This window comes from Tauraco erythrolophus, chromosome 18 (assembly GCF_009769465.1).
Source record: "Tauraco erythrolophus isolate bTauEry1 chromosome 18, bTauEry1.pri, whole genome shotgun sequence".
In the NCBI taxonomy this organism is placed as follows: domain Eukaryota; kingdom Metazoa; phylum Chordata; class Aves; order Musophagiformes; family Musophagidae; genus Tauraco; species Tauraco erythrolophus.
Window position 1 is genome coordinate 1117444 of NC_141482.1, and position 69505 is coordinate 1186948.

General features: G+C 51.3%; 3 protein-coding genes across 3 annotated transcripts; 1 reads left to right on the forward strand and 2 right to left on the reverse strand.

The window, feature by feature from the left end:
• The first annotated feature begins 2711 nt into the window (after nt 1-2711).
• Nucleotides 2712-28326, forward strand: SAMHD1 (SAM and HD domain containing deoxynucleoside triphosphate triphosphohydrolase 1). The gene is given in 19 exon segments (XM_086622930.1): nt 2712-2904; nt 2987-3053; nt 7396-7468; nt 8662-8725; nt 8728-8821; nt 10442-10557; nt 11034-11098; nt 11965-11973; nt 12473-12628; nt 14631-14685; nt 14688-14730; nt 14838-14946; nt 16595-16686; nt 18108-18223; nt 20936-21075; nt 23813-23902; nt 24882-24986; nt 25326-25463; nt 27543-28326. Coding segments are annotated over 19 exon segments (1848 nt in total). The 3' UTR covers nt 27666-28326.
• A 4631-nt stretch (nt 28327-32957) lies between these two features.
• TLDC2 (TBC/LysM-associated domain containing 2) lies at nt 32958-35264 on the reverse strand. Its single transcript, XM_086623127.1, has 5 exons — nt 35070-35264; nt 34401-34553; nt 34191-34286; nt 33513-33586; nt 32958-33093 (listed from the first exon to the last, which is right to left on the reverse strand). Exons 1-5 carry the CDS (start codon nt 35262-35264, stop codon nt 32958-32960), a joined length of 654 nt encoding a protein of 217 aa, XP_086479253.1.
• Nucleotides 35265-39760: 4496 nt separating this feature from the next.
• PIGU (phosphatidylinositol glycan anchor biosynthesis class U) lies at nt 39761-59060 on the reverse strand. The gene is made up of 12 exons (XM_086622832.1): nt 58931-59060; nt 56882-56946; nt 55510-55569; nt 54046-54108; nt 52358-52467; nt 50592-50692; nt 48560-48657; nt 46274-46428; nt 45620-45763; nt 44689-44813; nt 42686-42828; nt 39761-39927 (listed from the first exon to the last, which is right to left on the reverse strand). Exons 1-12 carry the CDS (start codon nt 59058-59060, stop codon nt 39814-39816), a joined length of 1308 nt encoding a protein of 435 aa, XP_086478958.1. The 3' UTR covers nt 39761-39813.
• Between the last annotated feature and the right edge of the window lie 10445 nt (nt 59061-69505).

The following is a 69505-nucleotide window of genomic DNA, read 5'->3' on the forward strand; positions in this document are numbered from 1 at the left end:
CTAAGGTTCCTTCCAGGAAAAGGAGCGTTTCCTCTAACTGGCTAGTACAGACAGTTTCGTTTCGGATGGTGAGTGTGCAGTGCTGATGGAAATCTTGGAAAGACCCAGAGGGGACAGAAAGGGGCTCTCAGCCAAATGACAAACGGGCAATGTGCATTAAGCACACTTGCCTAACAAGGGCTGAGAATTAAGAAAGCAGAATATTCGCTTACAAAAGCAAATTACTGTAGTGGGACAGTAGAACACGTAAGCTCTGGTAAATAGGGAGGCATCAAGAAACGCCCAGAAAGGGTTTTGTCATTAAGATAATTTTTTTTCCCTCTTTTTTTTTTTTTTTCCTACATATCTGAAACATGGGGGGAAGTTGTGATGAGAACACAGCAGTTCCAGAAATGTGTTGCGGTGGGTTTGATTCTTGGCTGGCTGCCAGGTGCCAACCCGCCACGCTCTCACGCCCCCTCCTCAGCAGGACAGCGGCAGAACATACAATGAAAAAGCTCATGGGGTGAGATAAGGAACAGGGAGATCGCTCACCAATACCATCACGAGCAAAAGACTGGAATTGGGGAAGATTAATTTACTGCAAATTAAAATAGAGTAGGATAATGAGACATAGAACTAAAACCTCTTCCCCCCACTCTCCTCTTCTTCCCAGGCTCAACTTCACGCTTGACTCTTCTCCCTCCTTCCTCCACAAGCAGTGCAGGGGGACAGGGAATGGGGATCGGGGTCAGTTTGTAACACTTCATCTCTGCCTCTCCCTCCTCCTGCTTACGCTCTGCCCCTGCTCTGGCGTGGGGTCCCCTCCGTGGGCTGCAGCTGCTCCTGCGTGGGCTATGAGCCACAGCTTCCTTAAGGGCATCTCCACCCGGTCTGATGAGGGGTCTTCCATGGGCTGCAGGGTAGGTATCTGCTCCACCGTTAACGTCCATGGGTTGCAAGGGGACAGCCTGCTTCACCACTGGCTGCAGGGGAACCTCTGCTCTGGTGCCTGGAGCACCTCCTCCCCCTCCTTCTTCACTGACCATGGTGCCTGTGGAGTTGTTTCACACATTTGCTCTCTCCCAACTGCAGCTGTGCTGCAGCGGGTTCATCCTGGAGCTGGCTCTGCCTGACACAGGGGTAGCTTCTGGTGTCTTCTCACAGAGGCCACCCCTGCTACCAAACCTTGCCACATAAACCCAACGTGTGTGTGCATACTGCTGAGGGATGACGCGTAACCTTCACCCAGGGAGCCCAAGCAGCTCCACAGTAAGCCCAGCTTGTGCCAGGCATGGCAGAACTGCTGAAACACGCAGTGGGCTCAGAGGTGCACGGCGGTTTGGATCTCCTGGGACGCCCCTGTTGGTGCTGGTGACAGCAGCGGAGTGGCAGGCTGTCTGCAAGCAGGAGGTGCCCAGCACAACTGCAGTCCATGGAGCTGCTGGGGGCCACAAGCGGGTGAGTGGGCTCCCCCCAAAAGCTGTGCTGGTGCAAATATTCAGTCTATCGGGGCACGAGCTTCACATGTGGTGGGCACGTCTCCGAGAAGACTGTCAGTGATTGACTGAGGCAGTGAGGACTCTGCCAGCCCCGCTCTGTGGGGTCTGTATTTGGGAGCCAAAGTCTTAGGCCCCTTCTCGTGCCTTTGTGGCACACGGAGGTCTTTCACAGCAGAGCTGATTTCATGAGCGTCAGGACGTTACTTGTGGACACAATATCTGGAATCCAGCATGTGTGCATCTATCTGTGATGGCTGTGGTGTCTGGTCGTCATGGCTGTGAGCAACTGAGAGTCTGGCAGCTGGGGTGCATCTGGTTTCGTTGTCTGTGATGTCTCGGGAAAGAGATTTTGAAAAAGTTGAGGTTGGGTCTCTTCAGCAGCATTGTTTGAGGGCAATGGCGTTGTGGCATCATGTCTTTTGGGAGCATCTTGGTGGAGGCTGATGTTTGTGACCAAGCTAGGGTTTGGGATGATGAACGGGCTTTGCCGGTGCTGGTTTCCAGGAATTCGCATCTGAATCCGTCACAGTAACCTGTCATTGTGAGGAGCATCACTCATCTGGGCCCAGTAGCTCTGTGTGTCACGGCTCCATGACTGCGCGTGACAACGGCGTGTTGCAGCAAGCAGCCTCCTGCGGGACGCAGGGACGGGCTCTGCACCAGCAGCCTGCGAGCTGCTTCCCCTTCGCAGCACCGACAACGTGCGGGTGTCCCAGTGCCCCGGGGTGCCAGGGAAAGGGTGCGGGGCAGGGCCGGGGCAGCACGATGAGAACGCTGCCGGGATCACCGGTGCGACCCCTGCGGTGCCCGGGGGAATTCCTGCCTATAGTTTGCTTTCCCCGTTCCGCCGAGTCAGCAGCACCGCTGCCGCCCGCGGTCACAACCCCGCGCCGACGGCGGACACGCCGAGCGGCGGGGCCGTGCTGCGCGCGGGGGCCCCGCCGTGCGAGGGGTGAGCGGGCGCGGACCGGCGGGCGCGGACCGGGCTCTCCGGGCGGCGAGGGCACCGGGAGGCGGCTGCCGGCGGCGGAGACACGGGCAGGGCACCGGCGGGCGCTGCCCGGCGACTCTCCGGGCGCGGCGAGGGCACCGGCGGGCGCTGCCGCCGGGGGGGCGCGGGAAGGGGCCGCTTCCCGCCGGGGGCAGCGCCGGGCGCTGACGTCAGCGCGGCGCCGGTGCCCCCGCGGCGAGCAGCGGGCGCTGCGCCTGCGCGGCGGCGGCGGCGGCGGGATGGGGAGCCCGGCGGCGGGCTGGGGCGCGGCTCCCGCCAAGCGGGCGCGGCGAGCGGGGTCCCCCGAGGGGCCCCGCGGGCTGATGGCGGAGAGCGACCGCTGCGACCCTCGGCTGTGGGACACGGAGCGGCTCTGCCAGTACCTGTCGCGCTGCGGCGTGGGCGAGCCCAGCCTGCTGCGCCGCTTCCGAGGTAGCGGCGGGCCGGGGCCGGGGGCCGGGCAGCCCCTCGGGGCCGCCGGGCCCCGCCGCTGACGCTGTGCTTGCCCCCGCAGAGAGCAGAGTCACCGGGAGCATGCTGCTGGACCTGCCGGCCTGCGCCCTCGAGGTCGCCCGCGTCTGGTGAGAGCCGCCGCCGCGGGCCCGCGCCGTGCAGGGGCGGCGGAGGCAGCCCCGGCCCGCCGCCGCCCGAGCCCCCCGCGCCCTCCGGTGCCGGGGGCTCTGACCGGCCCCTGGGGGCACCTCCGCCGCCCTCGGGAGCGGTTTCGCCCATGGAACACGAGGAGGACGTTTCGCGCGGCGCTTCTCCGCGGGGAGGTCCCTGCAGGGCGGGTCCCCGCCTCGCAAAGCCCCGTCCGCCGCAGCGAGCTCCGGGAGGAGGACGGTTCCTGACCGGACGGGCTGGCTTTGTCCCCTTTCCACCCCGGACACCCAAGCGCTTGGACGTGAGGGCGGTCGGAGTGGGGTCCGTGGTGGAACGGGCTCTGTGTGGCTGATCCATCCTCCAGAACAGTTTACCAGTTCCCCTGCTGATCCCAGCACAGCCAGCACCATCCAGAGCGTTCTGTGGCCGGTAGCCACAAGAAGCAGAGAATCCATTTTAAAAGCTTTAATGAAAAAACGCCGGTCGTACAATAGCCTTTTAAGCGTTACTGAGAACACTGGTGTAAACACCGGGGGTTTTGGTGGGACCTTTCTTAGCCTGAAGCTGATGCTGCTCTGGTTCTATTAACAACAGGAGTAACGGTTTCTAAAATAGCAAGTAGGTGCTGCTTGGTGGAGGCCGGGTTTCACCCGTCTCCCTGGGACAAATCCCACGCATTGACCTTTTTTTATCTTGCAACAGTTACTGGGGCTTTTGCTCTTTGTTGCGCCTGCTGCAATAGGGTGGACTGGTGTGGAAAAAGAGGTTTGATTGCGTGGTGGAGTTCAGTGGCCACCGTGAGCTGCCACGAGTAGCCACTGCTGTGCGAGTACGGGAAAACTGAATGCTGTCTTAAAGCGTGTAAAGGGTTGTTCCCAGCAGCGAGGGAAATGACTGGTCCTCAAAAACTTGCAGTTTTTCTGGTGGTGAATATACCTTCTTGCTCTTCTGAAACAGAAGAGAGTATAAACGCGTTCTGTCGTGCTGCGTGTCTGAAGGGCCCCCCTGCTGCCCCTTCTCTGCCCCATTGGAGTCGGGTTTGCTCACCTCTCCTGGGATGCCAGCCTGCTTGCTCACCACATACTTCCTGGTGCTTTTTAATCTTTGAAAGCTTTTTCTTTACTCCTTTGCTAGCCTTGTTGACGCTGTTTCCTCCAAGTTTCTCTGAAAACCCATCTGTTCCGTCAAGCTCTTTGCTGGTGTTGTGGTTGGTGGACCTCAGGCAGTTTGGAGTGTGGTTGTGGCAGGCGTACGAGTGCAGAGCTGCGCTTGCCTGCGGGGAGTTCTGAGTGCTTTGGGGCACCACTTTGGTGCCTCCTTGGCTGGAAACTGGTCAGAGTGAATATAACACCGTGCTGAGGAGGAAGGACCCCAGGGTTTAGCTGCAGCTGTTTGAAGCGTGCGGACAGGGATGCCGTGAGGGAGGCAGCGAAAGGCTTTATTTGTTTCTGAAGTGCAAGGCGACTGTCTGGTTGAAGCAACAGGCGATGTGTAGTTCCTGTTTGGAGCCTGCCAGGAGGCTGGTTGCTTTTAGTACCTCGCTGGCTGGCTGAGCATCAGGTGCCCATACGGGCACTCGGACACACCGGACGTCTGCTCTGCTCTGCATCGTCGGGCTCTGGCAGCAACGCCTCGACTTTGCCGTAAAGAGCGATCCCTTTTTTATCTCTTTCCACTACCCATGTGTCCTGGAGTAATTTTTGTCATTTCTCTGTGACAGGCCAGTAATGAAAGCATGTATTTAGTTCCCTGCAGTTCGTGCCCACTCAGCGGGGAGAGCTCGGGTGGCAGGGCCTGGAGACGCTGCCGCGGGTTTCCTACGCCTTCTCGTTTCCTGGAAGTGGGCGCCGTGTGTGGCGTGCTGCATGTTAAACACGGGTGATGGGTAGGGCTGTCTGGCTGACCCCGCTGGAATCGTTAAGCTCCTGCTGGGTGCGGGAAGGTGGTTTTCTCATCCTTGTGGCCTGTGGCATGAGGGAGGGGTGGGCAAAGCAGGGAGTGGTGGAGGGGAGTGGAAGGAGCAGTGTCAGTTCTCACCCTTGCGAAGACAGCCAGCGGTGTTGCTGCTTTGGCTCTTGGAGGAGCTATTCCTGCAGAGCCCTGGAAGCTGCAGTACTAACACATGGTTTCGGTGTAATCTCTCGGGTGAGGCGGTCTCACCGTGTAGACACCTGGGGAAGAATCCCCTGCTGTTGTTTTCTGTCTGAAGAAGGATGCAGAGTGCTCTGTGGTGGGACGTCCAGGTGATCAGTCACCCCGGGACTGTGTTGACAGCACGCTTTGTCATCTGGAGGCCAAACCCAAAAACGGGGATTGGCGTTCCTGGAGGCAGGGCGAAACGACAAGACACACAGGCCACTGACGTGGTGTGTCAGGCGGGACCTCCCTAGTCGAGCCTATTTCTTCTGCCACTCTCTCACCTGCAGCACCGACTCCGTCCCGGGGACTCCAGCAGCCGTGTCGCACAGTGCAGAGCCGCGTTGCACTGTTTAACTGGGAACGTGGGGATCGCCTCTGTACGTCACGTTTGGGTGTTAATTTTTCAAGTCTGATGGAGCAAGGATACTCTAGTCCAGGTGTGGTTCTGCACGTTAGGTAAGTGTCTTGAGAGAGAACTTCTCCACAGAATTAAAACGAATGTAGATGGCTGGAAGCAGATTGCTTCTGACTTTACTGTTCCTCAGCTGTTTTTGAGGGTGGGTGATGGAGAATGCTTGGGTTGCCAGCCGAGTACTAGTCCTGCCCGAGTCAGCCATACCTGTGGTTGGAAAGGTTACGTGTTTCTTATAAGCAGCAGCTGAATATTCTTGGTGCGGTTTTCAGGACAGACCTTGAAGAGCAGTTGCAAGTTGCATTTCCTGGGGAGCGTAAGGGTAGGTGTGTACAAGCTTCTGGTTTTGCTGGCCACAGAAGGGTTCCTTGGCTCTTCCATCGTGCCGAAAGTTCATCTCTTTTCTTAGAAAGCAAGAAGAACAGGCAGATGCAGGTGACCCTCCTCTCGTCCTCAGTGTCAGCTGCTTTCCCTTGCCCTGTAAATAGCGAGCTCTTTCAGGAACTCCCTTGTAAGCATCTGGGGGTTTGTGGCTGTTCCTACAGACGAGCCGCGTGGGGTGTGAAAGCAGCACACGGGTCTGAGCGTCACCTCCGGTGCTTTCGTTGTGCTGGCGAGTGGCGACAGCCGACGGCGCTGTGGCAGGTCTGAGCAGCAGAGGCTGCAGCCGGGAGCGCCCTGGCAGCGATGGGGGTACCAAGTGCTTAGGACAAAACCGCTCACCCGCAGTTCGGACATCATATGCGTTTAATGTTTTATGGATTGTGGCTTACTAAGTGATTTGGCTGAAAACATGTAGTGCATCGAGCAGGATTTTTTGCTAGTGGTTGACATTTTATGGTGTTCCTTTCTGTTAAAGCTTAAATGGAAAGACTGGGTTGTAAAACTGGTCTCAGGGTGGTTAACAGCTGAGAAGCGTGAAAGGCAGCGAGTCGCACTTTCTCGTGACAAAGTGTTGCTGTCGTGTTGAGGCTCAAACTGTTTTGCTCAAGGACAAGGCTTGCAGAGAGAGTTAATAAAAGGGGGTGTAATGGAGTGTATTATCTCTCCCTCCAGACTTGTCCCTGCCTGTGCTCCTAGACTGCTGTGGCTGCAACCAAGGACGTGGATGAAAGCTTGTGTGTGTGCTGTGAACGAAACCTTTCATGGTTTATGGGAAATGACAGCAAAGTATCTCTATGAAATGGAAGAGTGGTTCTCAACAAAATTAAGGCATCTTTTAAACTCTGGTGGTTCTGCTGTTGGAGTTGAAATTAATTTATGTAGAATTCAAGTAATTTGGCAAAACTAAACTCCTTTTAATGCAGAGTCAACTAACTGAAAGACATTTTGATAAAAATCGTTATTGGGACTTTGGTATTTTAGCTTAAGGAATTTTTCAGCCTTAAAAAATGTCAGTTATTCAGGCACTGCATGTTGTCTTCCCCATAAATTTAAGGGACTTATCCCCAAAGTGACTTTCCTAAAGAAATGGGTGAAAAAAATGTGTATTCCTGGGTTTCCATTTCTTAGTTCTGTATAAGTGGGAGAAGCACTTCTGCTTTACAGACAACTTCTATAGCTATTTGTTCTCTTCCTTCTCTACTTGACTTTAGAAGGATACAGCTTTCGATATTTTTCTGAAAAAGCTGCAGAATATGTATTTCTGTAAAAGAGTCAACGAATACCAGAGTAATGTGAACTTGCACAAGTAATTCCATATATACTTCAATTTGTAACGGGAAATGCATTGCAAACTTTGCTCTTGATGTCTTTTTTTCCCTTTCCAGCCTCCCAGCTGAGAGACTGAAAGTGCTGGCGTGCCTGAACAGGCTGCAGCAGCAGCACATGGACGTGATGAAGGTAGAATCATGGAATCCCAGAACGGTTTGGGTTGGAGGGGACCTCAAACCATCTAGTTCCAACCCCCTGCCATGGGCAGGGACACCCTCCATTGCACCAGGCTGCGCAGTCGGCCTCTCTGCCCTCCCTGTGCCGCGGCGGTGCCAGCTGGTGCCGGGCGGTGCCCTGCCTTTGCAGAGCAGCACGCTCCGAGCCCTTCTCCGTGGTAGCAGGTGGTCTTGGAAAAACCACGTTAACCAGAAGGGTTGTTAAAATTGTCAGCTGAGGGCTTTATGTGGGCACCTGGCGGTTGTGAGAGATGGCACGAGCAGATGCTGTTTGAAGCGCGTTCAGAAGCTCCCCTGTCACATCCCTCTGGGTGCAGCCTCCCCTTGGGTTTTTTGTTATCTGAGCCCCAGCCCTGGGTGAACAGACTCCTCCTCACTGCCACTGTTTGCCGTGCCCAGCAGTTTCTCCCAGCGGTGAACGTTTTTAACTTGGCCAGGGCTGCACGTCTGCTGAGCCCTGTCAGCTCCATGACCGAGAGGAGGAAGAACACAGGAGAACCTTGTTGGCCTCAGTGTTTTACAGAGCTGTGCGTGACGACATGGTTTGATCTGCTGCTGTGAGGCAAGGATTAAATGTGTGTGTTCATCCTCTCTAGTCAGTCCCTGTAGTTCCTCAGACCTCTCTTAAGATGAGTGCTTAGGTGTGATCGGGGAGTGCTTCTTTCATGTTTCAGTTATCCTGGGTTTGGCATTTTGTTCTTTGAAAAAGGTGAGAACCATAATTTCCACTCTGCAAAATTTCACTTGATTTTAAAATACGCGAACGATGTCAAACCACACGCTCCTTATTGGATGTCTCAGGCATGTATTGCAGTATCCTGCTTTAACTGGGATAGCAGATCGATGACGACAGTGGTTTTCTCAAGTGTTGAGTTTTGGGATTACACAGATGCAGATAACATTTTTGGAGATTTTGACTTTAATTCCCTCGCCCTCTGAAATATGCAGCTTTTGATGTCATGCTTAAGTAGTTCTCCAAGATACATCTTGATATGGGGTAGGCAGGATGTGGCTGTTTTACAGGAGAAAACCAATCGCCCTCTCCCACCAAACCCTGACCATTCTAGATATCCTTTACCTTGGTGCCTGTTTCTTTTCAGAAAGTCAAATTTTAATGTTAATTACGCCATTGTTTGGCTTTTGCAGGTTTTTAATGATCCGATTCATGGGCACATTGAAATACATCCGCTGCTGGTCCGGATCATCGACACACGCAGTTTCAGCGCCTCCGATACATTAAGCAGCTGGGTGGCACTTACTTTGTTTTTCCAGGAGCCTCCCACAACCGCTTCGAACACTCCATAGGGTAAGGTGATGTCTTGCTTGCACATCTCTTGCGTTTGGTTTTCCCCAAGTTTGGTTCCACTCCAAGGGGCGTTGCTGTCTTTGAGCACGGGTGAAAGCTGCTATGCTGGCATTTTTGGTCTACAAATGTTCCTGGATGTCCTGTGTGATTATGGGCTGTTCCCTTGAACTTCATTTAAGAAAGAAACCTACAAGATGGATCAATGTTCCGTTTCCTCCCCTGCCTCTTCTTCAAGAATAATGTCAATTAAAAACTGTGAGTGCTTTGCGTTCTACCTCGTCAAAATCTGAGTTTTTAAAGCATAAATCGGGAAGGTTACAGGGGCTGCTATAACTGACTTGCAGGCAGTTGTAATCCCCTTATATTGCCCAGCACAGCTAAAACCTGTTTTATCTGTTATGTTTGCATTTGTAGTTGTGTGCTTTATGCGATCGATGGCAGATTATCAGGCTGTTAGCTGTAATAAAAGTTAAAGAGAAACAGATGATGGACACGAGGATTTCCCAGAGTGTTGCAAAGTCATTCATACTCCACAGAGAAGCTGAATAATTACACATTTAAGCTTGTTTTAAAGGTATATCCCCAGATACAGAGAAAATTAAACTAGTGAATTGTTTTTCAGGTGATCTGGCCAGCCTAAAGTTGCTTTTGTTAGTGCTGAAATATTGTGGAGTAAGTCTGGCTTCTGCCCCTGCTCTGTGTCAGTAACACGATGCAAACAGCTACTGCAAAAGGGTCAGATCAGGGAGGCAAGCTGGAATCGATTGCATCTGGCAAACCTGGAAGGACAAAAATATGTATACAACAAAGCTTTCACAACAGCAGTCTGGAAACTCCAGTGATATCAACAACCTTTTCTTTTAAACAGTTCCATTAATTTATGTAGTTAAACTTAGGACAGTTGTTCTCAACTTGTATATCATTTGAAGATTTCTACACTGTTAAAATAGAAGAAGTGATTTGTGTGCTTATGGTCTAGTAAAATCCACCAAACTGTAAATCTGGTCTAATGAAAGATAATACCTCGTCATACAAAACCTTGTCTGGCTTTAAGATGTTCTGCAAGGGGAACTGTTGAGGCAAGTGGCAAAGAAGGTTGGTGTCGAGCTTGTAAACAGTTTATAGGAGTGTGTGCTGTAGGATACAAACCCAGCAGGAACGAGCATGAGAACAGAGAGTCCCCTTCAGTGAAATTAAACATCAGATCTAAAACGAATGAAAGGAAGAGAAGTAATTGTCATAAGCTGTGTTAAAATAGCAATTTGGAAGAACAACAAAATGCTCTCGTGAGCTGTGAACCTTTGCAGTTGCACGGACTGGAAGGCAAAGGGTGCCGTGCACGCCGTGGCGCTCCGAGGTGCACGCCGGTGACGCGCTGCTCTCCCCTGGGCACCGAGAAGTGCTGCGGGGTGCTGCTGTCCCCGTGGGCATGGTGTCTCCTGCTTTTTTGCTTTCTGATGACTAAAACTCTACCACAGGAAATAGTTTGTCTGTGATTCTCTTGCAGGTCAGGGTTTGAGTGTTCGTGTGTGCTGTGATTAATGGAGCGAAACAGAACAGGTGAACTGCTTTTTCTCTGTTCAGCCTAAAACACTTTTTTTTTTTTTTTTCCTGCGACAGGGTGGGCTACCTTGCAGGATGTCTGGTTCGTGCACTGATGGAGAGACAACCAGAACTGGACATAACCCAGCGAGATATCCTCTGTGTAGAAATTGCTGGGCTTTGTCATGATTTAGGTAAGCAACACTCGAGATGGCTTGTTGCTCTTTGAAAGTCACCGCGGATGAAAAGCTGGCTGCGAGATCAGAACGTGAGAGCTGTTTGGGTCTGCTTCAGTGTGTGGCCATATTCCGAGACAGGAATGTGATGTCCTCATGTGTCTCAGAACATTTCAGAGTGAAAATTAGTGGCTCTTCCAAAAATCGTTATCGTCATTTTATAACTACTTATTTTCTTCAGAGCTGGCACAGAGTAGTTTAATGTTCTTAGTGTTGCTGCAGTACTTGCCAGTGGTGTAGCTAATGGAACAGGCTATGCTGAGTGCAGTAGTACTTAGGTGTCTTAGGAAAGTGTACTCACTATAGCTGAATCTTCCTCATAGATGATGTCAAGATCAAGCCAAATACAAGAGAATCCAGATCCTTAACTTGCTCAAAATAGTTTTACTGACAACCACATCTCAGATTAAACCTGTGTGATCTTTATTTTTAAGGTCATGGGCCATTTTCGCACATGTTTGATGGAAGATTTATTCCCACAGATTCGTCCAGACTCGAAGTGGAAGGTAGGCTTTTCATTGTTGAAGTAAACCAGAAAACCGAAATTTTTAAAGGGAGAATAATTCATCTTTAAAGACTCCAGTGCTTGCGAGAATGTAGTGATCATCTAATTTTTCCTTATTGCATTGTTTTGATGACATAATTGAAAACCAGAATGCTGTCTTCTGATCGTGTGATGATTTCCTTGTTGTTCTCTGTAACTGTTGTTTGGGGAACGTCAGCTCCATCAGCGTGACCATGGGCAGCTGCTGCCTTACTCGCCAGGCAGAGGGAGGTGTGGGGAGGAGTAAGCAAGGGCAGATGTTTGTCACCAGCATCTCTTCCCTGAAAGTGCAAACGCTCTTGAACTCCTGTTCCTGAGATCTGTTTGTGTGCGCGTGTCCTCTTCCTACGGGTGTCACGCTGGGTGACACAGGAGAAATGAAAGGTCTCGGCCTTTTCAGTGCCTGTAGGGTGACTCTGAGAAGCAGAACTCGCTAGAAGTGCAGTGGTCGTTTTAAGCCAGCGTTGTGCCTTAAAAATGCATGTTGTGAAACTTTCTTCAGAATCATGGAATGGTTTGGGTTGGAAGAGACCTTAAAGACCATCCAGTTCCAGCCCCCCTGCCATGGGCAGAGGACACCCTCCACTACACCAGGTTGCCCAAAGCCTCATCCAACCTGGCCTGGAACACTGCCAGGGATGGGGCAGCACAGCTTCTCTGGCAGCCTGTCCCAGTGCCTCACCACCCTCAGAGTGAAAAATTTCTTCCTTAGATCCAATCTAAATCTCCCCTCTTTCAGTTTAAAGCCATTTCCCCTTGTCCTATCACCACACGCCCTTGTAAAAAGTCCCTCTCCAGCTTTCCTGTGGGCCCCCTTTAAGAACTGGAAGGCTGCAGTGTAATTTCCAGATGCACAATACCAACGGGGAGCTGCTTTTCCAGTTTAAGACTTTAGTTCAAGGCCGGGATACTTAATGCAGTGTTTAGAATTCAAACTTTCAGAAACTTTGAACAGAGTTTCAGGGGTGCTTTGCTGTGAATGGAATGTGACACAGTCCTTTCAGGGCTCTCTCTGCTTGTCGTCGCTGAGCAAACTTGGCCGAGTGAGTTTGTCCATCTGCACGGCACGATCGGTTATTTCGTCTCTTAGCACAGTGACTCTCTGACTGCTGTTTGTTAAAATACAAAATGAACAGCTCGCTGCTGAAGAGTGTGTTTCTGGCCTCCATAGATGGGGTGATCTGCTGTTTGTTTAGAGACAACATGAACAGAAAATCACCCCAGTGCTTTTCCACACCGCCGTGCCCTGCCGGGTTGGGAGGGAGCTGCGACGCAGCAGGAAAAATGCTTGAACTTTGTCACGCGACATTTAGGTGTTTTTCTTCACAGCATGAAACTGCTTCTGTTAAAATGTTTGAGCACTTGATCGCTTCCAATAACCTAGAAGAAGTCATGAAGTCGTATGGTCTTGTCCTGGAAGAAGATATGATCTTCATCAAGGAGCAAATAGCAGGGCCCATAGATGAAGCCGCTTGTGGGAGATCGGTGAGTCGGGGTACTGCTCCAGTGCTTATCCCAATAAATGTCTTTAATTTTACTGAGAGAGTAGACGATTTTTGCTTCTAGTGTATTTTATTATTTATTTTTAGCCCCATGAAATCTGAGGATCCTGGCACGAGAGATGCTGGATGTTTGCTCCTGACCGTGCTGGCGGGGGCCGTAGCTTCGCTCTGTTACGGGCTTCCATCTTCCCGAGAAGTTTCTGACCGCGAAGGCTGCAGATTAGAGGAACGCTTAAGAACGTTATTTGTATTTAGTGGACCTAATTCACTGTAACTGGATTGGTAGAACTGAATTTTTCATGGAAACCTGAAGTGACCGGGTTAGGTAACAGCCTGGGTACTGGGTGCCTGAAGGCGGTGGTAGGAGGTCGTGTTGTCAGCTGGCCGTGTGAAGAAAACATGGAGATAGTTTGGGGGTAACAAGCTGAAAATGGAGAACAAAACTGAGAAGTGGCAGAGATGAGGCAAGGAGCAATGCAGAGCATGGCCAAAGTGCCAGAGCTGCATCAGCTTTGGTGACAGGAGCAAGCGCTTGGGTTTCTTGCAGCAGCAAACACAGAGCCTGGGTGAGGACTTGAAGGAATGTGTTGCCCCAAGAGGCGAGGAAGAAGAGACTGTGATTATTAATCCTTGCAGCTCTGTTTTCACAGAATTAAGTCCTCTCTCCTCACTTTATAGCTCTTGTCATCTCTTCAAGGACACCCGTTCAGTTGCAGCCAGAATTACGAACCTGTCAGTGGGAGATCTGTCATGACGATCTGGTCCTAATCAGAATTTGTATATTGTCCCAGACAAACCACCCACAAATGTTAACACTTACCCATTATTTTCTGGTGTTGTAGTGTGTGGTTCTACCATGTGTACTCCAGCACTCTGATGGCAAACATAGGCAACTTAGCGTAAAAAATTCAGTCTGAGATCTTGTAGGAAGGGGATATTCATTTACAACATCTGCAAGTTGATTTTTACCCCACTCACCCTCATTGGCACGCAGGTCTTGCTGCCTGCCACGTCCATTGATCTTGAGCCAGGTTCTTCCCTGATGTCTGGTTTAGCTCCCTTGGATTCGGTGTCTGTTTTCCAGCAGGATAACAGAGAAAGGAGTGTCACACATGACAGGTGGCAACCTTCTTGCCCCCCTCCTGGTGTTGGGCTGCAGCATCTTCTGCTGGCAGTCATTTGTGCTGCGGTGGTCGTACTCTGTGAAAATTCATCTGTGGTGTGCCCTCTTCCCACTGCTGCCACACGTTTCCATTCTCATCTGTACCAGTTTGCATATTTCTGTAATGCAGATACCAAGAGGGCCAGTTATCTGTGTTCGGTGTTTTCTGCCTTCACTTCAACTTCAAGGCTACTTTGTGGTGTTTTTGTTTAGCTGGATTTATTTTAAGGAAATAATGTTTATGTGCAACTTGTATCTTATTTTAGTCTTGATTTCCTGTTTGCCTCATGAGTGAATTATCCCTTGTGGCTTAGGAGTTTAAGTAGCTCGCTGTTTAAACAATTTTTGTTTAAAGCATTTAAGTAATTGTTTTAAAACTCTGTTCTATAAAGTTGTACGTAGTTGATTGCAGAAGACTGCAAGACAGTGACATGTTTGTGGGTTTAACCAATTCCCTGAGGATTAAATGATTCCAACCTTTTCCCGTCTTTGTTGCTATGAATTTTTTTTTTGACATTTCAAAACTGCAGACTTTGCTTTAGTAGAATGGGAAATGAAATACTTCTGTACATGGTTTTTATTCTTCCTGATATTCTGGGAAGTCAGCTGCTTCAGCCTTAGTTCTGGATCTCTACAGCCCGGCAGCTTCTGAGAGCTCTTTATTGTCTTTGTGTTCCGTGCTCCTGCAGTGGTGGGTGTTCGTCACAGGCAAAATCCGAGCGTATTCCCACCGTCTTTAAAAAACTGTTCTAATGTTGTTTGCACACTTTAATTTCTTATTGTTTCTGATTTTTTTTTTTCTTCTCGGCTCCCCTGTCATTAGTGGCCCTACCGTGGTCGACAAAAGGAGAAAAGTTTCCTGTATGAGATAGTAGCTAACAAAAAAACGGCATTGACGTTGACAAATGGGATTATTTTGCAAGGTACAAATCTATGGGTTTTGTTTTTATTATGAATTCCTGCTGAAACAGTGCTACTGCGTGTACAGGTATGAGCTCATCCTTAAACACTCTCTGTGGAATATTTTTAGGGATTGCCATCACCTGGGAATCCAGAATAATTTTGATTATAAGCGATTACTTAAATTCATTCGGGTCTGTGAAGTGAATAACCAGAAGCATATCTGCACCCGTGACAAGGTAAGCGGCGGGCGCGAGCCGAGGGAGCGCTCAGCAGCGGAGCGCGCGGGGGCAGCGGCACGCTGCCAAACACGGGCACGGCACAGCCTGCCCGGGCACCGCAGCACTGTGGCATGCTGCGAAACGGGCACGGCACAGCCTGCCCGGGTGGAATGGCATGGCACCGCAGCGCACTGCGAAACACGGGCATGGCAGAGCCTGCTCGGGTGGCATGGCACTGCGGCGCGCTGTGAAACACAGGCACGGCACAGCCTGCTCGGGTGGCATGGCACCGCGGCGCGCTGTGAAACACGGGCATGGCAGAGCCTGCCTGGGCACCGCAGCACTGTGGCGCGCTGCTAAATGGGCACAGCAGAGCCTGCCCAGGCACTGCGGCACCGCGGCGCGCTGCGAAACACGGGCACGGCAGAGCCTGCCTGGGCACCGCAGCACCGTGGTGCGCTGCAAAACGGGCACGGCAGAGCCTGCCCGGGTGGCGTGGCACAGTGACGCGCTGTGAAACACGGGCACGGCAGAGCCTGCCTGGGCACCACAGCACTGCAGTGTGCTGTGAAACATGGGCATGGCAGAGCCTGCCCGGGCACCGCAGCACTGCGGCGCGCTGCAAAACGGGCACAGCAGAGCCTGCCCGGGCACTGCGGCACCGCGGTGTGCTGTGAAACACGGGCACGGCAGAGCCTGCCCGGGTGGCATGGCACAGTGACGCGCTGCGAAACACGGGCACGGCAGAGCCTGCCTGGGCACCACAGCACTGCAGTGTGCTGTGAAACATGGGCATGGCAGAGCCTGCCCGGGCACCGCAGCACTGCGGCGCGCTGCAAAACGGGCACAGCAGAGCCTGCCCGGGCACTGCGGCACCGCGGTGTGCTGTGAAACACGGGCACGGCAGAGCCTGCCCGGGTGGCGTGGCACAGTGACGCGCTGCGAAACATGGGCATGGCAGAGCCTGCCTGGGCACCGCAGCACTGCGGCGCGCTGCAAAACGGGCACAGCAGAGCCTGCCCGGGCACTGCGGCACTGCGGCGCGCTGCGAAACACGGGCACGGCAGAGCCTGCCCGGGCACCGCAGCACTGTGGTGCACTGTGAAACACAAGGCACTGCAGAGCCTGCCCATGCACCGCGGCACGCTGCAAGACACGGGGCATGGCAGAGCCTGCCCAGGCGGTGTGGCACCGCGGCGCGCGGATCGCGGTGGGTGCCGGGGCTGCCTGCCCGACGCTTTTCAGCCCAGAGAGGAAGATGAAGCTGCTGCCCTGGGAGCTGCTCTCGGAAGCAGCTGGTTTAAGGGGCGGAGGGGCAGAGCAAGCCGCTGCTGGCAAGGGCTTGTGGCGGGTCCGTTCGGGGGGCTGCAAAACCGTCTGCTGCGCGTGATCCTGCGCGGCGTGTCCGAGCAGGAGGTGAGCGGGGCTTTGCAGAGGGGCTGCGAAAGCAGCCACGGGTCCTCTGCTCTGCCCGGGCTGCCTGGGCCGCTGGCAGGGCTCAGCCCTCCCGCACGTGGTCTGCTTCAAAATTTGTAAATTGTGAAAAACAACCGTTCTGCTCTGTGCTGCAAACGGAAGGAGACAAGTTGTTTGATTCCTTGACTGTTTTAGTTTTCCAATGGAAACAATGTGAAAAGTAAAAGATGACTGGGTTTTTTTGATTCAGGAAGTTGGAAATTTGTATGATATGTTCCACACGCGGATTTGCCTGCACCGGCGAGCGTACCAGCATAAGGTTGGCAACATCATTGAAATAATGCAAGTATTATACTTTTCTTTTCTTGCATTCCATTTATTTTTAAATTCTTGAAACTGTATATCCACTTGGAATATTCAGATAATCAATAAGATGTGACATAGAATAAAAGCCACTGGGCTGGATAACCCGATTCTTGTGGCAAGGCTCAGTGCTCAGAGTATGATAGAGGCTGTGATAGTGACAAAAACCGAAAGGAGGACGACAGCATCCTTCCCCATGAGGAAATTGGAGAAATCCTTCCAAACAGGAAAATTACTAAGCCCTGAAGAAGTGTAGGACCAGGGTGTGCTTGTGCTGTTTTAACTGCTGGCAGCTGAAGTCAAATCTCTATCTACAAGTTAGAGACCACTTAGCTCAAACTGGCTGGCCAGTAGAGCAGGGTTACTAACAGAGTAAAGCAATGAGCAGGGTTACTAACAGAGTAAAGCAATGAGCAGGGTTACTAACAGAGTAAAGCAATGAGCAGGGTTACTGCAGCTCAACTAAGACCTGGCTTTGTGTTTGTGTAGTGCCACAGCAGGAATTGTTCAGGACCACCCTGCATTTGTACCTCTCTTGTTGATGTCTATAGAAGTTTTCCTATAGCATTATTCTTTTTACCTCTCTTGAAAAGCAGAAATACTAGTATCCCTAAATATTTTTTCATTAGGATCTTGGCTGCCAAATAAGCATCTGGTGAGTTTGGAAAAAAGGAGCATGGATGTTTACACAGTACAAGTGTAATTTGTGGCTGCTTTCATTTTGTAAACTTCAGCTCCTAGTTTAATGATCCTCTAAAACTCAGACTAAAAATGCTAAGGCTTGACAGAACCGATGTGTGAGGAGCAAAACAGCCAAGAAATTTAGTTTTTGGCTTACCATAATGAGAGCAGTGTATTGAAATGAGCGTACAGCTGGAAATGACAACAAGGTACAGGAGACTCTGGAAGAACGTGATCTTTAGAACATCAGTTTTTCCACCTGAAAATACCACGTGTTCATGAGACTTTGCCTTAACAGTGCTTTGTGTTCTCTCGATTGACTCCTGGAGCAACAAGTCTGTAAAAGGATGTGGTCACCTGGGAGGCAGCCTCCTGCAGCTGGGCGGCCACGTCGCTGTCTTGCAGGGTTCTGCAGTCACCTAAGCCGTGTTAAACTCACAGTCTGAGCAGAACAGAGTGGACTTGCTTGTTCCTTGGAAGAAGGTTAAGATCTGATCTGCACCTGCTTTCAGTAAATGGAAAGACTCTGTTGAAACGTGCAGTGGCAGCGTGGGGATGGGATGTATCGCAGGGCGACCAGGGCCTGCCGTGTGCTTGGGGTGCAGTTTCATCTGCTGGCTTCCATTTATAACATGCTAAAGCATTTCTTTTTTGACTCTTGAGCAATAAGGTGTTTCAAAATGATGCCATCCTTAAGTCTTAACTTTGTCTCAAACTAGGATTACAGAAGCCTTTGAAAAAGCAGACAAATATTTTGAGATACAAGGCTCTGGAGGAAAATCGTACCAGATATCGACAGCAATGGATGACATGGAAGCCTACACTAAGCTAACTGGTATGAGCTCTCAGAAGTTTTTTTTAAAGTAAAAGAACATGAGTACCTGTTAAAATGCTGTTTTTACAGCTGTTGGCACAGTGGGCCCTTGCCCATGACAAGGACTCTCAAGTTGCTGCTTTTGTGTGCAGATGGTGGGGCAAATGTGGACCATCCAGTATCTCATATCTTGCTGGGAGAGCAAGACCTTCTAGTTTAAATTACTTTTATAGAATCATAGAATGATTATGTTCAATCATTATGTTGAGAGAGACAGAGAAGCACCAACTTATGTTCTGCACACATTCAAATTCAGATTATTGCAAGCAGTGCTGTCAGGAGGTCCTGCCTGTGCCCTGAGTTTGTTGCACTTGTCACAAGTGGGATGTAAGTCAGCTCTGAGCGATACTACATCTAGCTACATCAGGTGGAGAGGTACTGTATGTGTGTCGTGGTGGGAAACTAACCCCAGGGCAGCTTTCAGAGGGCTCTCATGGGGTCTGATTTGATTTGCTTGAGACGTTGCTACCCTGCTTGCAAATATAGCACAAGAAAAACAGAATATATGAACAACTTAGTTTATTGCTGAAAGTTTCTGGTTGCTCAGGTAAGAGCTGGTGAGAATGGTTCTCACAGGGTAAATATAGAGTAGCAACATGCTTGAAGACGTGCGGGGGAGCTCCAGCATGATGAAGGAGTGAAGCAAACAAGAGCTGAGACTGGCAATGTTTTCCTGTTTCTCAAGGTCTGGCTCAGTGCTGGGAGGAGGAAACAGAAATTACTGAATTCGTGGGAACTGCCTTGAGTTGTGTCGTGTCCTCTGTTACGTAGTTCCCCGGCTTCTCACCACTGTGGCATCTCGATTTTGTCTGCCCCTCCTGGTCTTTGCTGCGAGGCGCACCGGCGGCGTTCCTCTGGCTGGTGCTCGGTGCCACGGCGTGCCCTCCCAGCTTTGTGCGGTGCGGGGGGAGGCCAGGGGGCAGGGCAGACCCTGCTGCACGGGGGGTTGTGGTTGGGTGACTGCGGGGCAGAGGATGCTGCAGACCCTGCTGAAGGCTGCTGCCAAGTGCTGGCAGCTCCTGCAGCACCTGTGAGCTACAGCCCATGAGGACTCCCAAGGCACCTTTTCCAGAGTGGCAAGGCAATTTTCCGTAGTTTCCATCGCCAACCGTTGGCTGGCCAACAGAAAGACTCAAGAACTTCTGTCCTTGGTCCATGCACAAGCTGACAGAGGCTGAGGGCATTGTTGCAGAGGATCCAGTGTGCCTGGACGTGTGTTGTGCTAAAGGCCTTCTGCTGGCAATCCTTCATCTGCCACAGGCACCTTCAGCCCGACCACAGACCTGCTGCATCGAGCGGGTGAAGGGGCTGCAGGGTGCTGAGATGAGCTGCCTGGTCCCTCGGACACTGTGTGCCTCCGCCCCAGGGGAGCAGAAGGGACTGGCTTTGAGGGGCAGTAGCTGTTGGAGAGCATGAATTGCAGTGTCGAGCTGTGGCAGGCTGGGCAGAAAGGCAAGAACCGAGATTAAGCTCTTAATGGGCTGGGATCTGTTCCTGGGGGGCTCTCTGGTCTGTAAGATCAGCCGTGCTAGCGAGTTAGCACCGGGGTCCTGTTGTAACTGCCCTTGACCTGTGGTACCCGGTGAGGAGCACAGCTCAGGGCGAGGAGACCGCGACTGTCCCCTGCTTCTTACAGCCTGCCGCAGCAAGGAGGGTGGCGCGAGGAATACGCCAACGTCAGATGGAACGGTGCACCATGGAAGGCGAATATGTTCTCCTCCTCTTAGACCAAGGCACTTCCTTCCCTCCCTCCAGTGGTTGCAACCTGGGTGCTTCTGAGAGGACAACAGGCTTGTTTCCAATAGTCAATGGACTCATTGACTCAACTCAATGATGAGTGATGCTTCTGTGAAACTGTCCAGTTGCCTCTTGGATCTTTGCAAACGATAAACCTCTGTGAGGTTCTGCAGCAGAAGTTCCCCAACTTTCTTCCATGATGGGTGAAGAACTGCTGTTAGTTTTTAATTTGTTGCCTCCTGATTTGACAGCAAATCCTAACTTCAGTAAAGGATGAGGCAGCGAACCATTCCTGCTTCTGCACAATGGGTGTGTTCATGAGCTTCTTGTTTCCCCTGCATTATCTCTTCTCTCAGTCTGAAGAGACCTAGTCTGTTGTTCCTTGTGGAGAAGTTCAACCTTCATAACCTTGTCCATGAAAAAACCCACCTCAGTTAGAGGTGTTGAGGTACATGGCTCCTAGCTTGCTTCTGGAGTGTGCTGGGAGCTCCTTAAGCCAGGCAGGGTGTTGCAGAGCTGTGCTTGCAGCATGTGGCAAAGCTGCCTAGGTATTTCTGGGTGGAAGCTCTCTATTCTTTGACAAGATAGAGCACCCTTGTCCCTGAGCCAGGTGGTGCTGGGGTTTAGGATGTTCTGCTGGACAAGATTGGCTAAATAAGAAAAGGAAGCAACTTCCAGTGAAATAATGAAACTTGTGGCAAGGGTGAGAATTGAGCTAGCTTTTCCATCAACAGCTGTTACACGTCTGGTGATAATCAAGCTGATACTGTGACTTCTCAGTTTGTCAGACTTAGGATGTTCAGTCTTCCTCTGAAAGCGAACGTCTCTCCTGAGTCAGCGGTTTTTCTTGCTGCTTTAATCCTTGTCCCTACATGTACATTTTGCTGTGACACCGGGTTGTGACGTACTTAACAAAAACCACTGTAACTTTGGCAGATAATATCTACCTGGAAATTCTGCACTCAAGTCGTCCAGAACTAAAGGAGGCACGAGAAATTTTGCACAAAATAGAACGGCGGGAATTATACAAGTTTTTAGGAGAGACTCAACCTGAAACAATGATGGAAATTGTAAAGGTAATGTCCATTGCTGGAAGATTCTGAATTCTGTCCCTGTAAAACTGTTCTCTAAGTTGCTGAACATCTTTTTTTTTTTCTATCTGCATGTGTGTTTTGCTTGTTTGGGATTGGGGTTTTTTTTTTGCTTAACTGTTATTCCAAAAATAGTCAAATGTTCTTCTTTCTTTATGTAGCTGAGCCATGAAACATGTTATAGGATCCCCTAAAAAATAAGGAGATGGGTAGGAGGGTGAATTGCATGAGTTCCACCTTGAAACAGTTCTTTTTAGCAGCTGGGTTAATGAAAAGAAATACTCTTACTTTGCAAATCCAGCCAGAGGTGTCAAGTCTTGGTATATCCAGTGTGTTGTTTTGAAGGGAGACTGGATCGCTGTTGGTGCTGTAATTGTATCCAGCCAATGCTTTGCAGCTTCTGATGCTCAGCCGAGGGATTCGGGGAGAATTTTTCCTCCTGTGGTGCAAGAGTTGCCTGTTGCAGGAGTGTTGGAGGCTCAGCTTCCTCTGAAGTGCTGGAGGTGAGCAGTGGTTAGCCAGGACATAACTGAGTCTGCTCTGCTCCCTCAGAGACCGCAGTGCCGTCATGTTTAGGATCATCAAATCATAGAATGGTTTGGTTGGAAGAGATGTTTAAAGGTCATCTGATGCAGCCTCCCTGCAATGAGCAGGGACATCTTCAACTAGGTCAAGTTGCTCAAGGCCTTGTCCGGTTTTGTGATGCTCGAGCTGACGAGAGCCAGGGGAGCATCCTAAATAGCTACAGAGTTCTTAAATTCAAAGCTGAGTTTCCAGTTAAGGCAAACTGGAAGAGGTAACTTAAAAAAAAAAAAAAAAAAGGCAAGCAAACAAGAACAAAGAAAGGAGAAAGTTAGCATACATACATTCTGACACAGAATAGAGATAGAACAGCTTGTAACAGGCTGCCCTCCTGCCAGCTGTGTCCTGCCAGTGCTTTCCTCTAGGTTTGCTCTCAGTCTAAACCTTTCCTCGGCTTCTGGAGTCACAGCAAACCATACACGTGCCTCAGCTTGGCAATGCCTGTGGTTCCCTGCTCTCCTTAGTCTCCTCAGCTTCACGATGGACAAAGCAGCAGCAAAAAAACCCACTGCCAGTTGAATTCTTTCCCTTCTGGATGTGTCTCCTGGATGCTCTGTGCTGCACTCGAAGTTTTTCTGTCATGAGTCTTGGTTGCTCCCAGGAAATCTTTCTGCATCAAATCTTGCATCTTCCCCAGCGCGTAGCAGCCCTGGCCAACGGTCAGCAGACGACCTTCTCCCTCCTGCCCAGCCACAGCCTGGCAGTGAGAACCTACACACTGCCATGAGCAGCTGCTTTCCATCACACCGCGCTCCTCCACTTGGCTTTAGCCCAGCTGTCACCAGGGAATGTTCTCAGGTCCAAAACCAGACAAACCCCCCTTGTGGATTTCAGCTTTTGAAGCAGGTCACCATCTCCTCCAGAATGTCCCTCGGGGCTTGCTGCTGCTGTTGCTTGTAGTTTTTTTGTAGTTACCAGTGACTTTACTGAGCTGCTCTGTCTCGTGGGGTGTTTTTACATGTTTTAATGTGTAGGTATAAAGGCTTAGTTAGAGTGAGATCCTGCAGCCCTTCATTTTAAAAAAAAGTTTAATGGAAACGTTCAGTATTCAGCTTTGGGGAACTTCATTGCAAACCGTTTGTATGAGTAAAACAATTGCTTGCAGGTGTTTATTCTCTCCTTTTGTGGAGATTTCGACATCCTGGATGGAAACACCGTCCCTCCCTCCTGTCCCCCTCTGCTGTTGTCAGGTGTAAAACTCTTCCTCCACAGGCTAGCAGTATTTGGGTCTTCTCAATTACATAAGCTTGTTTTCTGTCTAAAAATTGGTAGAAAACTCACGGCTAAGGAATACAAGAACTCAAGCAACCAGATTGCTGCAGGAAGAGCCTGTCCAGATGTGGAGAAACGAAAAAGCTTTGCTTTAGTGACACATTCTGTCATGCATTTTGTTGCCTTGGTCTAGACCTGATAGTGCATAAATATTACCGAAAATCCGGAATAAGAAACTTACCAACACCAATGGGATGTAGATGAGCAGACACTTCTTTATTACGGCGCCAGGTGCACGGGGGATATCTCCTCCTAGCGTGCGCCCCTTGCACCGAAATCAAACTTCTTATATAGAGCTGACATATGCAAATCCATTAGGAAATCATACATAAACATATAAATTCCCGAAAATCATTAGCATGTTCTCCTCCCATTTCCGATTCCGCGCAATAAAAGTTAGAATCATTGAGAAATGAGTCTGGGGTGTAATATGGGTAGGTGGTCTGTGAGTCGGTGGTCGCGATCTCCCCCTGCCGGAATTACCTTTTGCTTAAGTTCACGGTTTCTGGCAGGTACCCATAGACCATTACGAAACTATTTCGGTTGGTTTTCTTCATCTCCATTAATCTAAACCTTGATAGCTACATGCATTCTTCTAATTCTATGTAGGTATCATAAATCAGTTTACAAATCAACTTGTGCTTTGTACTACACGTTTCTACTAAATGATTCTGACCTATCTCTTTAGTCCTGGTACAGGGCTATACAGGAATTCCGTAGCAACACTTTTCATTAAAATATTTCTTAAAACTCTATATTATTAAAATCAACTACTAACTACTAATTACAAACTATTGATTAAATTTTAATTACCAAAATTCTAAGTATCAGTAACATAAATGTGATCTGAGTTACTCTCTTTTTTCAGAACAACAGCCTGGCAGAAAGCGTTGCTAATTCCAAACCAGAAAAGAATCCTCCAGATGTGGAGCTAAAGGCTGAAGATTTCATAATTGATGTAAATATCTCTCAGAACGGAATCAGAGTAAAAACTCCTTAATCACAGAGGGCCTCGTGTTCCCTAGTGAAAACTGAGCCACGTTGTGATACATTTGCGAAGTGAAAAACCAAAACCACAGCGTTGCCTCATAGGTCCTCAGCCCAGGAACCACCGCTGCGGGGTGTGAAGGCAGATCAAGCGCGGGCCCCAGTGGGAGGGTAACGGGCACAGTGACTCCCAGGCTCCTAGTGTTGCCCGCCTGGTGCCCAGCATCACTGCTGGGTTTTGTCTTCTGCATAAAGCACCTTGCTGCTGCGGCTCAGCCTCCAGCCAGCGCTGGTGGGAAGGGGAGAGCCTGAGCAGCCTGCAAGTATTGAATAGCTTAATCCCTGTTCCTGGTTAGTTCTGGGCAGAGCTGGCGCGTGGCTTTCCATGGAGCGCGTCACAAATCACTCCTGAAGCTCCCTGGCGTTGAAGGTTGGCCATGGGCTGGGTAAAACCGTAGCAGTTTACTTGGCTTTGGAGCAGTTGACTGTGCTTCCCTCGTCCCACACAGGGAAGTCACGGGGAAGCGGGCTCCTCCCTGCTGACCACAAAACTGTCGGTGTACCAAGCAGATGTAAAGAACCTTTAAAGCTCACGTTTAAAACTGCAAGCTCTGCTGGTGTCTCCGTGGGCTGCGTGTTTCGGGGAGGCACGGGCTGGCAGGGGACCCCAGCGTGCTTCCACTGCTTGAAACTGGAGCGTTTCAGAGCGCAGCTGGGAGCTGGGTGGTGTGAGTGTGAATATTCACCTGGCAGCTTCAGAGCGAAAGGTGGTGGAAAAAAAAGACCTAAAATGCAAATACCAAATTGTTTTATTAAGTAATCATTTGTTAATTACTGTTCTATTTGATTAGCATGATTTCCAGAAGTATAGTGTGGATCCTTCTGTATTTATTGGGAGAAAACTAAAGGCAAACGTTAACAAATGCCATTTTCTGTGTTTTGCACGCAAGGTTTTCAATATGGATTATGGAATGAAAGAACAGAATCCCATTGATAACGTTCTCTTCTATTGCAAGGCTGATCCTTCCCAGGCGGTCAGGATCGCTAAAGAGCAGGTAGGGTTTTATTTTCCTCAACTGGCTTCTGAAGGGCATCTTTGTCACAGCCTGGGAGGGGAGTGATTACAGCCCTGCCTGGTGGATCTTGCAGGAGTTGAGGAGAGGTGGTGGAATCCATGTCCTTGCAGGTCTTCGGTGGGTGTTGTGCTGCGGCAATCTGGAGTCCTGACAGCCCTTGCATATGGGCCGTATTTAACTTGAATACTGGATAAAGTTCAAGGCTTGTAGTGGGATGGTTTTTACTGCTTTCTGTTTGTATTCAGATTAAAAAAAATGAAGTTCAGTGGACTCTGAATTCCAAGAAATACTAAAGCTCATTTCTTTTTTATTGCAAAGGTTTCAAAGCTTTTACCCATGACGTTTGCGGAGCAGGTTATCCGGGCTTACTGCAAAAGTCAAGATCCAGATACTGTTTCAGCTGCAAAGCAGTATTTTATTCAGTGGTGTATAAATAACAATTGCACCAAACCACAGGTAACAAATTCCCATATTGTCTTTCTTGTTCTTGGAGCTCTTTGCCTTTGTCCATAAGCTTGCTCTTTCCCTTAAAAACTTGGCATTTCGGCCTTGTCTTTGTCAGAGCCACTCCTCACCAACCGAGCCTCTGGGTTTGTTGTGGCTCACACCTGAGCGTGCTCTGGTTTGACTGAAGTGGTGATGGATTTGCACTGATTTAACTTGCATCATTTGGAAAGTCGTGCTTTTGTGACCAAGTTAGTGTCCGCAGACACCCGCTAGCTCTCGGCGCAGGTTTCCTCATACAAAGGCTTAAAACAGCACTGAGAGATTAAAAGGTGTAGGGAAGCGGTCAGATCAGTTCTTCTGTTATGTTCACCAGCTGTTAAACTCGTTCCGCTGCCAGGAGCTCCGTGGCGGGTCCGTTTGCTAGAGTGGAAAGTACCTGCAGGAGCAGGGTTGCAGACCTCGGCTCCCCGGGCGACTGGTCTGTGTCTGAGCGCTCGGCAGGCTTTGCCTGCTCCCCGCCTTTCCCTGTCCTGCCAGCTCTCGGAACACACCAGTTCCCCGCGGTGAGGAAGGAGGAGGGTGTGCTACAGCCCGTCTGACGCTGTGCTTTGTGTTGGGAGCAGCGTCAGAGCTGCCTGGCAGGGGGAGCGGAGCCGCCAGGGCGGGCCCTGAGCCCGTACGTCTGGCTTTGCGTTCCTCCTGGCAGACGTGGTGGAGAAGCCCGTGGCAGTCGTGGCTGTAAACTGGTGATGTGTGATAAGACATCCCCATCACAGCCCCCTTGCAGGAAGGTGGACACCTTCATCTCAGTAAGTGTGCTGATGCTCCCAGTGTGCCCGTTGCTGGAGGGAGGCGGTTGTGGCCGTACCAAGTAAGTGTCCGCAGCAGGAGACGCTGATGGAGCCACTCCGTGCGCACGTGGGCTGTCGAGTTTGTAGGCTGGAGGTGTCGGTAGGAGTAGTGGGTGTGCTGGCAAGTCTGCTGGTACCTTTCTCCTCTGACGGTTGGCTTTCGCTTTGCCTTGTCTGACAGTCACACAGGGAAGGAAACAGCTTTCTTCAGTTCCGTGTAGTTTTTCAGATGTTTTTCGCTATCTGGAGTCAAACCTCCATGTAAAATAAACACCTGTGGTACTCCGAGTTGCTTTAGAAATGCAATGTGAACAGTTTCTGTGAACCATGTATTTTTTTCCTTTTCATTTAGTATGAACTATCCCTGACTTTGCATCTGATTTGCTAGAGACACCTGCGAGTCTCATTCAGGGAGAGAGCAGCGTCCTCCGCACGGGCAGCCCGCCCAGCAGAGCAGCGTTCTTGTGTGCTGCCGCTCCAGCTACGGGCACAGCTGCTTGTGTTACGGCTCCTTGTGCCATCCTTCTGGCCTCTGTCTTTTGAGAGATGTTCATTTCAGAAGAGCTTTTTGCAGACGGATCAAGCAACAACCTTTCTCCGCTTGTTGCACCCTATCAGCACGTTCTTCCAGGCCAGGCGTGTCCATCTCGCAGGCCCTGGTGTGCTGCAGAACACGGGACAGGACAACGTGCCCCTCGCCAGCTTGTTTCTGAGCTTATTGCTGCCTGGCCTGCCCCTGCGGTGCCTGAGCCCAGGTTAACGTGCCCTGACAGGGGTGAGCAGCGCTGGCTCTGACAGCACCTGGCGACTGGGGAGGGAACATCCGAGCACCCGCACCTGGTGGGTCACAACAGTTCTATGATGATGCTTCTGGTCTGTGTACCGATGCCCAAAATACCAGCCTGCTATCTCCCTCCGTTTGCTGGTACTGCTTTGGGAAGAGGTGAACTGCCGATGGTGAAGGCTCCTCAGAAATGTGGGGGATTTTTTTTTTTCCCCCCACCAGATGGAGAGACTGACTGCAGCAGTTTCCATCTCTGGGATGTGCAGTCTTCAATATTGGTTGGTTTACAATGTGTAAATTGTAAATTTACATTGGATTTGCTTTTTCTAGGACCTTGCTTTTTTTTTTTTTTTTTTCTGTTAAGTCCGATACTGAGCTTCTTTTCTCTTGCTTTAGGGTAGAAAGCAAAAGTGAATGTACTATCATTAATGTTGTTTTGACTTTTAATAATAGGATGGTGACGTGGTTGCCCCTCATCTAACTCCAATGAAGGAAAGCTGGAATAACATGAGAGGTGATGAACGCAGGATAGCTTCAGAACCCAGCTGCAAGCAAAGGCTTCCTTTTGATAAGTAACACTTTTCCTTTTGCACTACTCAGTCTGCCTCTTCAGAAGATGAGTAAACCTGAACAGCAACTCTTTTAAAAGCCAGTTGAACGGACTGTAAAATAATTTACAGAACAATGCAGAAATGCATTTTACAATACAGTATGTTTTAATGTAGGTACTTAAACGAAGTGCATTTTCCAAAAAGACTTTTAAAATATTAACAGCCTAATAGAGCAGAGCAAACTCAATCCTCGTTTATTTTTGAATGTATTGGCACTGTGTAGCAAGAGTAACTTTAAAATTGCAATTCATCGTTATGACAAGAAGCGCTGAAGCCACGTTACTGTTCCTTCTAGCCCTGATCCCTTCGTAAGATGCTTGTGATGTTGCACGAGCCGAGCTAGCAGGAAACTTCCAGCTCAGGTTTTTTTTTGTTGATGTTTTGGGTTTTTTTTCAGCAGTACCTGAGGAAGAGAGGAGTGGGTATGCTTCTGAAAATAGAGTGAGGTAACAGAACTTTGAAATAACCGTAAATGGGATCTTCAAGAACAGCAAAATGAATTTCATATTAAAAAATAAGAAGGAGGGGAGAGTGGAATCTTGTTAATAACCAAAGATTACTTCTCTGGTATTCAAAAAGCTGATGAAGATGCCGGCCTCTTGCTATAACCGTGACCACAATTTTTATCGAAGTACCAGTGCATTGCAGTGAAATGCAGCCTTTTATTATTTTATAGTGTATTTTTGATACCGTTGTTCTATTTTTACCGTTACACTGAACTGCAAAAACTGCTCGAAACGTCCATTGTGGGAGTGCTGCAGGGCAGCGGGGCCGCCCGCGCCGCCGTCGCGGCCGGTGGAGCTGCGCGCGGTTCCCGGCACGGGCGGTGAGTCCCGGCAGGATGCGGCCCTGGCTCTGCTCTTCCTCGCTCCAAGTGCACCTTGTTTCTGCGTTACACTGTACTGGGTAGACAGACTCTTCGGGAATTCCTGTGTTCTTGTATCCCTCCCCTGTTCCTCCTGGATCTCTGATGCTGTTCCTGTATAATTTTTCTCTGCCTTGTAGAGCTAGGAGGGTTCTCACGTTTTCCCCTCACCGGCAGTACTAATGTGAGTATTGCTAAATGTCTGTCCAGTTGAAAAAGTGAACGAGGAAGACCTTTTTCCTCTCATCTTTTGCTCAGGTCTAAGAGGAAGGCTGCTTTTGTTACAAAAAACCTGAAATCTTGAAAAAGTCCGCCCTCAAAACTGAAAATGCAAAGCAAGAGATTCAGTAATGCTAGGAAATTGGAACAAGCTTTGGGTTTTTGTATCTGAAATGGGGAAAGAGAAGTTCAGCATTCAATTTGGGCAGCCACGCGTGGGCAAGCAGGTTGGTTTCTGGGAACTAACACAGTGGGAAGTCACTGGGAGAGAACTGGAGCGCTCGTCCTGCCTGATGGCGTTTCCTTTGCCCTTTTTCTCACGGGAACTGGTGGCTGTCATGCCGAGGGAAGGAGGAGGAGTATTCATGTCCTCACTCAGATTTTATTTCAGTGAAGTAACTAGAAGTCATTTTGCTCTCTGCTGCTTTCTTACGTCCCTGTGCTCGTGTGTCTAAAGGTGCTGTGATGCCACCTCCGCCGTTCGTGTCTTTAAGAGTATTTCAGACCTGCAGGCGTACCAGGTGGCTGTTGGGAGGGATTGTGACTTCTGTAAAAGCTTTTAAAGAACTTCTCACCATGCTTCAAGAAACGACGTCACAGAGTGAAGGCATTTATCTCCCTTATCTGCATAAAATCAAGTATTGTTCAGAATAATGTGATTTTGTTATTGTTGCTTGTTTTGAATCTGTTATAAATGGTGCACTTTATACTTGGGAAATATCTTTTGCTTATGTTGAAGCAAAAATTTGTACCTAATGTTAAGTTCTGAGACAGAGCGTTTCTTTTTCTCAAACATGTTAATCTGAGCCTCTCTGGACTAAGAATAAATTTATATACAAGGATTTTACTATTCTTTTAATTACTGTGTGTGACCTTTATTAAAAACAGTCTTACTGCACAAACAGCCAGTTGTGTTTCTGAAGGACAGGTGCTGCTCTGCGGAGGTGCAGATCTTCAGCTTGAGGAGATGGTTTCTTAATTTCCGTTTGCTCAAGTGCAGAGGGAGCGGGAGCTGCGGCGGAGCCGACACGGCTGTAAGGGACCGTGGGGAGGGCAGCTCGTAGCGGTTGTGCCAAGATGGGGGATCCGACCTCTCCTCGTGCCATGGGGTGAAACTGCAGCCAGCCGGCTGATGCCATCCTTACGGTGGCCAGCTTGGCTCCAGGCGTTGCTCCAGCTGTTGTGTAGGGGGGGAAAAGGGAGAAGCGAAGTTGTGCTGGACCAACCCGATCACCTTCTACAATGAAACGACTGGCCTGGTAGCTGAGGGGAGAGCAGTGGATGTTGTCTGCCTCAAGAAGTTGTTGAAGTGTGGTCTGGAGGAGGAGACAGTGGGGTGGACTGAAAACTGGCTGATGGGCTGGGCCAGGAGGGTGGGTGATCTGTGGCACAAGGTCTAGTTGGAGGCCAGGAACTAGTGGTGTACCCCGGGTGTCAATACTGCGTCCTGTCCCAGTAGTCTTCATCACTGATCTGGATGATCAGAGGGACCTGGATAGGCTGGAGAGATGGGCCTGTGAGAACCTCATGAAGTTCAACAAGGCCAGGTGCAAGGTCCTGCGCATGGATCGGGGCAATCCCAAGCACAAGTACAGGCTGGGCAGAGAATGGATGGAGAGCAGCATGGAGGAAAGAACTTGGGGGTGCTGATTGATGGGAAGCTCAACATGAGCCAGCAATGTGTGCTGGCAGCCCAGAAAGCCAACCGTGTCCTGGGCTGCATCCAGGGAGGGGATTCTGCCCCTCTGCTCTGCTCTCCTGAGAACCCCCTGCAGTGCTGCGTTCAGCTCTGGGGTCCCCAACACCAGAAGGACATGGAGCTGTTGGAGCAGGTCCAGAGGAGGCCACAAAGATGATGTGAGGGCTGGAGCACCTCTGCTATGGAGACAGGCTGAGAGAGTTGGGGCTGTTCAGCCTGGAGAAGAGAAGGCTCCGGGGAGACCTTCCAGCACCTCCCATTGCCTAAAGGGGCTACAGGAAAGCTGGAGAGGGGATTTGGACAAGGGTGTGGAGTGACAGGCCAAGGGGCAATGGCTCTGAACTGGAAGATGGGAGATTTAGATTAGATCTAAGGGAGAAATTCTTCCTTCTGAGGGTGGTGAGGCACTGGCACAGGTTGTCCAGGGAAGTTGTGGCTGCCCCATCCCTGGCAGTGTTCCAGGCCAGGTTGGATGGGGCTTTGAGCAACCTGGTGTAGTGGAGGGTGTCCCTGCCCATGGCAGGGGGGTTGGAACTGGATGATCTTGAAGGTCCCTTCCAATCCAAACCATTCTATGCTTCTATATTCATGACCTTCCCCCAACTCGTGCATGTTCAGCGTTACCCTCTCAAACAATGGGTCAGTTTTCTCTCACCTGGCATGTAAATGACTTGGCATCCTCAGTCCTTTGCCTCTGCCCTTTTCTTTTGAGTCTGGGGTATGTTTAGGGCAGGTGATCCATGAGTCACTGGTTGCCATCTCCCCCTGCCGGAATTCCCTTTCCTGCAGTTCCTGCTGCACATGCTGCACATCCAAAACATGGTAACAAAGTTTATACATTTTCTGGCATATTCCCCCTTCCAGGATGGCAAATTCTTGATGGGGAGTTTGTCAAGGACAAGGGTGTGTGTGTCATTCACAAGCAAGCTTTAAGCCAGACCATTTGGCACGGAGGGGGCTGTGGTGGGGGTAGGAGGGCTGGGGCACGGGCAGGGGGCCAGGCGGATTGAGGCCACCATGTCTCTTGGGGAGACGCCGGGCTCCTGGGCTGGAGCAGCTGGAGGGGGTGCAGCCCCTGACACCCTTCAGTGCCCATCTCGCGCTCCCTGGGGCCGCTGCCCAGCAGTGCCGCTGGTGGGTGCCATGTCCGGGGCAATTTCTGCCTTGGAGAGGGGGCAGGCGGCGAGGGCTGGGCAGGGGGAGCAGCTTCTGCACAGAGAGGGTGAGGGAGTGGGAAGCAGGAGGATGAGATCTGCTCTTGCAATGGGGGTGGACACTGCTGGGGCTGCTCAGCAGCTCAGGGATTGACTTTGGAGGGGAATGAGTAGTTGTAGAGCGTAAGGAGAGCAAGTGGCCATGGAGCGGCTCCAAAGGGTCCCTTGGGAGGTGGAATCAGTGGGGAAATGGCTGGTGAGGTTCAACACAGCTACGTGGAGGGATGTAAAGTGGGGGCTCGGTGGGATCCAGTCGCACAAAATTGTGGGTTTAGGGGAGGAGGTGACAACGGGTGAGGTCACGGGGTGATGCTTCAGCTCAGCACCCAGAATAAATGAATCAATTGTGGCCAAACCAGGCAGATCCTTGTCCTGCTGTGGAAACCCCAGGGCCACCCCTGCCTTCAGTCCCACCCGTGGGGCTGGTCCTGCTGCTCCGACAGGGCTGGTGGGTGGTGGAGGAGGAGGAGAAGGAGGAGGAGAGCTGGCCTGGCAGCGGGGAACGAGAGACCAGGCAAGAGACAGCAGGTCATGGAGCTGTGCGTGGGAAAGGGCCCGGGAGGGCTCCTGTCATCCCTCCCGTTGGGAGCAGGTTGGGGCGAGATGCCCAGCACAGCCTGGGCATCCCTGAGGAGGAGGCGCTGGTCCTCGGGCGGTGACGGGGTGGACAGAGAGCGCTGAACCTGGCAGAGGAGGGGACTGGCAGAGCAGCACCCCAGGCTGACCCCCCGCACCTGCTGCTGGCACACAGCCCCAGCCAGGACAGGGCACGGCCAGTGCCCTCCCAGCCACCGGCCTGCTCACCGCCGCTGGCCTCGCACAACGTCCCGGCGCCGTTTGGTGCTGTCAGAGCAAGGACGAGGCGGGGAGCGCAGCTCTGCCTCTTTATTGATGAGTGGGCACCATGTTGCCCGCCAGCCCTGGCGGCACCATCCCCAGTGGGGCAGAGGCTCCCTGGGCTTGCCGGGTCCTGCCGTCATTGCGCCGCTCTCGAATCTCACTCCTTCAGCTGGGGACCAGGCGGTGCTCAGCCCCGCAGCGTGCCCTCCTCCCGCCAGGCTGCACGGTCTGGGGGGACCCCAGTGTGGTGGCAGCAGCACTATGGGGGGCTGAGATCCCACTGCAGCCTGTCCCCGTCATGCTGCCCGCACCGTCCCGGCGGGGTCGGTGGGTGCTGGCAGGGAACAGCCGTGCGTGAGACATGGGTCCCAAAGCATCCCCCGCCCAGTGCCACCTTTGTCCCAGGTGTGGGCCGTGGGGTCAGGCCAGGCCCCACACTTCCAGCTCCTGGATGCGGAACTCCTCCCGGGGTGAGAGGGTCTCGTTGTCGAAGGTCTCGCAGGGGTGGCTGCCACCATGGAGCAGGTCTCTGTCCAGCCACAGCCCGAACCTACCGCTGGGAAGGTGCCAACAGCCCAGTCGGCTGAGTGTCCCTTCTCCTGCCTCCTCCGTGCCCGGAGACCCCCCCAGCCACCTCCCGGGGGACCAGCCACCTCCCCAGCCCCACTCCCAGACACCCACCTGCTGAGGATGCCGGGGACGAGGGATGGGCAAAGGGGCGAGGGATGGGCAAAACGGGCATGAGACATGACAGCAGACCCTGCCCCAGGGCTGCCACCCTGCCTGCAGACAGACCTGCTAGTAGCAGGGTCAGGGGCATGAAGTGGCCAGTGCTGCTGGGCAACCTCACCGCCGGTGTTGGCTTCAAACCGCTGCACCCGGCTCCACAAGGCAGCCTGGCCTCGGATCATGGCCTTGGTGGCCATCGGGGCTGGGGACCCCCTGGGCTGGCAAAGCTGCCGGCGCGGCTCCTACCTGCCCCCACCGACCATCAGCAGATCCATGTCCCCTTTCACGAAGAAATTGTTCCTGCCCGTCCACCTGAACACCTGCGTGGGAACGGCGATCGGCTGGGAGCGCGGGCTGGGGCGTCCCCATCCCATGTCCCTGTCCCATGGCTCTGCCTATCCCTGCTGAGTCCTGCTGCTCCAGAAGAGAGCTTGCGGGCACCATTCTGGTGCTGGCCTGTCCCTGCCAGCAGCCCTGGGGTCCCCTGAGGACAGCTGCCACCCACTGAGGCCACCAGCCCTGTCACACACACAGACTCCCCCGCTGACGCAGGTGGATGTGGCTGAGCTGCCTTCACGTCCCGCTGGCACCGGGCTGTGACTGCCCTGGCATGCGACGGGGCCCTGGTGACACCCTGCTGGGCAGGGTCCCCTTCCCTGACCCCCTGTCCCTGCACGGCCAGCTGGGACTTGCCTTCTCCCTGCAGCCCTGGCCAAACCGGGCAACTCCAGCTGGCAGGGACCCCAGGCAGGGTCCTCCCAGCCACTTCACCCACATCCAGCCAAGTGTGGCCATATCACCCCACACCATCACCCCAAACCCCTTCCCAGCATCTCGGGGACCCCCTGGCATCGCCGGGTCCCCAGGGCATCGCCAGCCCCCCACCCCCAGGGCACCCCGCGGCTGGCAGCCTGCAGCCCCCACCTTCAGCTCCGGGGAGAAGGAGAAGAGGAAGTTCTCCCCCGTCCCGTAGAAGCCGTTGCTGCAGTGAATGGCGGTGGTAGAGAAGGCACCGAAGGCCTGGAGGGAACAGAGAAGGGGGTGGCCCACGGTGCCTGGCAGGGCTCCCCAGTGCCCAAACGCATCCCACCATCCTGCCGAGGGGCAGCTGGCACGGGGAGGGCCCGGCCATACCTGTGCATCCGTGTCCCTGATGAGCAGCAGGGCCGGGGAGCCGGACCGGCCCCCGCAGCGGTACAGGGTGCGCAGGCTGAAGCCGTCGCGGGCAGTGCCGTACAGCAGGTGCCAGGGCTGCTGCCGCAGCCGCGGGGGCAGGTGGGGGCCCAGCTGGGGCAGAGTCACTCAGCCAGGGCCAGGAGGCCGCGTCTGAGCATCCCCCCCCCTCCAGTGTCTCTCCTGGAGGTCTCCCCACGCATCCTTCCTGCCCTCCAGCATCCTCCCAAGATGTCTCCCCAAACATCCTCCCTCCGAGCGTCCCCCCCAAGAAGGCTCCCCAGGCACCCTCCCCCTCCAAGCAGCTTCTTAAGAGCCTTCCTCCCACCTGAGCATCCTCCCCAAAGGTGTCCCCGAGCATCCTCCCCCTAAGCGTGTTCCTCAGGGGTCTCCTCAAGCTCCCAGCCCCCCTCCAGGGGACTCCCCCCAAACATCCTCACCCTGAGAACCCTTCTGGGATGTCTCCCCAAGCTTCCTGCCCCTGGCACCCCTCAAAGGCACCGCTGAGCTGGTTGTCCCCAGAGATGGGGACGTCACCCCTGGACCAGCTCCCGGCAGGACAGCGGCCGTGGCGGCGTGGCGGGACGGTGGGTGAGGGTGGGTGCCCGTGCTGGCCGGAGGGTCCCTCACCTCCTGGATCTCGCTGTCCCGCAGGACGCTGCTGGGCGCGCTCAGCACCAGCCTGCACGGCTCCTCCGGCGCGGGGGCCGCTGCGGGGGCTCCGTCCCAGCCCGGCCCCCCCCTCCGCCGCCGGCTCCCCGCACCCCACGGGCAGCTCCTCGTCCTGGTCGGGCTGGGGGCAGGCGGAGGTGAGGGTCCCAGCATCCCCGAACCCCACCCTGCTCGGGGTGTCTCCCACCCTGCGGCCGGGGGCTGGGCGAAGGGGCCCAAAGGCCACGGGGATGGGCGCTAGGCTGCGCCTCCAGCCCGGCTGCGCGATGCTCCCAACAGCCCTGCCGCGCCGTGCCGTGCCCTGGCACCCTGCCAGGCCGTGCCACCGCTGCACACGCGGAAGTTCAAGGGCTTGGGGCTGCCCGAGGAGGCGGAAGACGAAAAAGGCGACCGGGGAGGGGGGCGCTGCCACAACCCCCCGCCCCGCTCAGTGCCCAGCAAAAGGGGCGAAGCCCCGGCCGGGAGCGCCCCTCCGTGCCCACCGCCGGGCGGCCCCGCAGCACCAAGGATGTGCCTTGGTCCCAGTGGCAGCTGGTGAGGAGGCTCTGAGCGGCTGTGGGTGCAGCCCCTGCCCGAGGACAGGCGGGCAGTCGTTCTCTGCCGCCGGGGGGGACACGGGCATGAAACACCCCCGAGGGGAGGAGAGGGACGAGCGAGGGCAGCTGGGGGGCAGCGGGGCTGAAGGGGCAGATCCCGCCCGTGCCCGTCACCCTCCGCAACGCCCCAGCCCCTCGCTGCCCCCGGGGCAGCCCCATCTCTCTGCCCAGCCATGAAGCCAGGCTGGCCGGTGCCTCCGGGCACTGCCCCGCGGGTTGTTCCCAGCGCTCACGCTGCCAGGCGGGACCCCGCCGCGCCGGACCTACCAGGAGCTGGTACCGGGCACTGCGCCCCCTCATCGCGAGCCCGCGGGTGCCGCTGGGGTGCTGGGCACTGCGCTGCCGGGGAGCCCCGGGCACCGCCCTGGGTTAACGTTCACCCGCACTGGCCCCTCCCCGGGGCACGACACGGTGGGTGGCGGTGCTGGCAGCCTGCCCTGGTGCCGGGGGTCCGAGATGTGTTCCCCCTGCCCTCAGAGCCAGATGCTACTGGGGCTGGGGGGGGACACATCTCGGACCCCCGGAGATGTGTCCTAGATGTACGGGTGGGCAGGCATCCCCCTCTGCCAGGTGCCCGGTGGCTGTCACCTTCATGCCACAGCCGCTGCCTGGTTTGGCCAAGCGGGGAGCCCCGAGGCCACGGGGAGCCCTTGTTTTGGCATCAACAGGCAGGTTGTGCCGTGTTGCTCTTTGCAACACGACTGTTGCAATGGCTGTAGCAAGTGCCAACACACCGACACGCAGCACGTGCCGCTCGCTCTGGATTACCCGGGGTTGGTGTTCTGCAGCCTGGGCACTTGGAGAGCCAGGGCGTGGGGGCTGCAAGAGGAGAGACATTCCCCACCCCCCCCCCCCCGCCCCCCGACCAAGGCACCCTCAGGCACTACTGGAGAAGCCCTACTGCCGTGCCATGGTGTCTCCCCCTTCCTGTTGATGCCCCCCCTCCCCAAAACCAGCCAGCACGGCTGTGAGCCTGTGGGCTCAACCATGACAATGTCCCATTTATGGCAATACAGGCGTTTCCGTGTGCCCTGCATGGTGCCATGACAGCAACCGCAGCTTGTCCCAGGCCCCCAATTCTGGCGTTGCTCTTCACCCCCACTGCAGGGCCCACTGCACCCTCATTGGGCCCGGCTGCCCCAGTGTGTGGCTCCCAGCTCCGCCAGCCCCACCAGGCGTTGATGGCAGTGATGGCTCCAGGATGGCAGTGGGGGTGGGGGGGGGAGGTGTAGGGGGTGGGAGGAGGTTCCAGATGCCTGGCACGGCTGGCACTTGGCCACTGGCAGGGCCCTGGGTGGGCCAGGAGGACCTAGTGGCCCCAAAAGCTTCCCATGGGATCCACACCCTGCCCAGGAGCTGGGATGGGGCACCCAGTCCCTGCCTCAGCTGCCCCAGGGCGGCCGTTCCTGCCCTTGCCCCCTCCCTCTTCCTATCCTGTCCCTGTCCCTGCACTCACTTCTGCCCCGTCCCTGCCCTTCCCACACCCCCCAGCCATGCCAGTGCTTCTGTCCCTGTCCTTTACCCAGCCCCTGTCCCTGCACCCACTTCTGCCCCATCCCTGCCCGTCCCACACCCCCCAGCCATGCCAGTGCTTCTGTCCCTGTCCCTTACCCAGCCCCTGTCTCTGCACCCACCTTGCCCTTCACCCTGAGCCTGCCCCACCCTTTCTGTACCCCTGATTCTGTCCCTGCCCTTGCCCCTGCTCTGGCCCTTCTGTAGCCCTCCCCTGCCCGTGCTCATGCCCTTGCCCCTTGCACCTTCCTCTTCCTCATTCCTCTCTGCTTTTTTCTCTGTCCCTTTCCCTGCCCCTTGCCCTGCCCTGTCCTTGTCCCTGTCCTTCTCTTCCCCTGCCTCATCCCCTGCCCTGTCCCAGTCCCTGTCCCCCCTCATGCCAGTCCCCTGCCACTTGCTCTCCCTTTGCCCACAATGCTCTCGTGTTCTCTCTCAGGAACACCTCTGAGTCCAACTTTGGGACCTGCTCCCTGGGAGACCCAGATGGAGCCTGGGGGTGCCAGGGGGTGGTCGGAGCAGAGCCCTGGGCACCATCACAGGTACCAAACCAATTCCAGCTGCTGGAGCCAGAGGCCGGAGCCACTGCCCGGGGCTCAGCCCTGCCACATCGGCTCCCTCCTGATGGGTGAATTATTTCCTACTCGGAGGGAAGGGGGGGCTGTAAAATGGGCAGCCCCCGGACCGCCCCAGCTGTCCACCCCCTCACTGCCTTTCCCAGGGCTGTCGGGCTGACACGTGCACCCCCGGCATTTCCCCAAACGGGGCTGTCTCAGCGCGCCCCACAAACGTCCGTTTGCTCTTTGGTGTGTCCCAGAGCCGCTTGTTTTCCCTCCTGACCCCTGCGTCTGCTTTGAGTCCCCTCACGACCTCTCCACGTGCCTTTCGGTGCCTCCCAGAGCCCCTCCTCACCCCCCCCCAAACACAGAGCACATCGGAGGTGTTGAAAACTCGCACAGTTTATTCTGCTCCTCGACGTGCCCCGCGGCCGAGCGCAGCCCCGCCGTGGCCGGAGGCACAGGGCTGCTGTAGCCCAGCCAGGCTGGAGGGGCTGAGCACAGGGGGCTGAGCCGGGCTCGGATTAACACCCCCCCACCCCCCCCCCAAAGCGCTAATAGCAGTGCAGTAAGGCAAAAGTTTTTTTAATTGTCCAGAAAGAAAGAAGAGCCGTTTACACAACCACCTGGGCACACTGGCCACTCGGCTGCTCTGCACCAGGTACAGTTTGGTTTCGATGTTGTGACATTCCCAGCCCTTTGGATTTCAGTTGGGATCAGCGGGAAAGCTGGCTGCCTGCCGCCCCCACACCAGCGGGATGGCTTCCGCGCTGCGGTTCCCGCTTCTCGGCCACCACGCAGCCAGCAGAGCCAGGAGCTGGGCCGGGGGGGTCGCCCCGACGGGTCACATTCACGGGGCAGCAGCTCCGACGTGAGCAGGACTGAGCAGAGCCAGGGGGGAGCCGGGGGGGCCCAGGGCAGAGCTCGAACGGGGCTTCCGCACGCAGCCACGACACACGGGCACTGTGCTGGCAAGGGGGTAACACGGGGAAGTGCATATCCCATAGCATTAAGCATCTGCGAAATACTGGGAGCCCAACGACTCCACACCAGCAGCGGCTGAGGCTCCTCCTGGATTTGGTCTGGGGTCTAAAAGGGAGATTTTGAGCCCTCCTGGTCCCTCGCCCAGGCAGGCAGCTCACTCGGTCCACAGCCCCGCCGCTGCCCCAAGCGATCCCAACAGCACAGCGAGCCCTGCCAAGCTTTGCCACCCTACAGAAACCAGGAGCAGTGGGAACCTGCATCTCCACAGTACTGGTTCCTTCCTCCTAGACCCTGTGATGCCTCTGTGCAGCTCCTGACATGGAAGTGCCTGTGGTGCTTCAAGAGGATACAGCAGTCAGCTCATACCTACCCTGCTCCTGCTTTCACCCCAATTCCAGTTCTTACTTTGAGCTCCAAGATCATTACCTGTGGCAGCAGCTTCAGGTGTTCTCCTTCCAACAGGTCATTCATCCTTGGTCACTGTTTGATTCACAAGCACCCTCTGTGCCTGAGCACACATGATTTTTTCCAGATTCCACAACAGTAGGAGAACCAAGAAATGGCATCTGCACCCAGGGCTCAGGCACCAGGTACCCAGAGATTACCTTGTGCCAAGCAGGAGTGTTACTGGTCAAAGCAGTGAAAGGGAAATTTCCAGGAGAAGCAAACATCTCCAAGAAGCAGTGATAGTAAACAGTTCATAGTCTGAGCTCTTTCTCGGCCAGAGAGCCCTGGTTTTAGCTCAGACACTTGTCTCCAGTTCCTGCTGGACAGTCCAGAGTTGATGGCTGAGGTCGCAGTGAAAAGCACAGCTCAGAGAAGAAGGGAGATGCTCCAACGGAGGCCCTGCAGCTCCTACTTGTAGCTCTTACAGTCTCTGCGCTGAGCCCACAGCTCAGGAGGGTATTCCCAGAAGAACCTCAGCCCTTTCCTTCAGTTGGTATCATTCCCAAAGTCAGACCTCATTCAGGGAACCTTCCCCACCCACCCCACGTACCCCAAGCTTTGCATGTTCCTTAGAGTGGTCCATGTCCCAGGGAATGGTGGGCACAATCCTTATTTCAAAACAAGCATGGCCTCTGTCCCGTCTTGCCTCGTCAAATGGAGTCCGTGAGTGAGGTAGTACTCCCGCCGGAGGAAGGCATAGAAATAATCCGAGACGAGCAGGATCTGCAGAAGTGAGATGTTCAGACACATCAGTGATGCTTCAGAACAAGGAATAAAAAGGGACGCGTGTCTGTGGTGGACCCTGAAGGGGTTTAAGAAGTTCTTAGGCTTTGCGAGAGGAAACACTGGGATCCTGTGGCCACTCCTTGTCCACCACCCTGCAGCGTTAAGCCACGGGAGACAAACTAATCTCTCTCTTGTGCCACCAGTGTGTTCTCACAGACTTCCCTGCTAAGGAGACAGTAGCTCCGTAAACTGGCCAAAAGACACGACAACGGCAGGTCCACCTGTGCCACAGCTTTGCAGGCCATCTCGGCCTCACCCACACGACTCCGTCCACGTGAGCGTTGCCACGCAGCTCAACTCGGATGCTGAGAGTCTCCTGCTGCTGACTGCTATCAAGCATTTTTCAACTGGGATTGTTTTTCAACGGCCGTTTCTGCTCAGAAAGGGTCAGAAGCTCGCAGGCAGCAGAAGGAACACCGCAGCTTCCCAGGCCGGCCTCAGCAAACAGAAGCTCCAGCAGTTTAACAAAATAATACTTACCAGGCTAAGGGCTGAGGAGCTGAAACGTCAAGGCTGTGGCTTCACAGTACAACGTCCAGGAGCAACACCAGGTAAAAGCACTTCTGTCACCCCCATCACTTCTGCACCTCCCTCCTGCCCCTGTGCCACCGCGCCCTCCGTGGGGCGGCCAAGCCCGCGGACGTTTGCCCACTGTCTCCCTTGAAGTGGTGAACAGAGCTGGCTATGCCCCAAGTTTTCCCCTGATCCAGGTCAGAGGATGCTGCCACGCACACGCATGTTGGCACCGTCCCGAGTTGCCGGGAAGGTGGGCACGCCTCAGGCTGGTGTTCTCACCGGCCACGTTGTAGTGTGAAATCCCAACTGAAGTGCCCTGCAGAGATCCGCAGCGAACGCAGGACTCTGATGTGGAAGTCACGAGGTCCCCCCGCTCCTCAACCCCGCTTCGGTTGTTCTGAGGCACCACGGTGTGACTGCCCTCTCGGCTAAAAGCACTGAGGACGCAGGAGAGGCTCTCAGTGGTTTTTCCAAAGCAGCCACCTCGGGCCAGCTGCCTTTGCGGGGGCAGGCTGGGCTGCTGGAAGCACCAGCAGTGACCAGTCATGCCATTCAGCCTCTTGCAGTAAGACCCTTCCCCAGGAACGCTGACCTCCCCCGTCTGCAAACAGCGTCACATAACCAGAGCGGAAACCCTTTTCGGTGCCCGACCGAGCTAGTAGATACTGTCCTAATGCCCAGATGCCACTTCACGCATCGCTTTGGCACACGGCTTTCATCCATTTCCCTGGGGAAACTGACTCCAGGGAGAGCCTCACCTGAAGTATGCCGCAGTGCTAGGGGCACGGAGGGGGGTCGGGCTGCCAGGCAGAGCCCGCGGGGTTACTGTTAAATACGGCCGCTGCGGAGGCTCAGTGGCAGGACGGGAGGATATGGAGGACCGGGTGGAGACTGAGGGAAAGAGAAAGAGGGCTGCAGACTGCTGAGGTCAGAGGAGAAAGTGCGAAGGAGAACAGACAGAGAAGGGTAGAGGTGCCCAGGGAGAATGAAAACAGCCATGCTTATCCTGTTTGTCTTGCTGAACACCATGGCTGCATACTGACATGCTGGATCAATGTGCAACTACGCTTCGCTGCAAATGTCTTACTGGGAAAAGAAAGAGCTGAGGTTAGTGGGGACGAGGGCTAGTTCTTTCTCACAAGGAAAATCAGAAATCAGATTCTTGTTTACGTGGAGCACAAGACCGTGCAGGATGGGCTATGACTTTCTCCAGTAGGAAATAAAATCCTCTTAAGAATATCAACACCTGCCATCTGTAATTAAAGTTTTACTATTCCTTTCATGCCATAGCAAGACAAGTAGTTGGAGGGCCAACAAACCACTCCTAATTTCCTTTAAGTGCTTCTTAGCAGTATCTCTGTTCTGCCTCTCACCCATCCCATGTACAAGCAGGTGATTTTCAGCCTCTGGCAAAACCGCTCCTCCAGATGTAGGAGAAGCAGACAAACATAAATGGCTGAGGCACGTTGAGAACAAAAGCAACTCTAACATGAAATGAATATTCCGCTCACCCACACGTGGTGAAACAATCCCAGGCCTTAGGGACACACGAAATAGCACAGAGAAGAGGAAGGACTTAGAAAAGGTTGTAGGAACCGAGTACATTGAATCCCATCCTCCAGGGGCGCTGAGCTCTGCCGTCCCTAAGGCTAACGAAGGCATGTGTCTACAACGGCCTCCAGAGAAGCAGGGAGAGCAAGCCCTGCCACGACTGGGACCCTGCATGTGCCCACGACCCTGCGTTTCACTGAGGTACAATATTCAGAAAAATTGGAGCCATGTCCCTGTGTAGGGGCAGTTCTCATGGCCCTGTTGTCTGGCCCCACTGCTGCTGCCCCATGTTTTTTCCCACTTCCCCTCTTAGCAACCCTCCTCCAGTCACCGGTGCTCTTAGTCCTGCCATGCCAAGATGCTTTTCCTCTGCTATCAAGCAACAAACCAGGGAACTTGCAGCACAGCCTACTTGGATTGTTAAAGCTACAAGAACTCTTTCCCTTAGTGTGGCAGAAGGTGAGGACTAGGCAGATTTCAGCTGGAGCAAGGAGAAGCAGGAAGCTGCTCTGCAGGACCACACAGGACGCAAAGAGCCAGCCACATCCTGCAGAACTCACTGTTGCTGCCAGGACACCCGATCCAGTGACCTACCAAAGTGCAGCCTTGTTTACCTCGCTCTACTAACCTGCCCTATGTTGAAAGTCAACGTGATGGCATAATAAAAATTGGAGTTGGCACTTCCTGCATAAATCCATAGATGCCACAGAACGGGGAACAGGAGGGAGCAGACAATGAGCACACATGACAGGATGAAGATGTTCCGGAGGACTGCAAAAGAAAATCAAGCTGTTAAACTGAGGCATCATTGAGCAGCCATGCTCACGCGACCAGCAATGGTATTTAGGGTATGTGCAGTGGGGAGGAGGCACTTGCCAACACATACTTCTCTCCGATAGTATTTCACGGTTTGCTTTAATAGTTTCCTGGCTAGCTTTTATAAGAAATCCACTGTATTTCCCTTTAAAATAAATACTTCTGCCTTTTCTTGAGTGTGAAAACCTCACTTGTAGCTCTTGCCTTCTAGGTCCTGCTTCCAAACGCTCTTCCTCAGAGGACTTTGGCTTTTTGGTGTCTACACTACAGTAACTACCAGTTTTGAGACGGGCCTTTCCACCAGCATCACGACTCTGAGAGCAGAGCATGCCATTCCCTACCCTCGGCAAGCTGAGGACAAAGGGAAAAAATGAACCTGTGGGCCATAGGAAAAGAGATACTTTCTCAGGACGGGGCAAGGAAACAAAAGCACCTTAAAAGGAGGAAACCATATAGGCCAGATGTGCTGACAAACACATGACCTCAGGAGGTGCAAATGTGGCCAAAATACATTAGTCTGCACGAGTATGTGTCAGATGGACAAAAACCAAGCACACTTCTGTCTAAAAGAGCTAGGAACTACTAGGCCAGAAGTGATTTGGTTTCCTATGAAGTATTTACGCCTGTTCTTTGGCAGCACTGCTATAATTCATGCTGGCACTGGTGTGCCGTGCTTGGCTATAGCTCAGCCGCTGTCCCTGACGGTAGCTGAAAGACTTGGATCATTCTGCGGCCGAAGGGAGCTAGCTGACATTTCCAGAGCATTGTCACACCCAAACCTGTCCACCATTATCTTTTTAAACTTCTTGTTCAGTAGCTCTATTCCCTCACTGCGGGGTGGGAGCATGTCACAGATGTCTGTCCCTCTCCCTGGTCCCAGTCCCCTTATCTGCACGCTTGGAAGGTGCGACTGAGCTGTGCTGAATCGGGATTTCTCGGAAGCACATCACCTGCCACGGCTGCGACACGCTCAGGGCTGGCCCGCGGCTTCCTGCCCTGTTTTACCGCAGCCGCTTTGCCCTGAGCTTTCCTTAGTCTGAAACTAATCGAGCAGGTGGTGTCCAAGTGTCTCGATGCCCGTTTATGTCTCCTGACAGCAGGCAGGCTGGCTGTCCATAAACACACCTGGCCTGGGTTAGAGAAGGCTGCAGTAAAAGGCGCAGACAACCTGGCAAGGTTGGGCACAGCAGTCGGTTTAAGCAAGAAACCCCAGGAAAAACACAGTGCTTCCAAATCGCCCCAGTGTAGCAGGTTCTAGAGACTGAGTCTGAAAATCATCAGGAAGCTCTCTGGTGACTTAAAGAGCTAAAGAGGTTCTTTACGAAGCATTTAAGAAAAACTGGACAATTGCTTGGAGTAATTCAGTTACTTTCACTCTAAGCAACCACGTAGATCCAAACCAAGGAACCACTGCCGGATGCAGGATTTTAAGGCTGGGAGACTCACTAATTGCACGAGCAGTGTTCAAATTGCACAGCCCTAAATGGAAGCATTTGAAGGACACATGTACTTTAAATAAGCCACATTTCTTGTGCAGGACAGTAAAAGGTTCTTATGAAAAAGTTAATCTTCAGAACAGCTTGGAGAGAGATGGAAGATAAGGTACAAGTGAAAATTCCCTCCTCGACTAATTTCAACCCTAGTGCTACAGATATCTTTCAGACTGTATCGCCAGAAAAATTAAGCCTCCTTCCAGAGACTCCAAAGAGGCCACACGAGCCTGTGGCCATGGGCCTGGTTTGGTCTGCTGGTTACAATTATTGGACAGGCCCTTTCCCACTCCAGACAAGGAACAATCAAACATAAAGAACTTACATCTGTAAAGGTGGCTCCAGACTGGAAGGAAGGCCATGTACAGTGCAACATCTCCCACAGTGGGATAGGACTTGAAGATAGAAATGATTGCGATCTGCACAAACATGAAGAACACAGGGTGCTCCCTAGAAGGGATAAGACACAAAGGATAAGGGGATGCAGTAGGGTCTCTGGAAACTGGAAATAAACATCAGCAAGGGCACAAATGTACTGTGGGAACAGGCTCAAAGAGGCTCTCGTACCCCTGTTCTCTTGAAACAAGCCTCTGAGTGCTGGGTGGGGTAGGCTGAGCTGCTCTGCCACATAAGGGGATGCGCATCTGCTCACTGCCCTCACGCAGAAACTGCGTGCCTCAACTCAACGGACATTTATACAGCTGGTCATCTAGGCAGCTCTTCCCCAGCTCTGTCTTATTCACCGAAAAGCAATCAGCACCTCCTCTCTGAAGGTTATCTGGAGAAGCCCATATTTATCCCTGTGGTATGTCACGATGTCTGTACACATTCCATGTCAACAGGATAAGCTCACCGAGAATCCAGGCACGTTAATGGTGTTTTTATCAGAAAGCAGGGTAATGTTGTTAGCGCAGTGCGCTAGGAATGTCCCCGTTTTTCTGACAATAAAGAACTTGAAGTTCCAACCAAGAGTTCTTGCTTTCTGACTACACTGGCTTATGCTGGCAGGGAGCAGGCACTTCTATAGTCTAAATTTCTAATCTTTCTTTTGATGCCTGTAACACATGTGTTGCATAGCAGAGCTAAGCTCACTTGATTTAAAAGGAATAAAGATTGCAACTTCGGGAAAAGAGGAGGATAGGCCCTGTTAAAAAAACCTATCTTTTCCAGGCTTGTAGGTCCAGGCATCTGATGTCAGCCTTATAAGCATCCACTGGACAGCTGAGAGTAAAAAACTAGCAGAGAAACGTACTTACTTTAGCTTTATCGCCAAGGGAATGGTGTAGAAGAACACATTGATTTGGAACACACACACGAAGAAAAGACTAAAATGTTCAAACATCTCTGCAAAGAAGTACCAGAAAAGGCCAATATTGGGTGTCAGATCTGGAACGGAAAGGCTGAAATTTGAAAAGAAAAGTCAAGGTAACATTTTTTAATGGTTGGTTTTCACTGCCCTGCTTCTGTTACATTAATCAATCATTGTGTGCTACTGGACGGAGGACGTGTATTTTAAATCTGTGGAAGAGAAATCAAAGGGGTGAAAATCTGGAAAGAAAAGAGACTAATCCTTCTCTACACCCCAGCAGGACTTAAACCATTCCTAAGCAGACATTTCTCCAGAGACAAAAATTTCACAGCCATGGTAACGATCAAAACCAATGATCAAATCAACTTCCAATCAACTCAGTGGAAAATATCTCCCGTCTTCTCTAATTCTTGCTGTTACTTAATTAACAGAAGTTGGCTAATGCCTGCTCTCCTCCATACACTCTTTCTTTTCTTGCATTGCCAGTAAAATCACAGATCACACGCCCCTCAGGACAGGGAGTGGGGCGCCTGTTGTGTCATGCACAAGGAACAACGTGGGGAGGCCAGACAGAAAACACAGTAAGAATCCTTATACTTACATAAACCCGTAAACGGATGGGATAAAATCCCAGGAGTTGAGGAGGAAGAAGGAGAGGCAGATGATCACCACCAGGCTGCACAGGTACAGGGCTGCATACTGCATGGTGTAGAGCCAGAAGCTTTTGCTTTTCAGTTTTATTGGTATGAACTGACGCTGAAAATGAAATACAAGCAGGCAGATACCCCGCATCAGGTGGAAAGTCACAAGAAAGCCTGAGTGTTCTGAACATCATTTTACATTGATGAAAGAAAGCATCAAGCACTGGCACTATGGCACTGGAAGGAGCAGCTCTGAAGCACAATGTGCTTGATGTTCTTCACTCTGGCCAACTAAGCCGTACCCATTGCACATATTTCCAGAACTGGGCTTGAAAATCCAGTAGCTAAGCTGGTCATTTCTGCTTGGAGCGAGTCAAGTTTCACGCGCTCAGCGCAAGATTTACACACAGCTCCTCGCAGCTACCCTTGCATCTTAGATGTTTGCAACACTGTACTGCTGTCTGCCTTCTACTGCATGAACCCACATCAACTGGTGACCAAGAGCCCTGCCCCATGACCCACCACCCTGTGCTGCCAGGTCTCCAGCACACAGACTGGCACTCCCGCTCCACTGAAATCAGGGAAAGAGGACATCCAGTGGGTTCCTAAGCACAAAGCAGCCCCTCGAAAAGGGTGCCTCCTCAGACAAAGACAACTGCTGCAGTCCTGCCATTGCCACATGTCCCGACAGGTCAGCCACAAGCCCTTGTCATATCATATGACGTATGGGTATCTCACTCCAAGAGGTCCCCTGATGCCATTTGTAAAGATAAATATACAGACAGGGGCAAACACCTTTGGGAACTGCTCAGAGTTCTGCAGCTCTGAGTCAGTGATGTAGCTTTTCCATTCGGTACTAGGGTTTCCACTGGCAGGAGGTGTACAGAGCGCCAGCTCTAACTGGTGTGGGCTCAGTGTAAAGCATGCTCTGTTTTCTCAGTCATAGCGTGTTTAATGCCACTTGCTGGAACAATGTAAGCAAGTTTACCAAGGATTTTGGCAGGATGGATTGGAAAGCGCTGGAGAAAAGCTATTTAATTCTGTACAAAGAAAGTAGGAAAGTTCATTTACAAATCTGCATAAAAGAACACACGCTGGCACAATCCCCTTTGAAAGGTGCAAATTAGGCATTCGCACATCAAAGCACTTGTTGCTTGTGAACACAATGCTTGTACTTCTCTGCCACTTTACTTCGACTCAAGTTAAAAGAGAACAAATGAGACCAAAATATAACACATATAAAGTCAAGGCTCCTAAAAACTATCAAACCAAAAAAGCAACACGGACTCTGCAGAAGTTCTCCTCTTGCAAAAAGTAATAATAATAATAAAATTCCTGAAAAAATGTAAGAGACATTCATGTCAGTCAGGGAAAGAAAACGCACTAGAACTGACTCTCCATCTCTCCATTCTCTTTTGATGCTCAGAGATTTGAGAATAGGCTGTGATGAACCTGTAGTTAAGATCAGCTATAAAAATCATGAGGAAGGCAGGACAGAAGCAACCAAGAAAGACTGGTGAAGCACTCAACAGCAGGACTTTCAGAATGGCAAAAATAATACAAACGATCACCAAGTGATTTGGAAATCAGCCTCACCTTGCTCCCATATCGGAGTAAGACGAGCAAATGATCAGTTTTCATTAAGTGCATTATAATTTGGACTCTCAGTTAAGTCACTGTTTACAGTATCAGCACAAGAGGTAGGAGAGAGCCCAGTTGGGAACATGCAGGCAAACCAGTGATGAATCCACTCACTAGAAAGAGCTGCCTCAGCTTTCAAGCCTCCCCCTGCCCGCAGATGTGCCTACCAGCCTACTGCTGGGCTGGTTCTGCCCGGAGCGGGGTCTGCCTGCTGAGGCACTGCGTACCCATGAACTATCAAGGTCAGTCCTGCTGGAATTCAGGGAGCCTTTTGCCATTAAACTCCAAATCAGCATTTCTCAGTTTGAGTGATTCAAACACGCAGCTCCTCATTTGTTCTCTCCAGATCCGAAATCCTCATTGCTGTTCCCACCACACAGGGAATAGCACTTATTTCAGGCAAGCTAAACACCAGCCAGTTCTGTAGATGACTTTCTGCTCCCCTTCTCTCTATGCACAGCCATCCCCTTTAAGGCTTCAAACTTCCCAAGGCTTGAGGAGAGTTGAGAAACTCAGGACTTACCCGACTCCCCTCTCAATAGCTAAAGACTGTCCCTGCACACCTACAAGAAGATGACAAGTACCAACAGTTAAAAATCATCTACCTGTAGAAGGTAAAGAAGTGCTGGAGCAAACAAAGTGAGAGGGTAGAGTGACTGGTATGTTGCTAAGGCCAGGAACACCGCACTGAGGAAGGCACTACCTGCAAAGGAAAAAAGGAACATTTAATACAAACAGCCTTACAGACAGGAAATCCAAATGGGAAGAAATGCACAACCCTCTGCAAGGGCTACACAAATATCAGAACTCCACTTAAAGCAGTCCTGGAGAGTGCCCTTTTCTTAACCACATTTTGAAGGGAGAATGACTCACACCAAGGCGATTCTCCCATAATAAAGAACCACTGACTGGTTTACATCTCCTATCAGTCACATACAGAAAGAGATTCATGTAATTCAGTCTATATATAAACCACGCTGGCTGCTGTTTATGCACGGGAATGCATTCGCTGAAGTCACATCCGCATGAAACAGCTGTTATACTGGGCATGCTGGATAACCTCGTCACCAGAATGTGTCAGGGCCCTCAGCAAAGCTCTGTGAAAGACAGCAAGAGAGTCTGCAGCTGAAGGAATGAAGTGGCATTAGCCCTACTTGACAGATACCAAAACTGAGGCATAGAAAGGATTAGCATAGCTTTTCCAAGTGGTCTTAAAAATATGAATGCCTTTATTGAGGAAGCTTTATCAGAAGTGTCTCAGGCTGAGCTAAGTGCTGAATACTCATGCTACCCAACTACCAACTCCAGAAATCAAGTCCAAAAGGTCTCAGGTTAAACAAAAATAAAAGCACCCAGTGCAGTAACCTAGTTACAGCTTTCAGCCTTATGTCACTGGAGAAGTCATCTGTGAAAGTATAGCTTAGACAGCAAGAATCCTGACTCAGTGCACTGGACTAACTGTCAGCCTACTGACATCGACCACTTGGTACGCTTCTCTCCGCTTCCACCTTTTGAAAGAGAAAAATACAGGGTTACCTGGCGATGAGCCTTCTCTGTTCTTCAACTACACTGTCCTAGACAGAAACCTCCCTATCCTCTCTTCTCTCGAGTGTTCAATTCTGCACAGACCTAAAGAATCGCTGTCCAGAAGTCACAGTCATGATCTGGTTCCTCTCTTTGCCCACTTTAAAACCTGGAGGTTGCCACGCTCCCAGTCAGGGAGAAAACACAGGGGACAGCCACTGCAGTGCTGTCTACGACTGAACTATTCATCTTACGGTACCAGTGAGCTGTTAAAAAAGTTTAACTAAACTGACACCACCCGTTTGCTTTTGCAAATGCTTTTAGACCGAAAGCCCTCCTGCCTCAATTAGTCAATAACTGGAGGGAAACGTTCTTTTGGAAACACTAATACAACCAATCTGATCAGCTTTCTTCACAACGGCTGGGTCTGGGCTGGAGACGAGATCAGGCTGACCTCTCCTCTGATCCAGCAGAGAACTCCTAAAACGTATGTGACTTGTACCAGTCTCACACGCTAAAAGACTTTCACACGGGGGAGTCATAAGAGAAACAGAAACTCAGCATTATGCACAAAATGAAGGAATCAGCTGTTCTGCCATAACCTATTCAGCTGTGCCAGTATGCCTCTTGGGTTCCTGTTTCTGCTTCCCTAAAGCTCAATCAACTAATTTCAAAGCAAGTTTAGAACTGTGAGTGAAAGGCAAATAATAGCTGCAGGCAACTGCTTGCTTTTGAATAAAAGTTCAAAGACACACTTTGAAAATAAATTGTATACCATTACAAAAGAAAGCGCAGCAGAGGTCACGTCCTCCTACACACAGACATGCATTTCTTCGTAAACAGAAAATTATTTGAAGTCATCCAGGAAAAGGAGTCAGTTTTTAGAGATGAAACTCCTGGGTACACTGAGGTGAAAGTAAGTTTTGATTTGACTATAAAGTCTCTTGATCTCGTGATTTCAAGTGGAACATTGACCTTGCTCCAGTTCCATTTCTGCTGTGTTTCACTGAGATCTTTGTAGCAATCGTTAAGTTCCACCTTGACTTAATTTCTGCTACTTTTCTAATCTCCATAGAAAGTCCTAAAGAAACATTCTTTTCTTCATTATGTTACCTTTTATTGTAGCTAAAATGAAGAACGCAATGACAGTATTGTTGATGGCGCAGGTGGACTTGGCCACACAAGACATCACAGTGTAGGGGTTTAACAGATAGCTGAAAAAGAGCAAAGCTCGAGTTACATTCAAAGGAGACAGCATCTAATTAACGAGATGTTCAAAGGAAAAACAGATGCACTTTGCCGTTTCTTTTGTTTATTTACATCCTCTCATCATCAAACTAGCTCAGCTTTGGATCGTAGCCTTGGACACTGTGGCCACAGGGAACTCCCTGGAGAAAAGGAGACAGCTGAGAAGATGTCTAAAATGCAAATTCTATCCTAGAAAATGACTACCAAGAATGTTTCTTGCTTTGCAGAAACATTGTGCACTTATTCAGTCAGGAATAGGATTATTGAGTCCAAGGTTAACTCTTTCTGCTACTCGCATCCATTGGCTCTGAAAAAGCAATAAAAATAAGAAAGCAAGATGGAAACAAATCGTGAGACATTAACAAGAGTGTTCCTCAACCCAGCTGCACCTGTGCCCTCCTGCAATGGCAGAGCAATCATTTATGTTCACCATGGCATCATCTGAGCAAAAAACCTACCAGCTATGAAAATCTGGCATTTTTAATTGAAATTATGAAGAGACAGTGAACTAGGAGCACCTTTGCCTTCCAGAAAGCAGCCACACTTACAAGGATGCCAGTTCCTTTTGGAAATGAGAATTACAATAAATCTCATTTAACTAGGTTCAAAGCAGAGAAAAAATGTTTGGATTACCAATATAATAAGCAAGATAATTCTTATTACATTGCAAGATAATCAGCCTTGCTAATAACTAAATCAATCACCAGAGTGAGGAGACAGGGCTGATGATTTCCTAATTATCTCTTTCCATTTTCCCTACTTCTCTGAGTCCCAGTCTGCCTTTTTCTGTGTTTCCAGAGAGACAGTCTACAGCAGGATAGGTACAATTTAAGGCCATCTTTGCTGTGGGAATGTGCAACTATGTTAAATACAGAATAGTCTGCAATTTACCGGCTCTGCCTTTCTCAGCCTGGGGAATTTACTGTTTCACAAAACCAGTATGAAGACAAGAAAAAATAACAACTTATCTAATGGAAAACTCTCTCTGATACTGAATAATTCAGATAATAATTTATGTCAAAATTCCAATGGAAAAAAGCAATTCTTTGGCATTAAGTACCTTGCTTGTATATTATTAATTTCACATGAAGTTTTCTGAAATAAAAAAAATGTTTAGTATACAGGGGAACACCAAGACATGACATCATTAAGATGATGACCTAAAAACACCTTTGAATTGTTGTAAGCAATGCTGAGATATTCAAGTTGTGATATTCAGCAAACGTTTTGTCCAGTTGCTCAAAAATTCTCCTAACTTCTCTGAAAAGACACCTGAGACATTGGGAGGTATAGAATCAATTTTGGTAACATTAACACGCAGGCAAAATAAATGAGAATGTGATCTGTGCAGACACAACATTCTTCCTACCGAATTAATGACCTTATGCTGTTGAGCCTGTCTTAGAGGGACTGAGTGAATTTACATGTTGGCAACAATCATTTGGAAAAGCATCTCCTTTTCACTCTCAAACTGAGTATTCAAGGCTGGGGGAGTTTTTACGTAGAATAGGAAATTCAGAATTTCTGGGGGAAAAAAAAAAATCTTCAACAAATATTGAAGCCCCAACTCAGACAAACAAAACCCAAAGGGAGGTGAGGAACCAAAGCAGCCTCCGAGAAGCAATACTTACAACAGAGCTACCTTGAGGGGGATGTAGTGCATTTCCATGGGTGTCTGGATGAGTTCAGCCACATCTGCTGCATATTTATCCAGTTCTATCAGGAGTTTCTGCTTTTTGAACTGAACAAGGGAGAATGATCAAAGATGGTCAGATGAGGAAAGTCATCAGCTCTTATTACTTATTACGTGGGATTTCCGTTACCGGAGAACCCAGGCGTGAGCCAAAACTCACGTTATGTGAGGCGTTGCACAAACAGAACAAAACCTCCTCTCTTTTCCCAAATACTTAACAACTGAAGTGGAAGTCAGGAGAAAGCAGATAATCTCTACTTATTTGAACTTCCTTAACTACCTGTGTCTAGCTCTTGACACAGCTGCCAGTGAATTGCCCACACTAGAGTTCAATTGTTTCAATTGTCCTAAAGCCCGTCTGGACCTTCAATGAAAAGCTGACTTTATAAATTCACTGTTCAACATACAAATCCCTGAGGAACCGAGTCTCAGAAGTATGCAGTCTTTGTTACTTTGAAGATGGACACCTCTACACCAAATCTCCTTTAGAGACCTAAAATCTCTCTCTTTCATCTATCCTGTTCTCTGATGCTCTCTATGGAGACGAAAGAGAAATCTGAATCATGAACCTACTGAACTGTGTCACGGTGAGACAGAGGAGACAGATGCTGGCAATACATTCTCAACGAGCAAAGCAACTCACACACAGGATTTTTACATGTCTGCAGTTCTATCATGAGTTATTTCTTCAAATTCAAAGTCAGAGGACGAGGAACAAGCACGTAGCTGGACAAGAGACCACAGAGATGCTGCAGAAAACGCAGCCTCTCTGTTCATGTTGGTATTGAATCCCTGACCCTCCAGCATCGCTCACACAAAGCGTTCTTTGAGCTACTTATGAGAGAGCTGGGAGGAATCACCTCCAAGAACTTGTAAATTGAAGGGAACAAGTAATATTTGGTGTCAGACTTTCACCTTGCTCACTAGAATGATTTACATCACCTCAGCATCCTTGGAAGGTTTTATTCCTTCCTTTACACATTTCCAGTCTGTGCATTAACTCATGCTGTGTGCAAACACAAACCCTGTTGAAGGTAAAACATTCCAGGCTCTAGCTACAAAGCGTACAGAAGATTGTACCAGGAGCAGCGGTGAGAAAACGGAATGCTCAAGTCTTGCCAAATCCACAGTCCAGTCATTAAATTCTGCACACTGCAAACTGCCACAACGACTGACGGCGGGTTTTCAGCGCACCCTTCTCACATCTCCTCTTGTGCACGGTGACCCTTTGTGCATGGGGACCCTTTGTGTAGAGTTAGGGTGACCCTTTGTGTAGGGTGACCCTAGATTTGTCTGCCTTTCACTGGCTATTGCATTCTCACAAATTTCTCAAATTCCTTCTACTCCTTTCGGATCAAAGAATCTACACTGCTGCGATCACCGTTCAAATGCAGTGTGATAGCTACAGGCACTAACTTATTTCACACTGTAATACTGCCACAACTAAACTTAAAATACCTCAGTTGTTTACCACATTCAGTCCCATTTTATTGATCATTCAGATACGATCAGATTTACTGTAAAAAGGACTAGTTGATACTGCATCCTTTGGTATGTGTTTCCTTGGTACAAGATAATTACACTTGGTGGGAGAAGAGGACCAGCAACACTGGCACGTCAGCTTACCACAACTTTGTTGAAGTCCTGGATGGCCAAGTAAAGGGCAACAGCAGTTAGCACATCAGTTATCTGAAAAAGCAAGGCACAGACAGACTGACTGGAAGCGAAATAATCAAATGGAGAAAAAGATATTGGGCAGTACTGCAATCTGATTAAGGACTGTGATGTGACTCAGCTCACGAGAAGAAAAAAACGAGCTTTAAAACCACTAGATTGCTGATTTATGTGCTCACACACCACTGCTTCACCTTGAAGCCTTGAGCTGTATCAAAGATACTAATATTTACAAAACTGGAGAATGTGGAATTAAGGGGAAAGAAATCATTCATGGAAAGAAGTATGTGAAAGTAACCGAGAGAATGACTGGTCTAATTAGAGCAACACTGGGGCAGTGCCCAGCTGGCTAAACCCACCTGCCCACTAACCCGGCATGAGGGTGCCCTGAGCTGTCCCAAACTCACCGGGCAGCAGCACAGCCACCTGAACAACCCGCAGGAGCACGGCGCAGAGGGCTGTTAGCTCTGCACGAGACCTGCCCAGCGGGGATCCGGGCAGAGGCCCCGCCAGGCGCCACGTGCGGCCGGTGGAACGGCTGCTGTCCTTCCGAGTCACGCAGAACGCGGAGAGCAGTTTGCAAGGGACACTGGGGGGCAAACTCGTTGGTGCTCTCTTTGCAGGCCTGGGGTTTGGCAGCAGGTTTTAGTGAGAAACGCTGCAGTGCAGGGATTAAGAGCAACGAAACTAGTGAAGGGTTTAGAGAACTTGTTCTACGGGGAGCAGCTGAGGGAGCTGGGACTGGTCAGTCTGGAGAAGAGGAGGCTCAGGGGGGACCTTCTCGCTCTCTACAATTACCTGAAAGGAAGTTGTAGGGAGATGGGGGTTGGTCTCTTCTCCCATGTTATGAATGACAGGATGAGAGGGAATGGCCTCAAGTTACACCAGGGGAAATTTAGGTTAAATATCAGGAAAAATTTCTTTACAGAGAGGGTTGTCAGTTATTGGAACAGGCTGCCCAGGGAGGTGGTGGAGTCCCCATCCCTGGAGGTGTTTAAAAACCGTGTGGATTTGGTGTTGAGGAACACGGTTTAGGGACCCTGACAGTGCAGGATGGATGGTTGGACTTGATGATCTTGAAGGTCTCTTCCAACCAGATGATTCTATGATTAGGCTGGGGGGACAAAATATTCTGACCTGTAAGAGGATTCGAAACCAAATGTCAACTTCCCATCTCACTGTGGGGATACTTATCTGACCAAGAACTCACAAAGAAGGAGGAATGTGTACAACAAGGGAAAAGCCTGAACATGGGTTTGTACAGCAAAACTGCCTTTCTGTTTAACTGTGAGCTCAGCAGGAATCTGAAGTACAGGCAGGCTGAAGGTCCCCGAGTCTTGCAGGAGTAAAAGCAAAGTCATACTCAGCGTTTCACAGAACGGGACCTTTCAAGAGGAGCTTTCCAGGAGCACTTACCATGAACACCAATTCAGCATATTCAATCAGGAAGTGAAAGAGATATATTATCAGTGGGGTCTAAAAGAAAGCAGAAGGGAGACCCGTGTCAAACGCTGCCCAGATAAAACAACTGGCAATTTGACGAGAAAAATGGAGTAGTACTATAAAAGACTGAGAAAGGTAATTTTCCTTAGTCTCTTCTACAACCCTGTTACTTCAGAGTAAAGTGATTAATCAACACACACACACTTAATGGTCCTTTTCCTTGCAAAGTTCTCAATATGCTTTATAAAAGACACTATTAACTTGGAAAATTATATTCTATTCCAACTTTTCAGTTCTACTAGTATAGCAGTAGAGTCACACTAGAAAGTATATAAAGAACAGCTTTAGAAAATGATTTTTTCTACAGAATCTATTTTTTTTAGGTTGTTTGCAGGTTCTTTTGAAAGTGTTTCCTACACAGCTGGTTTCACTGTTTAGCCTGTTGTTTAGATGAGTCTTTTATAAAGCCAAAAGGAGAAAGCATGTTAAAAACATAACGCAGTAGGACTACAGTCCTATCATCCTTTCAGTCGCACAGCTCCTCCCTTTTAGGGTAAGGGGAAGAGTATGTTTTCAAACCATTCTTATGACAGAAAAGCTTAATCTGGAATTACTATATTTACATGGTGTAAATTCAGTCTTCATTGTAAGAAAACATATTTCACCTGAAATACTTTTAAAATAATGTGATGGTAAACAAGCACAGAAAAATATTTCACAGTCTGGGAGAAAATTGTGTTTAAAGAAGGAGAATTCATTGAGGGGAAACAAGTTTTCAGAGGTATATAAAGTATCTGCCTCACCCCTAGGTGACACTACGTATGAATGTACCTTGATATCGATAAGGCCACTCAAAGGCACAAAACTCCCCAGGTACTTAAGGAGGAGGAGGCGTTCTCAAGACAACGAATAAACGTACTGCATGCTTGTGCTAAGGGGAATAGTTTGCAAACGCAGAAATTCAAGATACTGCTGTCCAGTAAAATTGTGTTCAGACTCACAAAGACACTGTCTCTCCCTGCTCCGGCTCTGCTGACAGAAACATCTGGATGTGAACAGAGCATTTTACTTATTACAGATTTCCCCTGTTTTAGCGTTTCTTTGTGCAGTAACAAATATCACCATGTCTATCATCTGCACAGCAACGGGTTATTCTGCGATGAACTGTATTTCTTCATGGTGCTAGTCACTACCTGTACACCTATGGCAGAGACAACCACACGACTCCAAGCTCTCTGAAGTCTTAGGGACAAGACAGGTGCCCAGCCTTTGCCAGTCTGTGAGCAGCAAAACTAAGAAACGTGCCACTTGAATATCACGTGTAAAATGCAGCATGCACACCGACCTCGTGAAAAACAGCTCCGGAATATGGCGAAACCCCTAAATCCAGCAGAGCTAATCCTTCGACCACTGAAACACACAAAATGCCAGCGTTAGAAGCCTGTTATGTGGGAAGAGAAAAACCTCATGATGTTAAAATTACAGTTTTTAAAACACCCACACTCGTGACAATCTCGCATTGAGTTGCCATCTGAACGGGTGACACGAAATGTCACAAAGCCAACAACCAGCTAGAATCGACTGCTTTCTTCCTTCTGCCACACAAATTTCTTTAGTAACTGGATGGTCAGTTGTAATCTATTTATTTGTTTCAGCTAAAAATGTTATAGCTGAAAAGTTTTGCACTTTTATATATATATAAACCACACGTATGACATCTCCTGATTTTAAGTCACCTATTATGTGACACATGGTACCTATGCTGGGGAAATACTTAATTCTAAGAGGACAAATCACAGACTAACATAAATCATATGGAGCTCTGGAGTCCCCAACACAATAAGGACATGGAGCTGCTGGAGCGAGTCCAGAGGAGGCCACGAAGATGACCTGAGGGCTGGAGCACCTCTGCTCTGGAGACAGGCTGAGAGAGTTGGGGCTGTTCAGCCTGGAGAAGAGAAGGCTCCAAGTTAATCTTATAGCAGCTTTCCAGTACCTAAAGGGGGTACAGGAAAGCTGGAGAGGGGCTTTTTACAAGGGCGTGTAGTGACAGGACACGGGGCAATGGCTTTAAACTGAAAGAGGGAGATTTAGATTGGATATAAGGGAGAAATTTTTCACTGTGAGGGTGGTGAGGCACTGGCACAGGTTGCCCAGAGAAGCTGTGGCTGCCCCATCCCTGGCAGTGTTCAAGGCCAGGTTGGATGGGGCTTTGAGCAACCTGGTGTAGTGGAGGGTGTCCCTGCCCACGGCAGTGGGGTTGGAACTGGATGATCTTTGAGGTCCCTTCCAATTCAAACCATTCCATGATTCTATGATTCTATAACACAGAATTTGAACTATTTTGCCTAATTAGATGTAGAGAGACCTGAAACCACACTGAAAGAGCAGAAATTAATACATATCACCAGGCAAAGCTAAAAGCTTTATCTGTTGTTGAAACTTCCTGATGTTTTTCTGCCTGAATTCAAATCCTTTGCAATCCTGTAATTACAGTTTGCACTGCAATGCATGCACACATTTTTCCACAGGATCTCCACCTTACTGAGCACAAAGGTTCCCTGGGATGGAGCAGTGCGTGCGGTGAAAGAAGCGATGGGAAACAGGTCCACTTGTTCAGAGGAAAGGAGGCAGGAGACTGCAAGAAGCAATTGGAGGTTCTCAGATCAGCGATATGCTGGAGAAATAGATTCTGTGTCTCTGCCACAACGTTCCCGTATGATGACAGCCCAGACTTTTCCAGGTGATCCCAACTGCGCTCCTCACTATCTAGACGCCTACCTTGATGCTCTAAGGTAAGATTTAGAAGGTATCCATTGCTGCGAGGGAATTTTTGGGAGCTGTATTTTGAAACTATGAAGTGATGAAGTGCTGCACGCAGCGGAGCAGAGCCCTCGGGTCATCAAACGCGTCAAAACGCTTTTGACCTTTATTGCTCTGAGCCACTGTTTTCCACCTCAAAACTGCAAATAATTTTACCTCCATGATAACTGGATATCATCCTCCCAAAACGTTGCCTTTAAAATCGATTAAGGTTCCTAACGGGCTCGGACGCTATAAAGATGCCACCAAACAGCCTTGATCAAACTGCACCTCGGTTTTCAGACGAGAGTTTGGCCGAACCCCCGTCCCCCGCCCTCCTCCCGTCCCCGGGACAACCGCCGGGGCCGTTTCACGGAGCTTTCGGCCGGGCCCGGGAGAGGCGAGGCCCGTCCCCAGCCGCGGCGCCGGGCCGAGGCCAGGCCCTGCCCGCCCGCAGCTGCGCTCCCGGCCCCGCCGGTCCCCAGCCCCGGGCGGCCGCCGCCCCCGGCCCCCTCCCCGCCACCCCCGCAGGCCTCGGCCCGCCGAGCCGCGCCGGGGAGCGGTGCCGCGGCCCGGGCCCGCCGCGCCTCACCTCGCTTCCAGGCGTTTAACGGGGACGCCACCTCGACCCGCTCGGAGATGAAGGCGGCGAGGCTGGAGCGGTAGAGCGCGGCCCGCACCGTCACGGCCACCAGCACCACCAGCACCAAGGGAGCCGCCATCCTGGCGGGCAGGCACCGGCTGCCGCCGCCTGTAGTTCCCGGGCGGCGCCGGAGAACGCGGCGCCAACGCCCCGGCCCGGCCGGGAACACTACATGTCCCGGGAGGCCCCGCGCCGCGCCGCCGCCTCCCGACACCGCCCGGCAGCTACGGCGAGCGCGGCGGGGCGGGCCGGGCCGGGCCGGAGCGCGAAGGCGGTGGCGGCTGCCCCGGCCCGCCGGGCGAGCGCCGGGCCCGGGGCGGGTGTTCACTTCCCACCCCCGGAGCGGGGCTGGAGCGGGGATTGGAGCCGGGGGCTGGAGCTGGGGCTGGAGCGGGGCTGGAGCGGGGCTGGAGCCGGGACTGGAGCGGGGGCTGGAGCTGGGGCTGGAGCGGGGCTGGAGCGGAGGCTGGAGCGGGGCTGGAGCCGGGGCTGAAGCGGGGCTGGAGCCGGGGCTGAAGCGGGGCTGGAGCGGGGGTTGGAGCCGGGACTGGAGCGGGGCTGGAGCGGGGGCTGGAGCGGGGGCTGGAGCGGAGGCTGGAGCGGGGGCTGGAGCGGAGGCTGGAGCGGGGCTTGGAGCGGGGGCTGGTGCGGAGGCTGGAGCGGGGCTTGGAGCGGGGCTGGAGCCGGGGCTGGAGCGGGGGTTGGAGCGGGGCTTGGAGCCGGGACTGGAGCCGGGGCTGGAGCGGGGCTGGAGCCGGGGCTGGAGCGGGGGTTGGAGCCGGGGCTGGAGCGGGGCTGGAGCGGGGGTTGGAGCGGGGGTTGGAGCGGGGCTTGGAGCGGGGCTGGAGCCGGGACTGGAGGCGGGGCTGGAGCCGGGACTGGAGCCGGGGGCTGGAGCGGGGGTTGGAGCCGGGGGCTGGAGCCGGGGCTGGCAGGCTGGGGCTGGCAGGCTGAGCCCAGCTGTACACTCGGGAGTGGAGGATCAGTGGCTTCTGGGCAGGTGTTCGGAAAGTGCATCCGATTGTTCTGTATTCCGTCAGGGACATGCAGCCCTGCAGTCTTTGCCCGTGTGTAGCTGCCACCTCCCCGCTGGCTGCGGCCAGGGTTACGCAGCTGCTGACGGCAGTGGGTGCTGGTGGCCCTGCGCGGCTTCAGCAGGCTCTTGGGGAACCGAGGTTGTCAGTCCGTGTGGTTTTAACAGGACCGTCGGTCTGCAGAGCTTACGAGGTCTTGGGAGACTTTCACGCGCTACCTTCCCAGCACATGCTTTCCCGCTGTTTTCTGGTAACTCTTTCTCCATCCACATCCGTAGGTAGCTGTACAGTCCGTTCACACAAACTCTCACAAAAACAGCCTTTACAACGCTTCCTCTGGAGCGGAGAGAAATGGAAGGAGGACACGGTAGTCTCTTAAAAAATTGAGAGGCAGAATGAAAACACACGCTTCGTATCATTGTAAGTGAAGACAACACTTACCTTCCTGTAAGAAACCGATAGGATTTGCTGGGACCGTACTGGGGTTGCCATTTAAAAAAGCTGGATAATGTCCAAGTCACAGCATTTACATTGGATTTGTGCAGCTTCAGAGCCATAGTGTAGGCTTACACCCACCTGCAGGAATGGAGAAAGGCTGAATGCCTCTGGGACATGGTCCATAAGGGCCATGGCATAGCATATACTTGCCCCAGGACTGGAGAGACTAGTGGATTTAGATGGTAAATAATATGCACTTTCTGGACCAAGACCGTAGCTACTTAAACCAGCTTTAATCCCTTCATGCTACAAAACAAGCTTCAGCGGTCCAAGGAATGTTTCCTCACTCCCTTGCCAGGGTGAAGGCACCATATCTGTTCTGCTGCTGGCTTTACAGGGGTTTCCTCAAATGTGGTCCTATACACTGCCACAGGACAATGAATCTGGTCCTGAAACGGGAGCTTCAGTGCTCACTCTGTCGTGTTCTGCTCTCAGGCTGCTGGCACAAAGGCACTGGTTGTGGCGGGAAAACTTATTTCCTATTAGCATGGCCACTAGCTGGCCACGGGACTTGATGGCCGCAGGACTGACTGGGCTTGGCATGTCCTCTGATTAATCAGAATGGATTTGTTAAAGTTAATTTATTTGTGTAGACATCTGTAAATAAGAAGCCAGAAATGCTGACTCTTCTTCTTTGCAGCTGTTGAAAACACTCTCTTGAGTTTTCTGATCAGAAATGCTTTTTTTTCCAGCACTGATTGCTCTCCAAGTGACAGTTCTGATCCGATGGAATTGACAGCAGTTGCCTGAGAGTGCTACTTTGCTGAATAATTGTGATACAGTTGTGTGGTTAAAGCTGCACTGCTCCGAGATGCTGATGTGGCTGGTCTGATCTGTGCCATACGCTTTCCAGCACCATCTGACACAGCCCAGGGAAATGGAAGCCCTGGGGAAATTCAGATAACCTCCGAGAGCACCAGGAATCAGATGTAAAATCATGCCACCACAGTTGTTCTCTGTTTAATTGGAGTGCAAAAGCCAACTAAAAAGAAAAGTCAAAAGAATAATTCATGACAAAAGCAGCAATTATTTCTGCAGCATAGGGGTTTGCTCAAACGTTTCTCCAGTGGGAGATCCTGGGACTAGCAACGGAGTGAAGTTCCTAAGGTCAGTTCATATGCTCAGCCCCCTCAAAGCATCAAATACGTAAGGCAAATACGAGTGGGTTAAATGCTAGAGTCTTGGTATCCCTGTGCAGACTGACACTGATTTGGGGGGTTAGACCTGGCTCTTTGAGGAGTAGCGATAAGCACACCCCCTCTGTGTGGTGCACCCTTTTGTCTGGCACTAACTTTTGAACCCGCTTTCAGCCAAATGAGACACGGGAGCAGACCTCTAAAAACCTCAAGGCTCCTACAAGCTTTGTGAAAATCAGGAGGAGGTTACAGAGAGCCAAACTGGGGTGGGTTTGGGAAAGGCAATAGTTGGAGATCACCCGGCAGCGTGTGCTGTGCAGCCAAGCAGTGGTGCGTAGCTCAAAGCCAGCATGGCATAGGTGGCCGCTTTCCCAGGCAGCAGCGAAGAGGCAGGGAGGGACGACAGTGGAAGCGATGGAGAAGAGATCTCAGGGGCTATCAGAGGGTATCAGCCGAGAATTGATACTGAGAGTTGAACTGAGACTTGCAGCAAAGAGCTGTAAGGATACAAACCAGAAAACTCTGGGAAATAAGGGCTTGCTTGGTTCACGCAACGATTCGATTTTTTTCAGCAGAGGCATAAACCTAATGTCCTGTGGCCTGGTGATTGCCCCAAAGTGATAGTTTTTGCAGCATTGGGAGTTTACATGCTGTCCTTCCTGAAATTCCTTGCTATGCAAGTGAGCTGGTACGAAGGTGCACAGCAGCACCTTGGTGTACTGCAGCTTGGGAGCAGTTTAACCATCTGAGGTTTGAGTATCTCCTACTATGGTACCACCAGTAGTACTGCAGTGGGACAGTGAAGTGATTGTTGGTCCACACCGGTAGCAGCAAATGCAGCTCTGGAGGGGACTTGCTCGCACTGCCTGCCCTGAAGCCTCCAGGGTTTTTTTGCCTAACCAAAAAATGCAGATCTAGATGGAGCCAAAAAGGCAATTGAGAGCTGCTGTTTGGAAGCATCTTCACTTCATTGATTGCATGGCCTGCGTGGGACACCCACGCTGATAATTTAGGTGATGAATACAACCTGGTGATGTTGCATCACAGAACTTTCATGAAACACTCTGTTTAAGACGAAGCCAATTCAGGGATGATTCATCTTTGTTCCTGCAAACAGATGCTGGTTTGGGCACTTTTTGTGTGCCCTATTGGAATTACACAATGGTGACATTTTTCCTGGTAAACAAGCCACTCCTTTTCTAACTTTGCTGTACAAAATAGGTGTTCTGGTTCCTTAGGCACCCTACAGTCCTTCCTGGCAGCTCTTCCCATCTAATTCAGTCTTTTTGCACTTGGGAGACCACAACTGTGTGTGTTGTTCTAACAGATCTCATCAGCACCCTGTGCAATGGCATTCACGATTTGGAAATGCTTCCTCCTCCTGTGGGATCTATTCCGCCCCATCCCTGTGTCCCAGCAGGATAATTTTCACCCACCATTGATTTTGGCCAAGCTGTCATGTTTTATTTCATTACAGTCAACCACTTCACTGTGACACTGTGTTCCCTTCTCCTGCCTCCTACCACAGACCTCACACAGCAGCAGTTGCAATGTAGTCATTACTGTTCCTCAGTGGTTTTGGTTTTCCTGTGAAGTCCACTTTTACATACCCTATTTTGCATACCAGGACCCTTTATTGATAAAACACTTCAGTTGCTTTTGCCTCTGCTTTTCCAAGTTGTCTCCTGTCGGAGTTCATTGGCTAGAAGAGCTGCCAGCTCTTGGTTTTGCAGGTGGAAAGATACCCACCTCCCGATTCATGTGCGCGTAATTTGCATGGGCTACGTGAGTTCTCTTTACCTTTCTTCAGGATTTTGGGTAAAAACTGCTGTTAAATTGAGAGGTATCACTATTTTTGTAAATAGTTGGGAGAAAGGTGCTTGCCTTTTATTTGCTAGCTTGGAAAACAACAGATTTTCCTAGCAGGCTGGAATAGCAGTACTGTAGCTGTCTGCCAGTCGTTCTGCTGCTGATTGACAGAAAACAGCCTGAGCTTTGTGGTCTCTTAGGGAGGTTAGCGGCGGTCTGTATCAAAACTGGAGCCTGAGTGATCAGCTCTTCTTCTTTGGCTGCGGAGAGAGAAGTGAATAAATTGCACTTCACGTTGCTCCGAGTGGCTTCGTACGCCAGGAACTGCCTTCTCCTGAAAGACGGATCTCTTTGTAGGAAAGGAAATCAGCTTTTCTCAGCCCCCTGGAAGAGTGTATTTCTGGTGCCACATTGAACGTTTTCCAGAGTGAGTTTTAAATGGCAACGTTAAAAAAATAAAAATACCTGAAGAGGAAAGCTGTAATTCCTGCCAGCTCATTTAAGCCAACTAATCATCTGGTGGAAGGTTGTCATCTACACGAGGGAGAGATGGGCTTGTCCAGAGACTCAAAACTTACTTCAGACGTCTCTCCTAGGTGGGGAAGGGCCAAGGTGGTTACGGGAACTGAACACCGAAACTCTGGGCAGGTGAAGTTAGGCAAGATGAACCCAAAGGATCTGACAAACAGCACTGTTCAGCTTTTGGGCTTTGGCTGAACAGAGCGTTGCAAGCTACTCGCCTTGCCAGCAGCACCTTGAAAATGGCCTGTCTCATCTGCTGGCGGTGGCTTTGCCGTCATTCCCCTGAGCCTACTCAGGGCTGCACCACCTGGGGTGCGATCAGCTCCCGGTGACAACGTCGGGATGGACCTGGCACCCTAAATCTGGGAGGGTCCCTGGTTATGATCCCTCGCTGGGTTGCTGCAGTGAGCTGACCTTGGCTGGACACCAGGTGCCCACCAAGCTGTTGTGTCACTCCCCCTCCTCAGCTGGACAGGGGAGAGAAAATACAATGAAAAGCTCACGAGTCGAGATGAGGACAGGGGCGTCACCCGGCAATTATTGTCACAGGGAAAACAGACTCAACTCAGGGAATTAATTGAATTTATTATCAATCAAATCAGAGTAGGGTAATGAGAAATAAAACCAAATCTTAAAACCACCTTCCCCCCACCCCTTCCCTCCTCCCGAGCTCAACCTCACTCCCAATTTTCTCTGCCTCCTCCCCACCAGCAGCACAGGAGGACGGGCAGTGGGGGTTGTGGTCAGTTCATCACACGTCTTTTCTGCTGCTCCTTCCTCCCCAGGGGCAGGACTCCTCACGCTCTTCCCCTGCTCCACTGTGGGGCCCCTGTCATGGGAGACAGTTCTCCATGAACTACTCTAATGTGGGTCCCTCCCACGGGGTGCAGTTCTTCACGGACTGCTCCAGCGTGGGTCCCTTCCACAGGGTCACAAGTCCTGCCAGCAAACCTGCTCCAGCCTGGGCTTCTATCCCCATGAGTCCACAGGTCTTGCCAGAAGCCTGCTCCAGTGTGGGCTTCCCATGGGGTCACAGTGTCCCTTGGGTGCAGCCACCCGCTCTGGTGTGGGGTCCTTCATGGGCTGCAGGTGGATCTCTGCTCCATCGTGGAGCTCCATGGTTGCAGGGGCACAGCCTGCCTCACCATGGTCTTCACCACAGGCTGCAGAGAAATGTCTGCTCTGGTGCCTGGAGCAGCTCCTCCCCCTCCTTCTTCACTGACCTTCGTGTCTGTGGAGTTGTTTCTCTCACATATTCTCACTCCTCTCTCTGCTGCTATTGTTGAGCAGCAACTTTTTCCCCTTCTTAAGTACATTGTCCCAGAGGCGCTACCACCATCGTTGATGGGCTCAGCCTTGGCCAGCGGTGGGTCCATCTTGGAACCGGCTGGCGTTGGTTCTATCGGACATGGGGGAAGCTTCTAGCAGCTTCTCACAGAGCCACCCTTGTAGCCCCCCAACTACTCAAACGTTGCCACGCAAACTCAATAGAGTTGCAGTGATGATGGTTTGTGTCAGACTTGTGAAGGTTTATGGATTTGGTTGTTGGTTTCACTCCCCATCCTTGTAGCTGCCTGACACAGCCATCTGCTTTGCACCTTTGTTGGCAAGTCTGAGGATAGACCAGAGGGTAAATACAGTCTTGCAGACCAGTTTCAGGTCTTTTTTAATGAGAGCACTTGAGGTGTGATGAGTTCATATGTCACTGGTTTAACAGTTCGGAGTATTTCTGTACCAGTATTTCAGCAAGGCTTTACTTTTCTACCAGAAATACCAGCAACATTCTTCCAGCAGTGGCTCATTGAAAGGGTTTGAAGAACGGTCTGTATCACCCACTGGCTGAACAGCTAAGGGCTACGTACAGTGTGTAACAACCAACGTGTGTTATGGTCTGTTCACATCCTGTGCTCACCAAGGCCACCGACCCATGTGCAGAAACCCCCACTGCCCTGGAAGGGCGTCCACCAACGGGGCTAAAGGAAAGGAGAAGCAGAAAGGAGGAGAGGGATGTATGGGACGTGTGTGCTGCCAAGCTGACCATACACATTTCCAAATCAACATGGTTTTCATCATTTGTGAGGAACTCAGTGAAGGAATTGAAGCCAATGGGATGTGATGGATGGAAAAGCACTTGTTGAAATTAGATGTGCTTTTTCCTTTCCTTGTTCACTCCACGTGAGGAATGGGAATAGGCAGATGAGAGAAGTCAGAGAACGTGCCATGCATCTGGAAGCTTGTCAGCTTTTCCCAGTTAGATCTAACCTGACTTACTTACCTCCATCTGGCATCTGCCTTACAGTCAGATGGGAACGAAGTGGTAAGGGACCCATCTGTGCGTTACCAAGACTCTTTGCAAACCAGCCCTTGCCCAGGTTGCTGCCCTCCACCCTCCTCTGTATTTCTCTGCTGTTCTCACAATTTCCAGGGTGTGTTGCTAGATGCAGGAGCGGCGTCTTTTCCCCTGCCAGACCTGTGCCATGGTACCGAGTTCACCTTTTCCAGCTGCAGTAATGTGCTGGAGCACAAACATCCCCTCTGCCACGGGGGATCACAGGCAGGGTGTTTGCTGCTGTCAGCAAGATTTGGATGAATTATTTGTAGTTGTTCTGTCTCTTTTCAGCTTTGGGAACAGTCCAGCCAGAAGGAAGTCGTTAAGTGTTGGGAAAGAGAATGCAAGTGTTCAAAATTTGGCTCTTCGCTGCAGTGGGTTGTCTGCAACATCGACCGACGAGGCTGGCAGCTCTTGCCAGGGACACTGGAGCTCTGCCTTCCTAGAGAGGTGTTTTCATGGAAAGCTGCCCAAGAGCTGGGTCCTTCAGCAGTGACCTCACAGAGGCACGGGACAACGTGTGAGCCGCTGCAGAAGGCAACGCGTTGGGCTGAGTCCAGAGCAGCTGGCGCTCCGCTCCCAGGCTGCGTGTCTGGAGGAGCGTCCCATCCTCTGTGTTGTGCAGGGCCACCCAAGGCCTTGAGCAATGGGCAACTGAACTAGGTACAGCCTATACGACTGCTGCTCCAGAGGTCGTGCGACCGTGAAGCGGAGGCATTCAAACAATTGTGTTTGCACAGAAATGCTGGGAATGACAGAGTTCCTTTTAAACAACCCGTGTAAAAGTGCTGAGCTCACAAACCTCACCTCTTTTGTCTCCCTAGCTGGGAAACGTCTTGCTGTGCAGGGGTCCATTTTACATGGCACTTCTCAAATCCTTCATTTAACCTCAGCCTCAATCTTGAAGCCTGGAGGAAGGTAACAGGGGCAGACCAGGGCTCCTAAAATGGTGATGGGGATACTGAGCATTCCCCATGGAAACTTGTGGTTCAAGGAAGAAGACAGATACTTCTCTAGTGGGGAATTTCCCTGGGCAAAGGTATCACTTCATCAGGATGTTCACACTGTCCAGGCTCGGGAGGACAGTTAGCAGTGAGAAACCCACCTGTGAAATGGCATTATTTCTGTCTCCTCTTCTTTGCGTAGAGGCCCTGACTAAGAAGTCAATAAAGATGGTACGAAGCTTTTCCACCACCAGCTGCCCACCAGTTACTGGTGTAAGTCCAGGTCATCTACTCACCAGTCGACAGATCAGAACCACCCAACCACCTTAACTGATAGGTTCTTCAAAGACTGAAGAGGCTCAGGCTCTGCAAATTCTCGGACCGCAGACAAAACTAAAAGCAACTCAGATTTTGTGATCCAGTCTTGACAAAGCTGTATTTGGAACAAGGCTTGGTTAATATGTCATTGTCATAATAACAACCTGGAGCTCAGGCCAACTGAAGCACTCAGTATAGAGGGATTAGTCCAAACACAACCGCCACATGTCGTCAGGAGCCCCAAATGCAGAGAGAATCTAGCCAAGGACAGCTCAAACCCTTTTGTTCAAGATTTAAGACAAATTCTGGCCAGAACTGCTCATTCAGAGAGGACTGAGGAGCTGAGCTGCCTGAAGATGCACAACATCTTGTTGTAGTTTTTTTTTTTAAAAAAAAGAAGAAAACCAAATATTTAAAAGGAGTAAAAGGAGTATGACTGCCATGGATGTAGGTGGCTGTGGGATCCAGCAATGAGGCTGTTGGAAGAGCTTTTCAGCAAAGCAGGGAGGTCCTTCTCCGTCACCAGATGTCCCTCGCTCTCGTAGCCAGAAGTGCTGCAATGACTGAGCCAATCTTGATTAGAAAGTGACCTTTCAAGAGCTCTCTGGGGTTCACAAATTTCTTGATTAACTGTCACTTTAACATTTTTTTTTAGGTTGCTGCTCTAATTGTTGTATCTAGATAAGCCCTGAAGCTGTTAATGCTTTCCCGGGCAATGGGATCGCACCTTTGGACATGACATGGGTTGCATCCTGGTGGCAGATTAACCTGGCTAATGAAACAGTACCGAAACGTGTTGCTATCGATTCCCTCCCCTCTCCTTGCTGAGGGCAATCACTTTGTCTTTGCTCTGCTGAGCACACTCAGCACTTTGCCTTCTGCATATCTCTGATTTTACTACATCAAAGAGCCTAATAGCAACTTTAACGCGGCAGCAAATTTACAGCCAGATCTGCAGTATTCCAGACAATATTTTTGCAACTGAATATACTTATGGATCTTCTCAATTCACTCATTTATAACAAACACATGAGGTTTGTTCTGATCAAGCAGAATATTGGCTTTCAAGTCCTTCATACCAGAAGGTTGGGTCAGATCCAGGATCCTGAGGACACAGGCTGAGCATTCACAGCCGGCAGCCCTGTTTCCTTCCTCCTTTTCAAGCAAAAGAAAACCAGTAACAGCTGGAGCGAGAAGCCACCTGGGAAACACTGGGCACCTACCGCCCTTGGGAGCAGGACCATGGGTGCAGGAGATGCTGCTGCTCAGTTTTGTGCCTTCCCTGGGCATCTCCCGCGCCCCAGTCCTGCCCTTGCACAACTCCTGCCGACGGTGGTATCGCACACTGGTGTTTTCACACTCGTGGCTCGTTCTTTTTGCTTCAGCCTTTGCTGCCAGCGTGATAAAGCAGGCGGTTTGTGTGCTGGAGGCTCCCCCTCCTTGTGTGGTTGCACAGGAGCCTTAGTGTGTTTTAAGAAAACAAAGCTGATTTTTGGCCGGCAGCTGCTGAACTCTACCGTTCCTTTGTGCGCTGCGGGAGCTGCCAGAGCAGAGCGAGTTTTTCTCAGCCATTTCATTAGATTTATTTGTTTTCAAGGCAAATGTGTGTTTTCAGGCAAAAAGCAGAGGTGGAGAAGCCCTGTGAACAGCTCTGCTCCGCCCCAGGCACTGGGAACCCATTTCCACTCCATCCCTGAGCAACTCACCCCCCCACTCATCCACTATTCCTGGACTAAAATCCCTCCAGGCTCAGGGACCAGTTCGCACACCAAAGTTTCCAGTGGAGAGGTGAAAAAAACAACCTGGGAGCCCTCCCAGCCAACTGGGACCTGGGTGTCCGGAGGGGTTTGTGCGGGGGGATGTGTGTCGGTGCTAGCAGCCTGGGCAGCCCTTCCGCCTGCGGAGCTTTCCTGGAGCATCAGGTCAACCCGCAG

What these genes read in the sequence shown, in the direction of transcription:
- TLDC2 (XM_086623127.1), bottom strand. Translation starts at nt 35,264, where the DNA reads ATGCTGGGACCCTCACCTCCGCCTGCCCCCAGCCCGACCAGGACGAGG. An exon ending in TCAGGGACACGGATGCACAG is followed by an intron (nt 34,287 to 34,400) that starts GTATGGCCGGGC and finishes TGTTCCCTCCAG; the next exon opens with GCCTTCGGTGCCTTCTCTAC. An exon ending in CTGATGGTCGGTGGGGGCAG is followed by an intron (nt 33,094 to 33,512) that starts GTAGGAGCCGCG and finishes GCACCTTCCCAG; the next exon opens with CGGTAGGTTCGGGCTGTGGC.
- PIGU (XM_086622832.1), bottom strand. Translation starts at nt 59,060, where the DNA reads ATGGCGGCTCCCTTGGTGCTGGTGGTGCTGGTGGCCGTGACGGTGCGG. An exon ending in ATGCTGAATTGGTGTTCATG is followed by an intron (nt 54,109 to 55,509) that starts GTAAGTGCTCCT and finishes TTGCTTTTTCAG; the next exon opens with ATAACTGATGTGCTAACTGC. An exon ending in CCCCTCAAGGTAGCTCTGTT is followed by an intron (nt 50,693 to 52,357) that starts GTAAGTATTGCT and finishes GCTCTTTTTCAG; the next exon opens with CTATCTGTTAAACCCCTACA.